The 72,089-nt window shown below is 33.9% G+C and overlaps 8 protein-coding genes and 1 long non-coding RNA gene across 10 annotated transcripts; 7 read left to right on the top strand and 2 right to left on the bottom strand.

The window, feature by feature from the left end:
- Positions 1–1,641: 1,641 nt before the first annotated feature.
- Positions 1,642–5,035, top strand: LOC115446240. 2 transcript variants are annotated; one of them, XM_030172824.1, is made up of 3 exons: positions 1,642–1,742; positions 2,871–3,061; positions 4,434–5,035. In XM_030172824.1, the coding sequence occupies exons 2-3, from the start codon at positions 2,872–2,874 to the stop codon at positions 4,568–4,570; spliced, it is 327 nt and encodes a 108-aa protein (XP_030028684.1). In that variant the 5' UTR covers positions 1,642–1,742; position 2,871; the 3' UTR covers positions 4,571–5,035. The 2 variants fall into 2 exon arrangements, with proteins under 2 accessions (XP_030028684.1, XP_030028683.1); XM_030172823.1 differs by lacking the exon at positions 1,642–1,742 and adding an exon at positions 1,930–1,970.
- Positions 5,036–9,564: 4,529 nt separating this feature from the next.
- On the top strand, positions 9,565–12,768 carry LOC115446241 (allergen Tha p 1). Its single transcript, XM_030172825.2, has 3 exons — positions 9,565–9,707; positions 10,586–10,782; positions 12,543–12,768. Exons 2-3 carry the CDS (start codon positions 10,596–10,598, stop codon positions 12,680–12,682), a joined length of 327 nt encoding a protein of 108 aa, XP_030028685.1. The 5' UTR covers positions 9,565–9,707; positions 10,586–10,595; the 3' UTR covers positions 12,683–12,768.
- Positions 12,769–16,697: 3,929 nt separating this feature from the next.
- Positions 16,698–18,718, top strand: LOC115446242. The gene is made up of 3 exons (XR_005112450.1): positions 16,698–16,752; positions 17,514–17,698; positions 18,695–18,718. It is a non-coding gene; the product is annotated as an uncharacterized LOC115446242 (long non-coding RNA).
- Positions 18,719–25,446: 6,728 nt separating this feature from the next.
- LOC115446243 lies at positions 25,447–28,518 on the top strand. The gene is made up of 3 exons (XM_030172828.2): positions 25,447–25,532; positions 26,964–27,148; positions 28,334–28,518. Exons 2-3 carry the CDS (start codon positions 26,971–26,973, stop codon positions 28,471–28,473), a joined length of 318 nt encoding a protein of 105 aa, XP_030028688.2. The 5' UTR covers positions 25,447–25,532; positions 26,964–26,970; the 3' UTR covers positions 28,474–28,518.
- Positions 28,519–30,165: 1,647 nt separating this feature from the next.
- On the top strand, positions 30,166–35,468 carry LOC115446234 (allergen Tha p 1). The gene is made up of 3 exons (XM_030172814.2): positions 30,166–31,089; positions 32,844–33,037; positions 35,114–35,468. Exons 2-3 carry the CDS (start codon positions 32,854–32,856, stop codon positions 35,299–35,301), a joined length of 372 nt encoding a protein of 123 aa, XP_030028674.1. The 5' UTR covers positions 30,166–31,089; positions 32,844–32,853; the 3' UTR covers positions 35,302–35,468.
- A 244-nt stretch (positions 35,469–35,712) lies between these two features.
- LOC115446239 (allergen Tha p 1) lies at positions 35,713–38,184 on the top strand. The gene is made up of 2 exons (XM_030172822.2): positions 35,713–35,954; positions 37,965–38,184. Exons 1-2 carry the CDS (start codon positions 35,774–35,776, stop codon positions 38,144–38,146), a joined length of 363 nt encoding a protein of 120 aa, XP_030028682.1. The 5' UTR covers positions 35,713–35,773; the 3' UTR covers positions 38,147–38,184.
- Positions 38,185–38,253: 69 nt separating this feature from the next.
- LOC115446268 (EF-hand domain-containing family member B) lies at positions 38,254–39,843 on the bottom strand. The gene has a single exon (XM_030172869.2). It carries the CDS (start codon positions 39,826–39,828, stop codon positions 38,254–38,256), a length of 1,575 nt encoding a protein of 524 aa, XP_030028729.2. The 5' UTR covers positions 39,829–39,843.
- A 719-nt stretch (positions 39,844–40,562) lies between these two features.
- On the top strand, positions 40,563–43,227 carry LOC115446235 (ejaculatory bulb-specific protein 3). The gene is made up of 3 exons (XM_030172815.2): positions 40,563–40,696; positions 41,126–41,351; positions 42,340–43,227. The coding sequence occupies exons 2-3, from the start codon at positions 41,171–41,173 to the stop codon at positions 42,525–42,527; spliced, it is 369 nt and encodes a 122-aa protein (XP_030028675.1). The 5' UTR covers positions 40,563–40,696; positions 41,126–41,170; the 3' UTR covers positions 42,528–43,227.
- Positions 43,219–46,737, bottom strand: LOC115446229 (allergen Tha p 1). Its single transcript, XM_030172806.2, has 2 exons — positions 46,604–46,737; positions 43,219–43,710 (listed from the first exon to the last, which is right to left on the bottom strand). The coding sequence occupies exons 1-2, from the start codon at positions 46,666–46,668 to the stop codon at positions 43,320–43,322; spliced, it is 456 nt and encodes a 151-aa protein (XP_030028666.2). The 5' UTR covers positions 46,669–46,737; the 3' UTR covers positions 43,219–43,319.
- Positions 46,738–72,089: the final 25,352 nt, after the last annotated feature.

Raw genomic sequence — 72,089 nt, 5'->3', positions numbered from 1 at the left:
TACCGACTGGTATCTGCCGGTTTGCGATGGAATCGTTGCTATTTACTTTGCTTAGTGATAAAATAATCTTCATTAAACTATTGGCCATGTAATATGAGTGAGATATTGTTGATTATCTGATGGCTAGTCGCCCTCGGCACTTATATTTGGAGGTTACGATAAAGAGGTCTGCGAAAGTTTAATTTTTATTGCATAGAAATTAACGATTTTTTTAAAAATGTAAGGTTTTTAACTCAAGGTTTTAGTAAGGATATGTCTAGCTCCAGTCTAAAAAATAATTCGGTCCCGTCAAAAATGATTGAGATAATATAAAATAATAAGTGAATATTATGATTAAGCGCATGTATATTTGGTATGTAAAAACGTTCGCCAGAGAAAGTGGTTGAATAACGGGAGCTACTTCTTCATTGCTTCAATGGCAGGTTATTATGTTTTTATAAATATTGGCATGTAACTTATAAATCTTCGCCATCCCTGGTTACTTTTTGTTACTGCAAACAAATGCGTCTTTCCTGGCACTACCACCCCTTAACTGTTCCATTTTAATTAATAACATATTAATATTACTTACTTTAATTATATCCGGTATAAAAAGTAGCCTATGTCCTTCTTGGGTCCTAAACTATCTCCATATCATAATCATCTAAATCCGTTCGGTAGTGTTTGAGTTTATCACGTTCGGGCAGACAGACGCGGCGGGTGACTTTGTTTTATAATATGTAACGATTTCGAAGCTTAAATCAATACAGTCGCTCTGGCTAATTAATAACCCTTTTTAAGGTTCCATATCCCAAAAGGAACCCTTATAGGACTACTTTTTGCCTGTCTGTCTGTCTGACCGCCTCTCTATCTGTTTGTCAAGACCCTTTTTCTTCAGAACGAGTAGAGGTATCAAGTTAATATTTATATCAAATATTCGAGTGTACGGTTTATTTCAGTTGGGTAAAATTCAAACTTGTTAACGCGATCAAAGATATGAGAGTTTAAATCGCATATTTTCGGAGATGTTGCGATTTACAGGGAATCAAAATCTAAAGGGTACTTACTTCTCGTTGAACTAGAATCATGAAATTAGGCAGGAAACAGTAGCAGGTTGCAGCAAATGTATCTAGGAATAAATTTGAAAATCACACTTAAATTTGTACTTTAATAACAAAAAGCAAATTTACTATTACAAACTTATTATTTGTGGTTGGTGAAATGACCGTGTCTTGGTACCGAAAAGTTAAGTTTGGCAAATTTGAACTTATATACTTAGATCCTTTACGTACAAATTTGTACAGAACCCTTGGTGCATGACTTCAACTCACACTTAGGAATCAGTCTTCATATTAAAGGACTAGCCCAAAAAAATATAAATAAATTGATTAATCATTTTTAGGAATCCATGGAAAAACCGATAATAATTGAACAGCAATTAAGGTTGCCTAGGCAATTAATTCAGTTCATTAATGTTAAAAATATAATGACTGGTTTCAACAGGTAAAAAATATATATAAAATAGATGATAGACGAAAAATATATAGAATTTAAAATGTTATGTTACAGAAATAACTTTAGTGGTAGGAATCCTCTTACTTCCAGATCTCGAATACGAGTCAGTATAGTCTATAATTGGTCTAGTATTTTACTCTAGTCAAACTCATAGTAGAGGAAAACTAATTGTCCCGACGCGTGTATAAATGCAGAGTTCAAGTATCATTCCTCGTCTATTGTACATCGGACATCCTGTGCAAATAAAGGTAAGATAATACGATATTTGAAGTAACACAATATTATATTTTTTTTTAAAAAAAGAGAATTGAAGCGAATCAATTAAAAAAAGTGCGAAATTCGTAGTAGAGTAAGAAAATTAGCAAGTAAACGTAACTTTTTGCAGCTTTGTATATTTTTTTAATCCTGCTCAAAGTTGTTTTTGTGAACATTAACAAGATTCCAGAAGCGATGGACCAAGTTGATGCATTTTTTGTGTAAGAAGAAACATAGAATTTGCCGGATACAATAAACCTCGCATATTCTCGAATAAATATTTCTTTAGGCCCTACCCCGACCAAATGGGCTCAAGCAATCGTTCCGTACATTTACGGCGCACATTTTTTGGCCGGGAATATGCATAATGTTATAAATATTTAAAAAAAAAACTATTTTCGGTTCTTATTTTAAATTTTTAAACTATCATAATGTCACTTGTTGAATTTTCTAATATTGTTGGTGGTAAATGAAAATTATATTTATTTTACGAAGAGTATTTATTTAGTCATTATAAAATGAATAAAACTAAACTAAACGACTTGGTGAATTACTTTATGCTGACTCGTGTATACGTTTGCCTCTTTGCTATTGAAATTTAAAGTCTGCTTTAGTGCTTAACGTAATTTCCACACTCTGGGATAAATAGGTAGGCATAATACATTATTATACAGTTCTGAAAAACTCAGTAACATTGGCTCGATTGGCGAGGGATCTCAACTTAACATTATATCAGGAGGTCCCTCCATCATTGATCGGTTGCTGTTAGGGGGCGTTCAAGTATTACGTAACGCAATTAGGGGACAGAGGGGTTTTGTAAAACGTTACGATGCGTTACAGGGGCGGGAGGGGGTTCTCGTACAAAGCGTTACGTAACATTGTTTTTTTTTTTTATTTTAAAACAATAACAAAGGTATTTTAGCGACTTTCCGGTATTTTGCGTAAAATAATTGTGAATATTACAAACAAAATTGTCACTTTAGAGTTACATAACTTTTGGAGGGAGGGTACAGGAAAACGTTACGGCGCGTAAAATTTGGGTCAAAAATCTTAAAAAAATGTGTGACGCAATAATTGAACGGCCCCTTATTAGCCGTGCCTGAATATATATTTTTTTACAGTATGACAACCATGAAGATGCTCGCAGTGCTCTGCCTCTTCGTCCTCGGTGCACTATCGGCACCAGAACGTGATGGTGACCTCTACGACATGTTTGATGCAAAAATGATACTGGAGGATGACAAACTAAGAAGCAAGGCAATAGATTGCTTATTGGATCGGGGGGTTTGCGACGACTACCAACCTATTAGAGGTAAATAATTCTACTAATTAAATAATAGCGAAAGCCGCTGAAGATAAGTAAGAAATAATCGATAAACTGTTCATTTGAGTTGATTAATATACGTAATGGTCTAGGTATTCGATTAAAATATAGCATAATTATTAATGACACAATATGTTTCTTTTCGGAAAAGAACTAAGACGTAATTGTGAGCCAATTTAGATTTATAATAATAATTCGAATGCTGATTGTAATAAATTTTAATTTGGACGATAAAACGGTTAAATGACATCAATTAATTGAGGTTAGAGGCTAAAACCAGTATCTTTGTCATTGTGAATCCCTGCTAGCCGAATTTCGGCCACGGTGGTCAATATCACCATAGATCAGTCAGGTACGCAGGTTATATTATAGTGCACAAATGTGTACGTAATACAAAGGTGTACTCTCTGTTCCTTCACACTCATATTCCGGTGAGACGGCAATCCGATATGACCGGAGTGAGTTCAGGCGCAGGACCAACAGCTTTACTTGATTTCCGAGGCCCGGTGTCAGTACACCGTCAACTTACTCGTCTTCGCATTGCGACTGAGTTTTTAAGATGGGAAAATTAAATTACAATAATTATATTTGGCCCGACCCGAATAATCATTGTAATTATTTAATAAATTAGACGTCTCAATTTGTATTTTTTATCTTTCAATAATGAAACTATCATAGCAGGTTAAATAACCTTACGCGATAACTTCTTCTAACATACTTATTATGTTTATAATAAATAAAAATGCGAACAATAACAATATTGTTATTGATAAAAACTGTACTATATTTATTTGTGACGGTTTGATAAATTCGCTTCCGGTCTTCGATTTGGACATCTTTAGGCCTGTCTTCAGTAGTGGACATCCTTTGGACAAGGAAATCGCCAGCCGTTGGCCCAGGGGGCGGGGTAAGGGTCAGTTGATATGAAGAATGAGAAAAGTATGAATTGTAGGTAAAGTCGAGAGCACATGTCGCCAACTGATGGCCTATTGGAGCAAGTTAATATGGAGAATGAGAAAAGTATGAATTGTAGGTAAAGTCGAGAGCACATGTCGCCAACTGATGGCCTATTGGAGCAAGTTAATATGGAGAATGAGAAAAGTATGAATTGTAGGTAAAGTCGTGAACAGTCGTCGTCCCACTCCCTCACTCCCGATTTAACAATAACATAGAGTATAGCGTAATTGAGCATACGGAATAGTAGGATTGGAATTGGTGAATTAATTCCAGTTTTAGAACCTCTATTGGAGGGGGGGGGGGGGGTCAGCGGCCCCTCTCAACCTGCCTTGGCAACGCCCTTGCCTTTGTGTGATGATGGTGATGATGATCTAATAATGCTATTTCCTTATTTTTACAACAGACAAAGGACCGCGTCTCATTAAGACGAGATGCGAGGATTGTACTCCGGAGCAGAAGGCCGTGTTCGAAGAGTCTATGAAAATTCTGGAAGAAAAATTCAACAATGACTTCAAGGAAATTATAGCTAAATATGCTTAATTGTTTTGTGTTTTTTATGATTTGAAATTAAATAAAGTTAATACTTTATTTACGGAATATAATTAATTGGTATTATTTCAATCATTGTTGCAAGGTATGCGGACGATTCACGCAGGAAATACTTGTACTATGCAATTTATAGTACTAAAAAAGGCTAATGGTATTCTTATTATTCAAACAAATATTTTTTCAACATTAAAAGCAATAATCGTAATAAGTTTCTACCTACGTTCGGTAGCTTTTGTAAGAAAACTATCATCAAAATGAAGATAGCTGGTAAACAGGTGTCTGCTAGAATCACTTTGAATATTATATATGTGTGTCATTCACAAAAGTGGCTGAACATATTTCAAATTGCCTTTAAACACTTGTGTACTTTGCAACGATCGCTTTTTTTATAGAAAGTAAACCTCAAGGGGATGATTATATTTTAGATATAAAAAAATATATTTCTATTGACGTTAATGTGTTTTGTTTTATTTTGTTCACCTACTTTTGTGGTCGACTATACATATTCGCTGTCAAATATATACCTAACGGAATAATAATTAAAATGAGCCTATCGAAACGTTTTTCTAACTTTCTAACTGCCTAAAATATTGTTAATTTATACTTGATCTAACTGTTCAATAAGCTCAGAATCTCTACTTATATTTAGAGCTGAAGAGGTTCTTTGAACGTGCTAGTCTGAGAAACTACTGATTCGAATTGAAAAATGTTTTTAGTTTTGGATAGCCCATTTATCGAGGATGGCTATATAACATCATGCTATGACCTTAAGGAGTGGAGCATCAACGAAAAATTTGCCAAAAACGGGGAAAATTTCTTCATTTTGTGATCAAAGAGGTACTTCACGCAGGGTCACAGATTAGTCCTTTATAATGCGCAATTCCGGCATACTGCTCACACTGGGTAGGGGCCTCCAAATAATTGCTTAACCCACTTGCTTCCTTGCAAAGACGTGGATGATCTTAATCTCCCGAATAGAGTGGAGGCTCTTAAGACGCGAAAAGACATCGGATCTGTGTGTTATTCCACGAGAAGTGTGCGAGAACCTGTTTAAAATGGTACCTAACCATTATACCGGCGCACCACCTAATATCCTACATCTGTTGTACGTGAAATTGATCATATTAGTACATTGTGCTGTCAACAATATTTTTTATAGTCTACGTTCAAAGGATGAAATATAGGAGCATAAATTAAATTTTTATGTACTTGAACTTTTATAAACTTTTATTTACTTTGCAATGTTTGGTTTAAAACTTATAAATGAATTTTAAAGCAGTTATCCTTATGCAATTAAAAGCGGCGATAGCCTAGTTGGTTGTTGAACGGACTGCCGAGACGAATGTCCGCAGGTTCAAATGCCAAGGGCACACACCTCTGATTTTTCTAAAAAATTATGTGTGTATTCGTTGTGAATTATCGCTTCCTTTAACAGTGAAGGAAAACATCGTGAGGAAACATTCATATACCTGCGAAGTTCTCTATAGGAATTTCGAGGGTGTGTGAAGTCTACCAATCCACACTAGGTCACCGTGGTGGATTAAGGCCTAATCCCTCTCGGTAGTAGAGGAAGCCCGTGCTCAACAGTGGGACAGTATATAATATACAGGGCTGATATTATTGTCCTTAAGCGATGAAATTTTACACTCACGTTTAGTGTTAGGATGTGAACGCATAGTTGGCCTTGGTGAATACTATGGAATGAATACCCTGCATCGGTGTTCCTCGATCACTTCATATTGATACCTCTCCTTCTTTAAACGAGGCTTAACAAGAAACTCATCTTCCACTAGGCAGCGGCTTGGTATTACCTAAGTCCATTGGCTTTGGGTGCCGCTTACCATCAGGAAGACGGTTTCTCGTTTGCTTACGTAAGGTTTATAAGATATGGATCACCTCATCAGCTTTAAATGCGTCTCCTGACTGATAAGATGTCAAAACGTGTAAAAAATACAGCCACGTTGTTATTTAATTTTACAAAGTCGTGCAATGAATTTATATGAAACAAAATACGTCAGCGAGTGGTTTAACATAACTTTAGTAATCTTTACATATTCTGCATCCTGTTTTACTAACTAGATAAATCTGATATTCAACATAGATATTTCTGTTAGGAGGCATGTATTGGGCCAAGATTGGAACATTTCACCTGAGGTCATTAAAATCTTTTAAAAATACAATAAATGGTAAAAAAGCAATATCTACTACTTATGTATAATTCAAATAGGTATTTAGGTAAAGTTAAGTACCTTAAGTTTACTTTTAAAGTTTATATTATGGAAATAATAGATTACCTATTACCAATCGAATGACAGAAAAAAATATACATATTTTCAAAATACTAGTGACTGGAATCAGTCGCTGATAAAACTTCATGAACGCAGACCCATAAATCCATATAATTTCATATAGTTTGGTAAAGTGTTACTAAGATATTTGAAAACCGGGCTATGTTAGGAACTGAGCTGTGTTCGGTCGCATTACTTTATTACGTAAAAAATACGTAGATAAATAGTTTTTTTTAATGTTATTAATAAGTATTTTTGTATACATTAAATTTACATACAAATGGATGTAATTATGTAAGTCTGGTTAATGGCCAACATATACTAAAGCTATCGGGTAGCATCTGATAGCAACAGTCGGACGAATGTAAACAGTTCAGTATTGCCACATTACTTTTTTATGTTGCGGTCAATAAGTTCCACTAACATATGAGGCAATCTACTAACAAAACGGAGCCCTTGTGACTACACAAAAGATACAATAGATAATTTCTATTAATTTATAACATACAAAAAAAAATAAACATCATGATTCTCTAATAAGTAAATAATATAAATATTGTTTCATTAATTATTTTATAATAAAATGTCACTATAATTTTTAATTTTTAGTTCACTATTACATATAAAATTTAATAAGGAACATTTTGGCAGTTTATAATTTTCAAAAAGTAGTATAATTTTCTAATAGTTTATTTCTAATGCAATTATTTGTAAATCTTCGCATGTTCCTGATTATAACTAGTGCGCCACCAAGTAATGAATGAATTCTCAAGGTCATTTGCTCGAGGAGATGCCTTAACAATTCCATGGAACATAAAACTACATGAGGAGACCAGTTATCAGTTTTATGTGGACTTTATCTAAAACGATATTGTACATCAACGTCTCGTCTACGGGTCTTTTTATGTTATTTTTTAAACGTCGCTTTTTTATAATATGTCGGTACGCTTTATTAAGTAGGTAAACATTCTAGTAATACATCGATCTTGGCTTTAAAGTAATCTGTCTCAGTTATTTTATAAAGTTTTTTGTTCATTAACTCTGTATGTCACAGTTTTTGTATTGCACTTATGTACTGTAGACAGTACACACTATTAAACTTAGTGGTGTTGCTGTAATTTTGCGGATCTGAATCCTATGTTATAATCAATTATATTAAGTCAAAGATTTCTTTATTTTTACAGTCTTTTTCCAAACCTGTATTAATTCGTCATGAATCTTTCACCTTAGGAACGGGTTACCGTCGTGAGGAAGAAGTCGAAAAAAAAAACCTCAACAACACGATACTTATGTCCAATTAAAAATATTACAAAATGTCAAAGTTTACAAATGGATTAAAAATATCGTCGAAGAGAAAAATTGAATATTAATTGAAAACAAAAGGAAAAACATTACTGCCATCACCTAATGTTCTTTTGAGTAGGAGGAGAGGGAGCGGTAAAGACGTAGATATAAAAAAATGTGGTAGGTATTGATTTCGATTATCATAGATGCGAAACTAAACGTCCAAAACTGAAGTCAGGATATCGGTGTATTTATTTATTTTACCCATTTTATACATTGTTTTTCGATAGCTGAAGTTCATGTTTAGACATTCTCTACCAATTAAAACTTGGGTAAAGCTGTCAGCAATACACTTACAATTGTTCTGGAGAAAGTATTTTCGGCGCCAGTTTGATTATCTTCTGGTACATCAAAATAACAAGAAACTCATTGACTGGGCCTTTACACGAAACTTACAAGAAATGAATTAATGGAAGATTGCTATTTTTTATTCACACATAGCTTCAATCTGCATCGCTTTTGCATGGTGTACCACCTTTATGATTAAGATAACGCGTTATAATTTTATCACGGATAGCCATGGTGCTTTTAGTTCATGTGTTATTAATGTATCACGTCATAGTTAGCTAATGATAATTATATTGTAAAATAAAAATTTTTGATTTAAATTTACATAATATTTTTTGCGAAGCAGTGTATGTTTAATTACTTGAGTGTGAATCTTGTGCAATATCATCGAGAAGTGTGATCAATACAAAATGACAATAGTCATTTTATTTCTCATTCATCATAAAGTTTGAGTTTATTATAATCATCACAATATATTAAACTACTTACCTGTATTCTGATTAATGTTATGTGTACCTTAAGTGACACATATGTTAGAGCTTAATACTTTTATATATTGTTTAAAAGATGTTTTGATTATTTATACAGGGTCATTTTGACATTGCGTAACTAAATGAAACCACATACTCTTGTTCACCTTTGTTGACATTGTGCTAAAAATCATCCATTAATTACTAAAATTTTAACGAAAAATCCTAGGTTTAGTTTTCAGATGTTTTTATCATTTTGTAGTTTAAGGCGAATGTAGCGTGTGTGTAGTTGCCACTGCAACAAATTCTCTTAGAGTAGTAGTAGTAGTTTTAGGGCGGGTAGAATTAAAATTACTTTATTAATATTTACTTTGATCCAAACTTACATTTTTTAATTTTACGTCTACGGCTCAAGTGACTGTTAGTTAGTTAGTTAGAGTAAAGTGTTATTTTCAAATAGATAAGTATGTGGTTTCATTTAGAAACGCGATGTCAAAATGACTCTGTATATGATGTGGTTGTACTTTAATTTAATATAAATAAAGTTCATGGCAATTTCTTAGATTTTCTTCTGCATCTAGGAATTCTAAACAAAGTCATAAAAGCGTTATAACTGTGACATCAATCCTAGTGCGGCGATATTTTGTTTTTAGGTATATACCGTAAGCCGTTTCACTATAAATTGCGTGCTTAGATATTCTCATCTGTTAGTTATTGACATCCGTCGTCGGTTAAAGGGTAAGAGATATGTTGATTTTTAGTTTCTTTATATAAACTGCTTAGATTAGGTAAACGCTTACTTTGTTTTAGAGTTTAAGAATTTAGATTTTACTTGGGTATATTACTATAGATAGTATCCTGATTTGGATTTTGTCAAATATTTTTCGAAGTCTTATTAAATTATTTCCTTTGGTAATCTAAGTTTTGCAATCATACCATGTAAGAATTTTTTTTTCGTATAATTTATTAAATACATGGCTATTTAAAATTATACGTCCATTGTCTACTCAATTAATTAAAATAAAAAATAACAATTGGGAAGTTAACTATACATATAATAAAACTTTAGATCCTGGTGTGTATATATTGATATAAAAGTAATAAATAATAAAGGGAAGTGTTATAGAACACAAATCATTGATTTTTTCAATTATTTTCTGTTTGCCGGTTTTCTTTCTTTCTTTCTTCTGTTCTAGCGCACATCTACGAAATTACTAAACGTTTTTTTTCACGAGTGAATAATACATGAAAAATTGTTTATTAATGAAAGCCGAATATAAACTTTGTTCCTTTAAAATTTATCGATAAATCGTTATTTAAACATATTTCTCATTTACTTTAAAACTTTGGTTAGAATTCTTCTTTGCGGTGTTTTTAATTCAATTCATCATTAATTAATAAATAATAAATGATAATATATACTAATTAATTCTTTATATAACAGAAACAACAATTAATGTCTAAAAGATACCTATTAAAAGTCACAAATATGAAAAAAAATGTTTTGGTGAAGATTTTTGTATATTTTCAACCTTTAATTTAAAGTTTGTGTCTAAATTATTTATTTGATACTAATGTTTGTTAACAGTCACATTTATATTTCTGTCTTGTTTCAGAACAGAAACAATGCGTTCATTATTAGTACTTTGTTTGTTCGTCGCTGGGTCATACTCGGTGAAACTTGAACATGATGGAGACATCTACGACATTCTTGACATAAAGGAGATCGTCGTAACTGACGATCTAAGGAAGGAAGCGTATGCGTGCCTTATGGACCTGGGCCCTTGCAGCGAAAAATACCAAATTATCAGAGGTATTATTTCTTAACAATATATAACTAATATAACCACATACTCCCTTTGACACTGCTAACATTGTGCCGAAAATCTATGTATAACAAATATTTTCACTAAAAATAACAGTTTTACTTTTCTGATTTTTTGATAATTTTGTAGTTTAGTGCGAATATGGCGTGTGCGTGAGTGTATTTCTGACTGAAAGTGTGATGTGGCCGCTGCGACAAATTCTATAAGAATGGTAGTAGAGGCATGTAAAATTAAAATTACTTTTTTTTGTGTTCGAAACTAATTTTTTTTGGTTTTACACCTACGAGGCAACTAAGTTATTGAAAGGTGCTATTTTCTGATAAGTATGTGGTTTCATTTAGTAATGCTATGTCATAATGACGCGGTATCAATATGTAGCTGTACTGTGCTATAATTTTATAACTTCAGTGAATTTAACGATCGCTAGTTTCGAATGGTTAGTATTCAAACCATAGGCACGAACATCCATAGATTTATGACTGCGGCTCTAGTGGCCAATCACAATGAAGTTCGTTTGATTCGTTAACGTATAAGCAAAGATTTTTTGGAGATACAGAGATTGCATTCGATTGGACATATTTATGAAAACACGTATATGGTACATATATATTACCCTTGATATTTTTTTATTGCTTTGAATGACGAGATGAGCTTACCGTTTTCTTGATGGTAAGCGATACGACCGCCCATAAATAGTAGAAACACCATCAAACACCTTGAATTACAAAGTATTATATGGTATTCCACTGCGCTCGCTATCCTGAGACATGAGATGTTGAGTCTCAGTATGTCCAGTAGTTTCACTGGCTACAAAGTCCTTCAAACTGGAACACAAAAGTGACTACACACTGCTGCTTGGCAGTAGAAATAGACATTGCGGTGATACCTACCCAGGCGAGCTCTCACATATGAGAGACCTACCAGTTTATAACAGATTATTGCAGAAACTATAGAATTTAAAGTACCTCATAAAAGATAAATAGATTGTTCCAGATTAATGGTACTGAGTTAATCAAAGGCTTTTAAAATATGGTAATGAATTTTATTTAATGAAGTATCTATTTGGGTTTTATAGCTGCGTACCGTTTGAACTCAAAGCCAATGGCCAATTAATTGATATCGATGGAGGTCGATGACCGTCGGCTGCTCTGCCCATAGAGCCTCCTTTAGGGCCACGTCAAAGGACATTTATTTATAAAAAAAAAAACACTGCTGTTTAGACTATTGTACTCTATATTTAACAAGTTTCAAAGACACTGAATTTTGCGTAGTTTTCCAGTGAAGCCATACCCAAGTATATCATGGTAATTTTTATAACAGTGTAGTATTTGTCGGTAGCAAATTTATAACGTCTACGCGCTTTACAAATGCGTAAAAACAATTGAAATGTTAGCACTTGGCTTTATGTAATAAAATGCGTATGTGAAACATGTATTATTCACATAGAGAAGTATACTGGGTTATGATTTATTTACACTCTATAAGTTTCGTTTGAGAAATTATTAGATATTTTTGAATTTGTTTTGTTACCCACATAAGTAACTAAACAATTTGTGTCGTTACCAAAAGAATTTACTTCGCTAAAAATGAAAATGGAGCCGATTTAATTTTTATCACCCAAAGCAAAAAAAAATAATATTTCAATTAAGTTAACGTGTACAACCGATTTGAAGTTTAGAATCTGTTCAGCTACTTTTAAGACTGACTGTACATAAAACGTATATTTAACAATCTTTTTTTATTACAGATGTTATCCCTCGTATATTGAAGACAAAGTGTGGCGACTGTAATGCTTCACAAAAGGCTATTTACGAATATAACGCAGAGTATTTGAAGAAGTACCATAATGATTTGTACAATAAGATGTTGGAGAGGTACGCACAATAACCTGGATAATGTATAATAAAGTCACTGACCGATGAATTTTGCTTGAATTACATTCTTGGACATAAAAATAAAAATATTGGGTTTAATTATTGTTTTAATTTTTACGCAATACATAAAATTTGCCAAACTGGGGAAGAAATTAATAAAAATCTTTTCAACGGTGTATTCATTGGATTTAGCGGCGATAGCCTAGTTGGTTGTAGAACGGACTGCCGAGACGAATGACCGCAGGTTCAATCCCAAGGGCACACACCTCTGACTTTTCTAAAAAAATTATGTATGTATTCTTTGTGAATTAACATTTGCTTTAACGGTGAAGGAAAACATCCTGCATATCTGAGAAATTCTCTAGTAGGAATTTTCGAGGGAATGTAAAGTCTACCAATCCGCACTAGGCCAGCGTGGTGGACTAAGGCTTAATCCCTCTCAGTAGTAGGGGAGGCTCGTACCCAACAGTGGGACAGTATATAATACAGGGCTGATATTATTCATTGGATTTAATTTTCTATCATTCATATAATCTAAAGCAATAGATCTTAGTTCGGTCAATATTAGGCTAATCTTTTTTTAAGTGTATTTGGCGGCCGTAGAAATTTGATGTCCAAATATAAGCCATCATTACTTTAATATTCTCAAAATTATATATCTATTATTCACTATTATATAATAAAAAAATGCCTAAACTAAAATGAATGGTATCATAGTATTATATGAAAATGTATACAAACTGCTACTACAGAGGCTATAGCCAAGACGCCTTTCTATAATTGTTAAAGTTTATAGTAAACAAAAAAAATATATGAATAGACAAATCCGACTGATAAGTTTATTGCTTAGATATATAATTCTTATTTTTATTGTTTTGAATGAGTCGTGCTTGCCGTTCGCCTGATGGCAAGTAATAAGACCGCCCATAAACAACAAAAACACCATCCAACACCTTTCATTACGAAGTATTATTAAGTCTCACTATTTCTAGTAGTTACAATGACTTTCACATATTTTGTTTTTTATTAGCGTTAAGGATTATAGGAAGGCGTCGTTGCTTTGGCCTCAGAGCACCAAGGAGACACATTCAGCAATATCGTCACAGATAAAATAAGTAGCATCATCCACAGAGCACCAAGGGAACACATTCAGCAATATCGTCACAGATAAAATAGATAGCTTCAGCCCCAGAGCGCCAAGGAGGCACATTCAGCAATATCGTCACAGATAAAATAGATAGCTTCAGCCCCAGAGCGCCAAGGAGGCACATTTAGCAATATCGTCACAGATAAAATAGATAGCTTCAGCCCCAGAGCACCGAGGAGACACATTCAGCAATATCGTCACAGATAAAACAGATAGCTTCAGCCCCAGAGTACCGAGGAGACACATTCAGCAATATCGTCACAGATAAAATAAGTAGCTTCAGCCACAGAGCACCAAGGGAACACATTCAGCAATATCGTCACAGATAAAATAGATAGCTTCAGCCCCAGAGCGCCAAGGAGGCACATTCAGCAATATCGTCGCAGATAAAATAGATAGCTTCAGCCCCAGAACACCGAGGAGATACATTCAGCAATATCGTCACAGATAAAATAGGTAGCTTCAGCCCCAGAGCACCAAGGAGGCACATTCAGCAATATCGTCACAGATAAAATAGATAGCTTCAGCCCCAGAACACCAAGGAGACACATTCAGCAATATCGTCACAGATAAAATAAGTAGCATCATCCACAGAGCACCAAGGGAACACATTCAGCAATATCGTCACAGATAAAATAGATAGCTTCAGCCCCAGAACACCGAGGAGACACATTCAGCAATATCGTCACAGATAAAATAGATAGCTTCAGCCCCAGAGCACCAAGGAGGCACATTCAGCAATATCGTCACAGATAAAATAGATAGCTTCAGCCCCAGAACACCGAGGAGACACATTCAGCAATATCGTCACAGATAAAATAGATAGCTTCAGCCCCAGAGCGCCAAGGAGGCACATTCAGCAATATCGTCACAGATAAAATAGGTAGCGTTCGAATTGTGTTGCGGTTTGTTTGCCCTGAACATATAACAGGCGTTTGATTTTATTCATAAATTATTGGGAAAATATTATTTATTTTGCAACCTATTAAATATGTACAATATTATTTGACTACCTTGGTGGCGTAGTTGTAATTGTACATAGTACGAATACAACTACCGCGTTGAGTTACTGAGTTCGAATCCCAGGTTAGGCCAAAATAATTGTGATTGGCCATAGTATAGTGACTGGGTTTTCTTCATCTTAAAAATACTCAGTCGCAGTTCGGAGTTATGAAATTGACGTAAAGTCGTTGCTTCTACTCTTAATTCTCGGTCGTGTCAGATTGTCGTCTCACCGGACTATGAGAGTAAAGGAACATCGAGTACTGTGTATTGCGCAGTTGTGCACTACATTTCCTGTGTATTTGGCTGATGTCCATTTAGATTGGCCGCCATGGCTGAAATTCGGTTAAGAAGGGATCATTGCATATTATTATTACCTATCAGTTTTAAAACCTAATAATGTATGTTGTATGTATTATTATACGCGATTTCCTTATCGGAACGCATAAAACTCTCAGGGGCACTGCCCTTAGCATATAGATCCTGTATTTTATTATACTGCTGTTAGGTCAAGTGCAGACATGTTGCATAACTCAAACATAAATATTAGTTGACTTTTTGATAATAGTTAGATACTGAACTACTAGGTCCGACACGGATGATACTTTGAACTTTCCTAGGATCCTGTTATGCATTTAATTCAATCGGAATTCGGAACCCAAAAGGTCAGCTGCCAGACTTTAAGACGTTGTGAGCTCATTATGCGTAGATCGGATCGTCAACAGTAAAAAAAAAAATATATAATTGTAATTAGATATTGCGTTGATTGTAGATTGTAGGTAGATATTGCGTTTGACTTTTTAAACGAGCAAAACCAAAATCAGCCTCATGATCATAAGGCTGCAAAGTCTTCGAAATATCGCGACAACATTTAAATATAAAAAAGCGATTAAATTCGATATTAGTTTATATGTTATTTAACACTCACGACACTCTACTTATATAATAATGTAGTATTAAAAAGTACATATTCGATGCATTTATTTATTTTATTTCGAAACACCATTAGGTAATACACAATACAAGTATCTTTAATGAAGTATTAGGGTATAGATGACAGTGTGTTTACCTCTTGAAGGTATTTACAGCTAATTGAACACACGAAATTTTGTGTGTTAGAACAGGATAGATTCATTATAATTATTTTGAATATGTAGACTTTGTTATACATACTTCACGCTTTTTATTCCCCAAAGGGTCGACGGAGTTGCAACCAGGATAATCATTTTTTACATGGTGTCTTCCATCCCGTGATGTAACAGGGAGCGCGCCTATCGCCATAGCGTTCACAAATTGTGAAATACGGGCTAATATTGAGCAGTAACACCCAATATCATCTTACTGGGATGGGATATGAACACAGGACCCCAAAGCGGTGATCGTACCGAGCACACAGAATTCAACTAAGCCACTTAATAAAAATATGATGACTGAATTGATTAATACAAGAAATTTTGGATATAGTATAGGTTTAGAGATGATTTTTGTTACTTCTGACAAAAAGGTACTCGAACCTCCAATGGCTCCATAGCGTCATTGATAGGGATCAAAGGATATAAGGAACAAGGTCGAATGACATCAAAAGTTTTCGCATAAATTACCTGTTTTCTTGCTCACTTTTAAATATAATACATATATTTAAAAATCAATGAGTGCAGATCTTAATGTCCTCAAAAATGATGAACATTCAGTCTCCTAAGAGTATTTTCTTGTAGCTACAGCGGTTAAGGTAGTAGCCTTACTGCCTCATCACAAAAATCTATTAATAACCTATATTAACATTTTTGTAGGCAAAAAATATAGAAATCCCAATGCTCCTCTTTCTACACATATCTTAATAATTAATAAATAATGCCGCACATTATAAGTGCCCTATATATGAGAGGTGAAGTGATTCAATACCTATTTGCAGTGGACGCCCGTTGCATATAAAGGTAAGTCGATTATAGAGTGGTTTCTCTTATTATGCTTTATATTCTCTTAACTGCCAATTAAATTACAAAATATGACGCATTTTTATTATGTTAATCTTTTAGTTTTATTTATTCTATGGGCGTAACGTGCTTAATTTTATTTTTACGATCGTAATTTTATGTTAATTGTTTGAAAATTCTGGATATGAATGCTAAGATTGAATGCTAGTTGACAAAATATTCAATAAAACGACTCTGAAACTATGAAACTTTAAAAATATGTTAAAGTGCTTTATATTCACACAATGTTGAAACGTGGCGTAGTTGTATTACAACACGTAGAAAGTAATGAGATCTCAGGGTCGATTCCCGGGTCGGGCAAAGTGATATTAGGTTTTTCTACTCGGTATGAACCTGAAGTTAAAAAATTGTGCTCAATATGGCTATAGGCTGACTCCCTGATTGAGGATGATTATCCTTCTCTAATGGCAAGCGCCATGGCTATCCATAAACCGTAAGGAATAGCAGGTGAACTTAAAATTATGGTGCGCTGTGTTATACAGCACTTCCCTCTACAATCTGAAATATTAGTGTCATACTGTTTAACGCATGAACGCATAATGATTCAAGTCTTTTGTCATCACGTCAAATCTGATATTCGCTTTCGCATTCGCGAATGTTGGAGTAAGATTATATTCGTATTAGTAAATTGGGGAAACAAGCGTTACACCACTTGCACCGGGTGATTAATTTTTTAATCTTGTCTTTCTTTTTTAATATAGATTAAAAATGAAGCTATTACTAATAGTCATGGCAGCTTTTGGTGGAGTATTAAGCATCACATACGATTCGGATGTCTTCGATAAATTGGATATTCAGCGCATTGTCGAGAGCAATGTTAAAAGAAGAGAGGCCTTTAACTGCCTCATGGATCGTGGACCGTGTGAAAAATACCAACATATTAAAGGTAATCTTAAAATAATTTATGACCAAAGATATTAAACTATGTAGTTAGTTATAAACCGGATATCAGGGGCAAATTTTTACTCCAAAAGTTATTACCAATTGGTAATAAGTCGCTCTTATTTGGAATGTCCGTATGACATGATTTCACAGCGTCCTTAGATAATAATCCAAAAAGAGTCCAAAAATGAATTTGTGTATAACCTAAAAAATTGGTAGATATTGTAACACTAAGTCTTTGGATGGCCATGTCAATCCGCTTCGTGGTCATGAACGCTGCAGACTTCGAAACGTCAGAATAACTTAACAAATCATCGCAAAAAAAGAACTTTTAGTAGTTTCATTTCGATGTAAAACATTTTTACGATTTATAAACAGCGCGTTGTATAGTTCGCTCAATAATTAAAATCTTAAAACAATTGATGGAGACAAACACTACGTATATTATTCATCTGCCTTATATTAATCACCTCAAGCTAGGGGCGGCGGAACAGTATTTCAAGTTTATCTCAGAAATGGATTTGACTTAGATGTTACGACTACTCACCATACTGACTTCAACCCTGTATCTTTTTGCGAAAATGTGCACCTGATGGCAAGTGGAGTGGGGTACAATAGAATGTCGACTGAGGAGTAATGATTACTCTTCCATAGTCGACACAATTATGCCGGCCTGTTGGAACCGGATAAACAGGCCGATCAAGGAACGCGATACACTTAAGAGGAGCACTATAGCGGGTTGTAAAATCTTGTGTATTGTGGTCGATATCCGGGCTGATATAAAATATATCCTACCACCTGTAAAGAGAAATTTGTCCAGAGCAATCCTTATCAGAAATACGACACAAAGTTTTTTGGCTTCAGATTCGAATTGTGAACTTCCTGACTATAAATTGCACCAAACCAAGAAAGTGGAAGAAAACGTTACGGCCCTAATTTTCAATTTTTATTTTGTATAATTGTTTAAACTTAATTTGTTTATTGTAATTTTTCTTTTCAGAAAAATGTCCTGAAATGGTTAAAACTGATTGTGTTAAATGCTCACCGAGTCAAAAAGTGAAGTATCAAGAACTAATGAAGAAATTAGAATTAGAACACAACGCCGAATATAGGGAGATTATTGCGAAATTTAGAAGTTAACATTGTAAAACTTCAAAATTCCTCTACACATTAACTTCAATCGCAATCATTTTTTTTGACTAAAATAAAGTAAACGGTTTTAGCTTCTTTATATTAGTGATAATAAAATTATTATTGTTAAGGATAAAAAATGATGTATTAAGGCGATTTGAAGTTTTGAATTTGTTTAGATACCTTTGTGTCTGACTACTATTAATATGCAGGAATTCCGAGCAAGAGGTTTCAGAATTGCGAATATACGGTCAGCATCACGACTCAAATAGAAATGTTATTCCAATCGCACACAACCGCCCCATAAATGCAACTACTACATTATCTCCCACTTCGCTGGGCGGATGGTCTCTCATATGTGAGAGTCCGCCTGGGTAGGCACCACCGCAATGTCTATTTCTGCCGCCAAGCAGCAGAGTGTAGTCACTGTTGTGTTCCGGTTTGAAGGACATTATAGCCAGTGTTATTACTGGAAATAATAAGATGTAACTTCTCATGTCTCAGGATGGCGAGCGCAGTGGAATACCAAACAATACTTTCTAATTCAAGGTGTTGGATAGTGTTTTTACTGTTTATGGGCGGTCGTATACTTATCATCCGACGAACGGCAAGCTCGTCTCGTCAATCGAAGCAATAAACATTTCCCTGTAAAATACCTCACCTTCGGCGCTGACCACACTCGCAAGCCTGGGGCCTTATTCTCTATCCCGCACGTTATTTTAACAGTGCGTAACAAGCACGTAACACAACGCGTCATGTTTAGGACTATAGAAATTTTACTTACAGAATACCATTCCACGCACATTTCTCGGAGATAACATGACACGGCCGCGTTACGCGTTTACACTATCATACAGAATAAGGGCCGTGCACGGATCAAATAGTCCCCCTCCTTGTCTTCTAATTTTTAATTATGATACTTTATAAAATTAAAAAGAGATTTAAAATAACGAAACTATATACAATACTCGCAAATGCTTATTTCCATTAAAACTAAACATCCGGAAGTCCAGAGATATAGTAAATAATTGATTGAAAAATATATTTTATATACTAACATAGATTATTTCCTATCGTTTTATTAGTATCCAGATGTCCCTGAATGTTATAAGTTAATGTATTTATTTTTATTTAACAGCATTTTTTCTAAAGTGCGTCATTATTTATCGCATTCTTTCTATTATTTGTCTTTCTATAATTTATTGAAATCGTCTATATTCTAAAAATACTTTCGAGTATATTTCAAATGTAAAGAGAATGATATTTTTTGTTACAAAATAACATAAAAATAATCTAATGGACGAAATATGATTGAGTTTTATTTTACCATAAAAACTAAGATGTCTCTACATATAATGTAAATGGGATATATAAACACAATAATATTTAAGATAAACGACGTATTTTTGTGCAATCCTCAATGTATTAAGGTGCAAGATCGACGTAACCTCTCTCTCTATCATTTTGTTAAGCCACATTAATAATAATAATAATAATATCAGCCCTGTATTATATACTTGCCCACTGCTGAGCACGGACCTCCTCTACTAATGAGAGGGTTTAGGCCTTTGTCCACCACGCTGGCCTAGTGCGGATTGGTAGACTTCACACACCTTCGAAATTCCTATAGAGAACTTCTCAGATGTGCAGGTTTCCTCACGATGTTTTCCTTCACCGTTAAAACGAACGATAAATTCACAAAGAATACACACATGATTCTTTAGAAAAGTCAGAGATGTGTGCCCTTGGGATTTGAACCTGCGGACGTTCGTCTCGGCAGTCCGTTTTGTTAGAATTTCAATATTAAAGTACAAATAATTAATCTATATTATTCTATATTTATCTTATGAGAAACCTTCCTGTTTAATATTTATCTATGTCATTTATGCAGTTTATGGTTGTAGGAGACTGTCACGTAAGCCTTTCAAGTGAGAGACGAAAATATAAAATTTAAATATAATTGTTTCAGTTTTTGTCTTTAACCTTATTTCCCATACGTTTCACAACCAACTAGGCTATCGCCGCTTTTTTATTAGTCACATTAATGTTTCTTATTGACCAAGTATATGGTCACTGACGTAAGTGTAAATAATTGACCTTCCTAATGTCAAGAGTTGTTTATACTGCTATCTAACAGTTCTTCTTGCATCTATCTTTACCTGATGTGGGCCAACATCTTTTACAAAAGTGTTGAAAATATAAGTTTATTTTTTATGTGCTGCCTTACTGATGTCAATCTCCTGTGGCAGGAATAGCGAATCATTGGTACTTAAGAATATAATTCGACCATGCCGTTAATAATTGCGAATGTATACTAACACAAATTAATTGGTACCTACCTAAAAAAAAATTACTAGATCACGCTTGGTCGGTAAAGCGGGTCCTGGGTGTCAGATTAGTCATATTGCTATTTTTTTTTCATAAATAATGGCATTTTAGTAAAAGTTTGACATCCCTGCCCGTCCTATTGGCTATGTGTACAATTTGCAACTAAGTTTTTATGTCAAATAATGATATACAAATGGTTTGCTAATGTGTAATAATTAAAGTAATTATAGGATAAAAGGACAACAGCAAATTGTATTTCATGTTAAAAACATTACGTAGAAAAGGAATATTACTATAAAAACCAGTTTTAAAAGCATAAAACACAAAAAAAAATACAAAATATTAAACCGCTTTCAAAAACTATAAAATAATTTAACATAACATGTATATACTGGTTGAGTATCAATTTTGGAGTCGGTAACTAATAAAATTGCTAACTAAGCTATGATTAACTAAGGCCCTTCCTCGAGCAACGGCCTTGAACAATTCGTTCCATACTTGGCAACGCGTGAATTGCGAACGGGAATTCGCAAAATTCAACAAATAATTTCTTTAATAAATCTATTTTAGGTATTTATGTAAAATGTAAACTACAAAAATATTCCTTATTAAATTTTCTATCTAATAATATTGGTTTCAAAATAAAATGGTGTGTACTTTAGGAGGATATGCACAAAACCAAAACTTTGTGTGGAATTTTTATTTTAAAATAAACGTATCAATTCATATTATAAAAAAAATTAAACAACTAAAGTAAATACTGCGGTACGGCAGCGCTCTGAGGTCCTGGGTTCGGATGCTGGGTTTGGCAAAGTGATACTTGGATTTCCTGCTTAGTATCCGTCGGGAGAATGGAATTTGTGCCCGATATAGCGATAGCCTTGGAAAAGTGGGTGCCCTGGTTGCGCCTCCGCATACGACTTCCGCAATAAAAGCGTCACGTGTGTTTTTCAGATTAAAGACAATATCTGAATAAATATTATGTTTATTTTTTTTCTATATTCATTAATAATTTCGAATAGATCTTTTTGAAAAACACGCTTCCCGCGCCGTTTTGGTAACTATTATATGATAATGACATGAAAAAAAACCATTAAAAATAATTATCATAAAAGTAAAAAAAACATAAATGTAAAGTTTTTCAAAAGGCGTCATAATAAATGATTCATGCTAGATGTTTAAAATTATATATTATGTTCTGTTTATTTGATAATAATAAAGTTTTTTACCAACTTATAATCAATAGATTGTCTGGCTTTACCTAAATAGATAATCTACCTTATGCATTAATGCATGTCTAAAACCGGTATCAAAATAGCACTTATTTATTAGCCACCAAAAACAAAATGGCATCTGCGACAGGGTCCAAATGCTTGTTCTTCTTCTGAAGTTCAAAGACACCGCCATTTTCAAAATATCTGTAATTTTTTCTGTCCTGCGTCGTGTCAGTAGCCAAGTTATTATTTCCATGACGTGACCTTTTTTTAAATAAAATACAATATTATTATATAATACTATTTTTACCATTGATCAGTGACAAAAAGTCCGTATATCAAGATTCCTGCCGACTTCCTTTTATTATCAACCGAATATTATTCTATATAATTTTTTACAATTTTTGTAGAATCTAATTATCAACAGAACGATTTGCAGACAGCATTTATGTATATAAGTGCTAGGGATGTAACAGAGGTAAATTTATCGAAACCAAAGTTGGAGTTTTTTAATTTGATTTATCGTAGTCGGAGTCGAAGGCAGAATAAGTGGTGGGAAGAGACAGATGTTTACGTATTCGTAACAGTCGCCGTCGATATTTGCAACGCTTCGAGCTCCAATTTAAAAGTTTCGGAGCCGAAGTCGGAACCGAAGGTTTTATTAATCGGAAGTTCCGACTTAACGGTGTCGGCGTCGAAGCTCCGTAACATCCCTGATAAGTATCTATATGTCGTGTCGGGTTCCCTTTGGGAAAATTTCACCGTTCGCACTGCCATTGATACAACAATGTAATGTATTCGACATTTAATTATAAGTAAATATTATTATTTGTCGCTCATTATTTTATTTTCACAAGATTTTACTGAACTCAGATGAAGTGTTTCACTCATGGCCTACTAGATTTTCATACAACTTAAAAGTAAACAATCGAGTATTCATCCGATTTACGAGTGTTATTATATTCTCGTCAAATATTATACCTACCACATCACTACATACATATTTGTCATTCATTAATTTAGTCCATATAATTTTTATTTTGAACAATTTTCTATAAGGTCACGGCCAAGGTTTACTTGGTTTTGTTTACTTTTTTGGTTGTTTAGAAATAAAAGTGTCTGACAGTCCGTTATAAGGAAAACGTAATACTTCAATGTCGATAGTATGCATACTAATGTAAGTATTTGTAGGTCATATTGAGGCCAGGTGCCTAACATAACCCATCAACCATGGTGCTGAGTTTTTTTGCTGTTATAATGTAAAGAGATGATGAGAAAAACACATGACGATTTTTTATTAGTGATTTATTATTAAGTATGTTATGATTTAATCAAAGATTTTTGTTGAAATTCCGCTATTAGGATTTTATGAAGATTTTTACATTAGGTGGACCATCATAGGTTCCGTTACCTTACTGTTATATAATGCGGATTTAAGCAGTGTGCAATTATCAACCTATTGTTCTAAAAATATTCAAAAAATTTAAATGTGCATTCAAATTCACAAATATTCCTTTATTCTTCAATCATTTCTATGCATATCACGAGTACCCTTGACTGTGCAATAGAAGTTATAGGTATCTAACATTTATTTTGTCAAAACAGATCTTTGTACATGTCACAGGTTCCTTACAATAGTATTGTAAGTACGTTTCAAAGTTTAAGTACTATATTTTTAACTAAAATTAAGCTAAAACAAATAAAAATAATAATATGAGAATGTAATGGATCTTACTGGATGAAAATATAGTCAAAAACTTTCAAGACCGGTAACACCATAATAACATAATATTGTGTTTACAAAAACATTACTGGATATCGGTATCCTACACTGTAGCAGACTTAGAATAATAACTCTACACCTGCTGCCCGATCATGGAAGTAAGCCAAGGCCGGGCCCCGGTTTACCATCAATCATCAGGTTTCATTAGAGCAAGCTGATACACCTTAAGGCCTTTTTCACTTTGATTAGTGCGAGTGCAGGTGATTAGTAATCGCGACTGATATGGATGAATTCCATGCCCAAGTTATGCTTCCATGCCTAAGTTAATTTGTGTTCAAAAACCCATACTTGAGGATCTGCGACAAAGTATAATCCCTTGCAAGTTCGCTTGCGTGGGCGTCATGTAAACCTTGGGAAACGACTCTCACACATTCGAATCTATACTAATATTATAAAGTTTGTAACTTTGTTTTTTTGGATGGGGTAATCTCTGGAATTACTTTGGAACCGATGTTAAAAACTCTTTCACTTATAAGAAGCTAAATTACTTCTGCTATAGGCCATTTTGTACCCTGGGATTATTATCCAAGATATCCAAGATATCCATCCAAGATAAAATTGCCGCTTTGTATTCAAAGCGGGAATTTTATCTTGGAAATAATAATCACCCGAGCGGAGCAGCGGGCAAAAGCTAGTTTATAATAATTTGGTGAGGTTTGGTAGGCGTGTGGTTTAACTATAAACGTGCTATAGTAATTATATATTTACATTATACGCAACGCGCCTATTAGATTCTCATAGGTGTGTCATCACACCCTCGTTTCTCTAGCTATTTTAATGCCCATGTAATACACGACGAGTCCTTTGTTTATGATGCATATACTTATAACATAACACAAAAACGACTACATTGCATCAATCGCATAGTTATATACGTCGTGATTTTATAGTCGTTTTGGAACCGAAAAATTTTATTCCTGTATCAATAACAGTTTAAAAAAAAATACTAAAATTAATGTTTACGAATAATAAATGAGAACTCGTGGTAATGCAACTAAATCTCATGTACTACTACGATCGGTGCCATTCATAATTATTAATTAATTGTCGCGATGTTACTATCATTATCAAATTCGAACTAGTGAAAAACAATAGTATCAAACACTATTTTTTTTTAATTATCAACAGTACGATTAATTCACTATTTTTTTGGTCTTACAAATTGTTTAAAGTAGCCACGTTTTGGTTCCAAAACGACTATACAATCACGATGTATAGTTCGCATAGATATAGTAGTTTTATAATGCCACCAAGGAACTCTAAAATATCAAAATGCAGGTTTTTTAATGTTGCATAAAAAGTTGTTGTTACACGCCTTTAAATATCAATGGATTTTGGACAAACTGTTTAGTGATTTCTAGACTTCTGGTGATATAAGTACGGTAGGGATTTTATTTTATAATTTATTTTTGTGTTTGCTATCTCACAGACGTAAGAATTATAAATAATTTGTCATTTAATGTTTTTCCTATTTATCTTACTAAGTGATTTGGGCTTTGTTTGGTTTTATAAACGAAGCTGGAGTGATTTGTACCAAACCTGCACCGACGCATAACTCGTATAAAGTTTTTGATATGGCTAGAAGCAAATTTTGTTTTTTATATGTGCACAGCAAAGTGATTCCATTACACCCAATGATAAGTTGGATGGGGTCCAATAGAATGTCGACTGACGAGAAATGTCAGCCTCTTGAAACCGGATATACATAGGTCGATCTCGGAACGCGACGGTTTTAACACCTTGTCTACGGTGGTCGCTATCCGGGCGGATAAAAAATATATCCTACCATCAGCGAAAGTTAGCCATGTAAGCTATCTGAGGGCACAAGAAAAAGCAAAACAGCTCATAACTTCTACTGAACAATAGTTCTACGCAGTCGTTTTAGCCGAAAACGATTTAAACTACAAACATATCAATGAATTGGTACCAGTGGCGAAGTGTCCATAAAACCCGATTCCTGCCTAATTTATGTAGAATGCAATCATCGTCAGAAGGACATGCAGACCGCATTTATGCATAACTAGTTTTTGCTCGCGGCTTCGCCTGCGTGAAGGAATTTTTTCGGGATAAAAGTCCACTGTATGATAAAAGTCTCGTTACATATTTTCCCGGTACTGATAGGTTCAAACTGTTATATATGTAGTTATAAGTATAGCGTGCTGCGTACACGCCCTTGTCGATGGGCTAATAAATTAGTGCGTTACGAGCCAGCGTTTGTTTCACTCGTGTCCCGTATTGCATACTTAACACAAACTAATTTTATTCCCATGGGGGTTGAATTTATCAAAATCCTATTTAAGCGAACGTCTTCATCATAGTAGCTCCAATTTTTAGTTTCAGTTCAATCAGTCAAAAATTTAAGAAGATTTATACAAACTTTCATCCCCTATTTTATCCCCTTAGGGGTGGAATTTGTCAAAATCCTTTCTTAAGGGATTTCTACGTCATAGTAGCTTTATGCATGCAGTCTCAGCCCGATCGGTTTAAAATTGACAAAGTTTTATACAAACTTTCATCCCCTATTTTATCCCCTTCGAGGTAGAATTAATCAAAATCCTTTCTTAGCGCATGCCTATGTCTTAATATCTACCTGCATACCAAATTTCAGCCCGATCCGTCCAATAGTTTGGGCTGTGCGTTGATAGATCATTATGTCAGTCAGTCAGTCACTTTTGAATTATATATATTTAGATAATACCTATATTTTGTGGTTCCCTTTAGGAAAATTTCACCTTTAGCCGCTGATTGGTACACATCATTTAAAGCTAACAACACAAAACTGCATTTTCATGTTTGTTGTTTTTTAATTATAGGTACGCCATGAAGGTGTTTTTGCTTGCATTGTTGGTGGCACTTGCTGCCGCTCAAACGATCCATGATGGTCAAATTTTCGACCAGTTTAACATTAAAGAAATAATGAGTGATGATGTCCAAAGGAAACTTCTTCTCGATTGTGTTCTGGACCGTAGCCCGTGCGGGAAATACCAGATAATCAAAGGCAAGTAAATATTAATAAGTTCCTCTATTCTAAAATATAGTCTTAACGCCTTATTCATAGACGTTATTTATCTAAGGTCGGAGCATTGCTGTGATAACGAGTCTGTTTCTCAGTGCTGACGGCATGGCAGCTTTCGCAGTGCATAGATATAGGACTGTTGTGATTGGCTAATATTGCGATACTACTTGAATCTAGTTAGCTGTCAAATAAACAAAGCTGAACAAACAGCAATCTGTCAGATAAACAAAGCTGAGAAACAGATTTATTATCACAGCAATGTTCAGTCTTAGATAAATAACGTTTATGAATACGAGCGTTAATCTTATCTTAATTACAAAGGTTTGTAAAGATGTTTGCTAGAAATACACAAAGACCTCGTTTGTTGGATTTAAATAAAATTTGACTTTTAAAGGACTTCGACATATCCGCAAGCGAAATAAATATTTGTTCGATTAACAATAATGTTAAAATAAACTAGTTTTTGGATTTTTTTTATTTTGTACCGATGTTAGAAAAACTGTAACTAAACAGTCACTAGGGAGACAGAAAGACTTTTCGAAACGTCGGGAGAAAATAAAAAGCGAAATCCCGCAATAAAATTCGAAGACTGTTGATGTCTATATTTCATATTCTCTTAAACATAAGAAATCATAATGTAATAGTGTACCGGTAAGAGTGTATTCAACTTGATGCAATCAACGTAAGTGAGAAATAATATATGACTTTATTATCGTATTATCGCCTATGTTAAGTCCATTATTCTTAATCATACTTCTTACTCTGACTAATATTATAAATAAGAAAATTTGTGTAGTATTAGTGTACTAGATAGATTCCGGTATGGGTCAAACATTTTCGTATGCCTAAAGTAATTCTATTGATTTGGTTCAGTATCAACATTCATATTGACTTCTTCAGTTTTGTGCGCATAGAGATTGCTGATGATGGTGTGGCCTTTCTTAAAGTTTAAAATTATATGTTACACCTCTAGAAATATTCCTTTGCTGGAAATTATTCTAATATCATGCAGATGTAAAGACTCATGGGGGTGACTTAATTATTGCCACTATCGATGTTGATTTAATTTATACTGTATTTATTCGTATTTTATTGAAACGAAACCATCGATTAAAAAGTTCTTGAATATAATTTTTTTGTTGCCTAAAAATATTTATTGTATTGCAGACAAAACACCCAGTATCCTTGAAACCAAATGCGGTGATTGCACACGTGCGCAGAAAGCTAAATTCGAAGAAGCAATAAAAACACTCGAAAGAGACTATATCGATGAGTTTAAGGCACTCAAAACACTATATGCGGTTTGATAATGATAATTCGTGAATACTTACGAAATATATGATGTTTAAATATTTTTTTGTTTTATTTTTAATCATCGCGTTCACTCACGTAGAAGGACTTGATTGGCAGACTGTTGGCTTCATCGACAATTTTTCGAAAAATTTAGTCAAGATTCAAAAAACGGAGAAAGATGTACTGATGTCAAATAAATATAAAACTCAATGTGTAAAATAAAGGCAATTAGATTGCCAAAAGTTGATGTGATATATTAAAGGACATGTGTCTTATCTACTAATAACATAAATATGAAAAGTATAAATGTTTTCAAGTGTGCAAGTTAGAAGTAAACGTAGAAACTAAAGCCACACACATAGATCATGTCCCAGATTAATATACTTTTGTCCTTGGAAAGGCCTTTCACAAAAGCGAAAATATCTCCAAGAAACACCTAATAATTTCACAGGACATCAACCCCAAATGTTATTAACTAAGGGCTGATTTTTCAATTGTCAGACAATATATATCCATAAATTAATAACTGACTAAATATAGAACATCGTTATTTTTATCTGTTCGTGTTGGACTTTATCTTACAAACTTTATGTGGAAATGTTCTGACTCCCAAACAATCACATTGTTCAAATAACTTTTGCCCAAAAGAGAAATATAATTGGTAAAGCCGTGCCAAACACGTGTTTACTATATTTTACTTAATTATATGTGTCAAGCCTTTCCTAAGGACCGCCACAGAGCCCAGAAGGTCTGCTGCTTTATGCATCCAGTCGCTGCCGGCCCTTGTGTGTAAGTCTAGCCAGAGGGCGTCCCACGCTACATTTGCCAAGCGGTTATCTATTTTGGGACAAATGTTGCCAGTCCATTGCTACGTCAACCTACTTAAAATTTTATGCTTACACATATTTAATTATATATGGAGCGGCATCACGGAGCAGTAATATTTTTCAACATAAGAAGTCTTGTAAACGCAGAGTCTGTTATTTTTATGAAATCGCAAAAAATCCCTCTCCCTTCCTCAGGTATCTCTATTACTCTATATATTATATCTATCCAGAACCTAAACATTATTAACATCATGTCCTATTACTATTATTAAATTCTATAAATAAACCTAAGATTTATACTTAGTACCAACCTTGTAATAAATTTATAGCAATATCATGTTCATAAAATATTGCTAGTTGTTTCTGGTTGCCTTTACAACGCGCCACAGGTATCATTGTATGGATAATAGACTATTGTATTCTTAGACACGTAAACAAGGGCATACCAGGTAGCCATGCCGATATGAAAAAAAAATGTTAAGATATATAAGTATACGCGTTTTTAATTTTTAAGTACACCAGGACTTATAATATGGAGATATTACACGAGAGAGATATACAAGTATAATATTTTAATAGAAGCATATAAAAATGCGCAGCGACGATAGCCTAGTTGGGTGTGGAACGCACTGCCAAGACGAATGTCCGCAAGTTCAAATCCCAAGGGCACACACCTCTGACTTTTCTAAAATCATGTGTGTATTCTTTGTGAATTTATCGTTCGCTTTAACGGTGAAGGAAAACATCGTGAGGAAACCTGCACATCTGAAAAGTTCTTTATAGGAATTTTGAAGGTGTGTGAAGTCTACCAATCGGCACTAGGCCAGCGTGGTGGACTAAGGCCTAATCCCTCTCAGTAGTAGAGGAGGCCCGTGCTCAGCAGTGGGCAAGTATATAATACAGGGCTGATATTATTATTATATTATATATATAAAAATGCAATTTTTTCTACATCTTAGTTTGAAGAAAAACGTGTATTAATGCTAAATTCTGCATGCATTCAAAAAAGGCATATATCGGATAAATTAGAATTCTTTAAATGCTGTTAATTAATACAGAATAGAATTAGACTACATTCATATAAGCGATACGTGTTTCGTCGCATAGATGAGTGTATTTACCGTTTTTGGCCAACACTCAGACATATAGACCCACTTTACTATACCTACTTCATAAGTGGGTCTGTAGGTCCGAAAGAAATAATAGAACTACTGTTGTTATTAGATTTTATATACCTTTACATTGCTTTCTACTTTATTGCTTCTACTTGAACACGAAACTATTTATTACGGTATAGATATTTATCAGAGATGCTACTAGACTCGCAACTTTAACTCAGAACAAAAACACAAAAAAGGTGAATCAATACTGATTACAGGCTAATCCAAAATGAACGATAACTAACTTTAAAATAACAATACTGTTTGAAATTGTTAAACAAAATAATGAAAGCATTAAAACAAAAGTTTTTAGTTATATTTATACAACAAAAGTAAATATAGCAAATTATATAAAATCCATTACGTGAACTGCTCAAAGTTGAACTTATGTCATCCCTTAAGTTCATCGACTCAAACAAGTTTGGCTGCATCTGATTTAAAAACCACGGTAAAAGGACCAAAACAAATTGCATTTTATTCTACCGGCATGCTGCTTTCTTTATTTCCGGAGCGGGCACGTTTTGTATGCGGCCCGTTACATCGACCTCGGGGCCGGTTCGAGAAATGTTTGCACCCCACTGTGGAGCCGAGATACCGCCATACCATCGGTGGCAGCCGATCTTGAAGGTGCTTTCTTCTAATTGTGAGTACTTTTTGCTTAGAAAGTGTTTGTGAAAGTTTCTACTTCGATTTGTTTAAAATTGGAATGTCTTTGTTACTAAACGTTTTGTTTTCAAGGATATTTATATAAACCTATTTTGAATTGATAGATGTTTTATGAGTTAAACAGAATTCATTAGTGGCAATTAGTTTATAGTTATAACAACTAGCAATTTACTGCGTTTATATTTTCCAAGAACGAGTCAGAGGTGTTATTCGACATGCTTAGAAACTGTTCAAGAAGTTGATTGGTATTTTTTAATTTTGTAAACCAGCTTAACGCTTCATTTGCAATGATATTTTTATTATCCTCTTGATTAAGATTTCCTAGAAAAAATATTTGGTTAGTGAATAATTATTCTGGAATACATTTTTTGACGACATGACGTGAAAAAAGATAATTCAATGTGAAGAAAAAATAAGTTAAATATCAAATTATAATGGAAATTCCGATGTTCCGGGGTAATAGAGAGTTCAATAATTATATTATTATTTTTATAAATAGTTATAAGCAATATGAGAAATTAAGGTATAGCAGATAGCTGGCGTCATGTGTTGCTTAACTAGCTGATACGAGAGCAAATAGAGATTATCTTAAGACTAGTAATTTTTAGTATTGATGATGGAATCTTATATCCCGATTTTTAAATGCAAAAATGTTTAGAATTAGGTACAGATTTATTGACTTCTTTGAAATCGAACTACGTAAATGTTGAATTTTAAAACATCGTTCAAAACCAGACCGTGTCGCTAAGATACTCACATCCTCTCATTCCTAAACGCACAATTTTAACAAATCTTTTTTGGTCTCATATACCTCGAACACATACAGACTGTATTGAGTTCTTATGCCTCATAGGTATGTACGTGCCCATATGCTTTTGCACTTCTCACATATCTTATAATATCTTCCCATGCCTTCCTCGCTTTTCTCCATGCCTACACCATACGAGGTATTCGTTTGAGTAGGATTGTTTTTAAAAATCAATTTAGCGAAATCTTATGCAATTTTCAATACATCTATTTATTGTATATAGTGTTTCTCTTTCATTTATGCACTTTATAAAAGCGAAGCGAAACAAGTTTGGACAAATTTCTCTAAAGTAGGTAGAGTTCACTTTTAGTCTTGTCTTTTATTTATCTTAAAAACGATTGCATAGTTTTTCTTTCTATAAATTTTGATTGACAATAAAAACATTTTGTAATATTTTTTATAACTTAGTTTAATATACTGCATAAACTAATGAAGGTTGTGTCGTTCTTAACATCCAGTAGCTTGTTACTTCTCCACTTAGGACTATAGTGTCCAGAATCCAGATATGCAGTGTCATTTTTATATTGCGTTATTAATTAAACCACATATTCGTCTTAACTTCTTCAAAAATCATTCATGAATAACAAATATTTTCGCCAAAAATCTTGGCTTTAGTTTTTAGATTTTTTATCAGTTTCTTGTTTTGTGCGAATATGGCGATTGTTCATAATGAAAGTGTAGTTTTCACGGAAAGTATGATCTTGCCGCTCCGACAAATTCTCTTCGTGTAATAGTAGTGGTCTTAGGGAATGTAAATTTAAATTTACTTTGTAATGATATTTTTTTCAAAACATACACTTTTTAATTTTACATTTATGATAAGTAAACTTATATAAAAGTGTTGTTTTCAATAAGATAAGTATATAGTTTCTTCTATGCAATGTCTAAATGACCCTTCATAAAAATTACTTTATATTTTCCAGAAACCCAACAATGAAGACTTGGTTGTTGTGTCTCGTGCTGACGGTGGTGGTGTCACGCTCCACGCAGCAGAACTATCCTCGGAATGAGAATATTAACATAAATGCCATCCTGCAAAACGATAGAATCCTACTGGGTTACTACAAATGCGTTATGGACAAAGGCCCCTGCACTAAGGATGGGAAGGTGTTTAAACGTAAGTATTATAAGCTAATAGACTATTTTACAGCTATTGCTTTTAAAAACCATAAAATAAAAGCAATAAGAGTTACCATAATGCAAACGTCGCTAAAGTAAATTCCATTAAAGTTGCTACATTACAAACGTGGCTTGAAGAGGCATAACAGTTACAATAATAGAAATGTCGCTAATTTAAATGCCATTGGAGTTGGTACAGTACAAACATCGTTAAAAAAGCCATAAGAGTTACCCCAACCAACACGTCGTTGAAGTAAAATCCATAAGAGATTGATAATGAGATTTGTACTACCTTTGCAATATCGTTTGTTTAGATTAATATCATATTTGTCAAGAGAAGAATTAAATAAAATTTACAATCCCTTCCAAAAAACGAAATAAAAATAATTTACACACAGAAACCCAAGGCAAATCTATATGTCTTTTACAAGCTTTTGCTCATTCAGTGACTACTTAAAGATATATTTTACCAAGTTAATAAGCTTCAAATGCGTATGCAAATAATTATTAGGGAATCACAAAATTACTCAGGTAAATGTGTTGTCACGCAATTATGACGTTAATACCTTACGTAGGTTTTTGATTATATGGCAGTCTCGCGTAGTGTATGCGAAGCTGCCCGTTAATATTGTGACACACTTTTACAATTAATAATGATTAGAGTCTTAATTCCGTCTACGGGTGCGAATCCGATTTTTGAAGTTACGTGTGTTCTAATCGAAGATCTTTAGTCTAGTCGTCTGACAGCCATTTTCAATGAACGATCCCAATCTCAATCTTCTATTCTATTCCGAGAATAAACCAATGAAAATAAGTCATTTATAAGCACGATATAAAATCTTTTGATTGATCCTTTTTTGAGATAGACTGAAAGTAGCGATTTATTTTAGCAGTTAGGCGTATAAATAAATAGGGATTTATTGTCTCTTCCCTATATGGCTATCAAAGCTGTCCTTTGATTATAAAGTCTGTAATTACAAAAAGACGGATATGCCCTCATAGAATAGACCCTCCTGATATAAATTATTTTTAACTCATTTATTGGCGACCTCCTTTTTGACTCTAATGTGCAACATGTATTTTATTAAACCCTCAATAACAATTACTGCAATATCCTATGATTGTAAAATATTATAATAAAATTTATTACTGCATACTCAATATTAAAATTAATAGACGCTTAATAAGTTAGGATTACGCATTTGCAAGAATCGTTCTTGTTATTACTCCCACTTTTGGAAGGCCCTTCTCTAATTTCCACCATTTTTGGAACATTAGTTGCTACAGTAATTTATTTGGGATTGATAGGTCGCCAGAACCTTTCAAGAAATCAATTGTTTATGCGTGATATATAAAAAAAAACAATCAGTCCAAAAACTATTTTATTTTAATAGCCTTAAATAATAAGAGACGTAATTAATACAAACTTAATAAATATAGGTACATTTTGTTGTTATATATTGAACCAGACTTAAGTTGACCATCTACATATTACCAGCAGTAAAATAATTATGAAAATTCTTACCTTGTATGTAGATCGAACTTATTAAACTGATAATAAAGATATAATGAAATTTAAAATATATTATATACATTGTACGTAATAAATATAACTCATACCATTTTTTTATTAATAACAAGAATTAAATTAACGTGTACTGGGCACCTATAACAAGCATATCTCTGTGTTTAAAACAATATACTGGAATCACAATTACATGATTAGTTATAAGGTACATAATCGTATAACATAACAGAATATGAGTTTCCCGAAGAAACATAATTTACAGATATAATTCTCTAAGACGTCTTTCACACTGGTAAATTACATTTACAACAAAATTTCTATATTCTCTAGGCTATGAAAAATAAATAAAAATTGAAAAAAATAAATAAAAATACGATACGATACGATGATTTAGTGAATAATTATTTTTGTAAAAAAGATCTTTAAGACTAAATTTACCTAGAAAAGGTGTAGTCATTAAAATTTTCAATTTTTTTAATCTTTGAGTTTAATGTGGCACCATGATACTACGGATTGTAGCAATACATCTCACTTTTCTCTTTACAGGTGCATTACCAGAAGCATTGCCCACTGCCTGTGCCCGATGCTCGCAAAAACAAAAGGCAGTGTTTCGTACATTACTATTGGCCATTAGAGCGAAGAGTGAACCCCGCTTTATGGAACTACTTGATAAATACGATCCAAGCCGTGCCAACAGAGACACACTTTATAAATTCTTAGCCACTGGAGTTTAAATAAAAAGAAGAAATGTCAAACAAGAATTTGAATAAAACATTTGATCAAGCAATTGCTACAATTGACCAAGAAACGGTGTCATAGTGTCCAAGACTTAATAATGCATTTATAAGTTATTTATAAGTTGGTTAATTTATGTATAGAAATAAAACATTTAATACGTAAAGGATTTTTCCTCTGTACATCGAACCCATCGAATTAATGCTATAGCCTCTTTGTAACCTAGTAAAGCAGAAATAAATGGCGTTATATCCATTTATGTGCACATTATAACAATTGCTCGGATTGTAATTGACTGCATCATAATGAATAATTGAGATTGACATGTTAGCAATGTTTATTATGCTTTCCGGAAAATAACTCCTCAAGCTCTGTAGGTACTAGATTTTCTTATAAATACAAATCAATTTGTGCGATATCAAATCACATTGTTCGTTACTTGCGAACAAGAAACACATCTATTTTGTTACCATGAAGACGCTGGTTTTTTTCCTTTGCCTCGTGTTGGCGGTGCTGGCCGACGAAAAATACGAGACGATCAACGAAGACTTTGATGTGGCCCAAGTTCTCGAAAACGAGAGGCTTTTAAATTCGTACGCTAAATGTTTGCTCAACAAAGGCCCTTGCACGCCCGAAGTGAAGAAAGTTAAAGGTAAGGCTAATATTAGTTACATAATATAGTAGATTATTAATTACATAAAATAGTAGATTTCAATTTACTTATTCAAATGTTATTTGATTTTGAGTCTTTTTCGGATTTTCTAAATTTTAAAGCTTTCCTAAATGTTTCAAAGCAAACCCAACCTTTGCTGTGATACTTCATAGCTTCCTGCCAAATGTTATCAAATTGATCATTAGACAATGTTTCGCCAGATGCTTCAAACACTCTTCTTACTGTTCCGGGATCACGTTTGGCAAACATATCACGATGGGTTACTCCGACAAGTGTAAATACACTTGGAGATATACATGATTTCATATCAGACTCGTGAGGAAGGTAGACTCGATCAGCTTTACAATATCCTACCGGTGTAATAGGATAATCTAAATCTAAATATCTTCCCGACGCTGTTCCAGCCATTAAATTTGCATCAATTTCTGTTACACTTCTGGTTAGATCGGAGTATGTAGTTTCGTAATTCATGTCTTCGAATAATACACTCGGTATTTTCGGAAGATCAGGGCATGGATCTCTAAAATTTATTACATGAACAAAAGTTTTATATTCTATACGTTCACCATCAAAAGCGTTCCACATTGACAAAAGAGGTTCAATTAAAGACGGATCAAAGCGTATATATTTTAATCCGCATCTACTATATACGGTTTGCTTTGCAAGCCAGCCTGTTCTATCCTCATCTAAATACTTTAAACTTAAGTAAAATGCTTTGAAAAATGACCCATCAAACCGCCTAAATAAACATCTTCGTAGAGTATTAAGATGTTTGAGACATTTGAGAAATGTTTGCCGTTCAGGATTTAATTCGCATGTAGTGAGACATTCCGGCAAATTATCCGGGGGTTTTAGTTTTCCAAAAGAAAATCCTGGAGGTACTCTCATTATGTTATCATTGGGCGTTAAAGGGAATCCAAGTGGTGCCTGAGTTGCATCTAAATTATCAGCGTATTTTGCATTAACTGTATGATGTAAGGCTGTACCCTGTGGAATTCTGTCATCAGTTAGGGTACATTTCATAACTCTGCCTGTATGATCAGCGTTTGATTTTTGTCCAAACGTAGTAGTAGGTTTATATCCGGGTTTACAGTAATTACGGTCTAGATAGACACCAGGGCTTTTGGATACAGGGGTTTTGTCAGGTACTGGATCTACCGGCATTATTATATCATAAAGGCGTCCATGAAAACGAGTCTGCTTTCCAAAAGTCGTCTCGTAAATATGCATACCTGGTGGTAAAGAGGTTGGATCTGGAATTTTGCCAACTGCTTTCTTCCAATAAGAATTATAGACGGTGTTTTTAAAATCGTCTACTAGTGTTTGAAATTTTGTTTTCATTGGAGGGTTTATAAGTTGAGAACCTTCTGTGAATGTTCCTGCGTTTCGCATGTCAAGTTTAGGTTGATGTCGTAAAGGTGGTAGACGCAGCGGTGGTTCTTCAGGTTTAATTGAGTCACTTATGAGTGCATCAACACTGTCTTGTAACGAATAATATTGTAGAGATGCTTTGACAGTAAGTTCTGGTTGTTTACTAGGAGATCCTGCGGGACATAATATTTTTGCATCTCTTTCATAAAACATACCTTTATTCCCTTTGCCTCCTGATGTTCCTCTCGTATGTTTATTCATTGTATACTAAAATTACACTTTATTAAACTTATAAATATTTTTATTAATATTAGGTACATTTACGCTACTAACTTCTTCAACGAAAATTAATAGTTCTATAACGTATTACAATATTTCGTCGACTTTATCTATATAAGATTAGTAGATTAGTCCTAATGACAGCAAAAAATTACAGAAATGATTTTTTTTGAGGATTTTTAAAAGATTGATTATAATATGTCAATCGCTAAACAGTTTAAATCAAAGAGAATTATAATATTTATGGAAAAAGTTAAATATTATCAAATATCTAAATTCTATATCTTTGAACTCTGAATTACTAATAATTTGTTTATAAGATGATGTTTTTTTTTACAGATAAATTGCCCGAAGCTCTTGAGACACACTGCGCTAAGTGCACCGACAGACAAAAGGCAATGGGCAAGCAACTGGCACAAGAGGTCCAGAAACGCTATCCCGATCTATGGAAAGAACTCGTAGCTTTGTATGACCCTGAAGGAAAATATCAAGACGCTTTCAAAGAATTCCTGGCGAACTAAAAATGATTAACATTAAATAAAAGTCGACTATGACACAATTTTTTTAAATTTATATTTACCACCAAATTTTTCCTATTTTTTTTCAAATAATAAACCAAGCAATAACATTACGATGGTTTTTGATTATTACCGTTAATTTTTTCCAGGGCTCGTCGAAATGTTTCAAAGCAGACCCAACCTTGGGAATGGTATTTTTTAGCGTCCTCCCAAATAGATTCAAATCTTTCATCGCTGAGTTCTTCTCCGGTTGCTTCAAATACTCTCCTTACAACGTCAGGTTCTCGTTTCGCATACATATCTCTATGACTAACATGAAATAGAGTTAACACACTAGGAGCAAGACACGATTTCATATCAGATTCATGAGGAAGACATGTTCTGTCTGCCTTGCTATATCTTTCAGGAGTTACTGGATAGTCTAGATCAAAATATCTTCCAGAAGGTAATCCAGCCATCGGACTGTTGTCTGCTACTTGACCAGGTTTGACCATTTCAGAGTAAGTTGTTCGAAAATCAAGACATTCTGGTGGTATATCAGGTATTTTAGGCATTTCAGGCGAAGGTTCTCTGTAATTTATAACATGTACGAAAGTTTTATATTCTATTCTAGAGCCGTCGAAGGCTTGCCACATCGATAGCAATGGTTCAATTAGGGAGGAATCAAATCTTATTAATTTAGTGGCGCAGTATTCGTAAACTGTCTCTTTTGGGAGCCAACCAGTTTTATCCGTATCAAAATATTTGAGACTCAGATAAAAATTATGATAGAATGTCGGTAAAAAGCGCCTAGACAAAACTTTTCGCAACGAATTGAGGTGTTTTAAGCATTTTCTGAAAAAATCCTTTTCAGGATTAATTTCACAAGTTGTAAGACATTCTGGAAGATTATCAGGAGGTTTAAGTTTGCCGAAAGAATATCCTTTTGGTACTACATTAATGTTGTCATTAGGAGCTAAGACTTTTCCTATTCTGGGCTGTGTAAGGTCCTGAAAGTTACATTGTAGCGTATTTATTATAGTTCGTGCTCCTGTGCCCAAAGTAATTCTGTCGTCAGTCAAACAACATCTTGCATATGTTCCTCGTTTATCTACGTATGTTCTATGTCCATATGTAACATCGGGTCGATAAGGAGGTGAGCAGTAATTTCGACTAGCTTGAACCCCAGGCTCAGCTGAATGTGGAGTTTTATCAGGATACGGCACGCGCGGCATCACTATGTCATAAAAGCGTCCATGGAATGGTGTCTTTTTCCCAAACGTCGTACCAAATGTATCAAATCCCTCTGGTAACATAGGCACTGGGTCTTGTACCTTTCCAAGCGGTTTCTTCCAATACGACTTATAGGCAGTATCTTTGAAATCGTCAACCAATGTTTGAAACTTTGTTTTTATTGGTGGATTTATTATTTGAGCTACATCTCCAAAAGGTCCAGCATAGCGCATGTCCAGCGGTATCGGATGACGTAAAGGTGGTAATGATCGTGGTTTTGCATCAGGGATAATGGCATCACTTATAAGAGCGTCAGCCTCATCCTTTAAGAGGTAATGTTCCAAAAAATCTGGTACTTTGTCATCAGGCTGAGCTGTTGGCAAACCAGCTGCGCAAACTTTTGGATCTCTCTCTATAAATATACCGAGATTCCCCTTTCCCCCAGATGTGGATCTTTGACAGTCCACAGGCATGATGAATAAGTATTGGTACGTTTAAAATATAAATAGCAAAGTTATTGTAAATTTTTCGATTAAAAATAATTTATGACATTTAATGTCAGTGAAATCAACAAATATAAACAAGAATATAAACCGGAATATAAATACTAAACAGTATAATACAAAGGAGTAATTCATCAAATTAGTATATTCATAGTAAATTAACATACAATGCCTCATAATTCAAGAATTAAGACTTACATACACACAGACGCCCACACATCACGCTTTTATTCCCGAAGGGGTCGGGAAGTCTGTAACCAGGGCGCCCAATTATTGTTGTGCGTATTCCATCGCACGATCTGATAGGGGCGAGCCTAATAAAGCGCCATATTGTGTACAAATTCCAGACTCCAGGCTGATACTGAGCAAAAAAACAAACAATATTGAATAACATACGCTATGATCAAAACAGTTGTTAATAGATTTTTAAATTAATTCAAGACTCATGCAAAATAAACAGAATATTATGTCCGTGTGAAATTTCGGGACAAGGATAAAAGACGTCACAAACACTATAATGACCACACTGTCAATTTTCTAACGTAGGAATAAAGAAACAAGTACACACTATGTGACTGCTGACTAGCAGTATGCAATAATATACTCATTAAAATTGCACTCACGTGTGTAATTCTAACGTATATTATGTTTACAGTAGGAGCACTTATGGACAATGACAGTCATAGCCTTTAAATACAACTGGAAAATTCTGTAGACTTCAGTAAGTGAGGATTAGTTCGTAGTAATGAACAACGGCAATCACTAAAAGGGTTTAATATTATTTTGATGTCTTATTAGTGTGAGAAAATTCAAGCCATTTGTGTTTTTTTATTTCTAGGCATGTATGAAGTCAATTTCTAATAACGATTGTTTCAATTAAGTATCTAATCCAAGTAAATACCTAATTAAAATTGATCTCTATTTTATTATAGTATTAAGTGTTTACCTCAAATAAAAAGGTACACTTTAAAATATGCACATATATACTCATATAAAAAAATGTGTACCTAATTGTGTATAACACGCCTTGTAGTGGGTTGTGTAACTTTCTTACAATAATTACGAGTATTATATTAAAGATTGTAAAAGAAAACAATCTTATTATTTACGGATTACGAAGTAGCTTCGAAAATTAGTCTAATTAAGAATGCCATAGATAACAATACTGAATTACGATTACCATTAAGAAATACGAAATAAAAATGATTTGGTAAATTTATTTGCAAGAAAAACTTAAATAATTCAGTAATTAAACTCTAAATTTCAGAATTTAAATAGACAAAGAAAATATTTTAGAACATTTTTAAAGACGATGGAAGCCAAGTGCACTCTTTTTATTCTCTTGGTGGCGATGGTATCTGCGGATTTTTACAGCTCCAAATACGATGACTTTGATGTACAGCCACTACTTGAGAACGACAGAATTCTTCTCAGCTACACGAAATGCTTCCTTGACGAAGGACCTTGCACACCTGACGCTAAGGATTTCAAGAGTAAGTACATCATTTTTTATTTTTTTTCCATACGTGCTCGGGAAATTGGCCCCACTGCACCTGATGGCAAGTGGAGTGCGGTCCAATAGAACGTTGACTGACGAGAGATGATTACCCTTCAATAGTCGCCACAATTATGCCGGCCTGTTGGAACCAGATATACAGAGGCCGATCCCGAAACGCGACAAACTTACGCGGGCCATTATAGCGGATTTTAACACCTTGTGTACGGTGGTCGCTACTTAGGCAGATATAAAATATATTCTACCTAGCAAAATTATATGTTTTTTAGCATTGTATGGCGTGCTTACAACTTTAAAGACTATGAAGCAAAGTGCTCAGTTGGTGTGGTCACGGGCATTCATATTGAATATTGCAGTGACCACCTATAAATTGAATTAATAATTGATTAAGAAATATTGTTTATTTTGTTTACACATTACGCAATATATGATTTATATATTTATGGTTATATTTCAAATCTTGGAATTAGGTAGTTAGAGTGCTGTTTTGTCATTTCTAGACTGCACTAAGGTGTCATATAACTCATGCATCCTTAATTTAAGTACTAGTTAATACCGGTTATGTAAGTTTTAATTCTATTATGGTAAACTATTAATCAGTATAGCTCCTAACAATAGTGAATTGTTAACAACGCAACGTATACTTTTGGTGTCTTTTGGTAGGTATTTTAATTTGATTTAAAATTAACTTATAGTGGAAATAATTACCTATAATTCAATTATTTATAAATATTTTACTAAAAAATATATTTTAAATCAATGTTTAACTTTCATGATTCTTAAATTAATTACCTTAACAATATTTAATCATAAAGACAAAGATAAAAATATAGGAACCAAATTGATATATTACATTGCATTTGTAAAACAAACTAGTCATTATTTTCAATTAATTATTTTCACATCTATATAACAGTATTTTTTAAAGTTAGAACCACTAATAAAATGTTTCAAAATATTTACAGAAGTGATACCAGAAGCCCTAGAGACATCATGTGGTAAATGCACGCCGAAACAAAAGAAACTAATCAAACAAGTGATCAGAGCTGTGATTGACCGACACCCAGAGTCGTGGGATAAACTTGTGCACAAATATGACGAGGACAATAAGTACAAAGATTCATTTAACAAATTCCTCGCAGAAAAAGACTAATTATGTTGTATTGTTAATTGTTAATGGTAAGCCGTGTACGCAACTACGAATATCGCGAACACGAACATTAATCACGAATTATTTTGTATTGAAATAAATTAACACGTATACAGTTTATCGTAGGTTCTTGATCTGACGTATGTCTTTGGACATCAGGCAATAACAATTGCTCCGTTCACTGTTTCGTGCAACTCGCTTTGTAATATTCTTCAGATAATGTTAATCTAAGGTCTTGTGATGTATCGTATTGTCTTTCCGAAGTTTATAGTAAATTTAAAAATAAATAGTAGTTCAGAGGAAATGATTTAATGATTTCTTATGTTTACGCGACCGTAGACATTAAAGTAAAGTTAGTTTTCGGATTTTATATTAATTAAAACGTAGAAAAACCGGGATAGAAATATGATTAAAATGTATGTGGACAATTACATCTACTGCGTAAAGTTAAATTTTGTGAATGTGTACTTCGATTGTATGATGTATACGCTTGTGTACGCTAGTTTTAGTAGTAGTAGTAGATTTTCATTATTTGAATATGTATTGTCAATTACATTATGTAGAGATTAGATTTTGATTTTACCATCTAAAAGGCTCATAAAAATACATATTATCGTAGTTTCAAGTCTTAATCAACTATTAGGCTATTACGTAATGATATATGTTTAAGTATAAAGTAATAAATAAAACCTTCTTACACAAATGAAAATTTTATTTCACAAATTAAAGCTTTGTCATTAACAGCTCACACTTTGTTCAGAATTTAAATCTCCCACCCTTTACAATATTGACGAATTACTGACCCTTGATGGAATCAATCTTGTCCTTGTATTTCTCTTGGTAAAGGTTGTTAGGGTCGTATTTGGCAGACAACTCCTTCCACAAAGCGGGGCGTTTGTTCACCAAATTCCTGATCACCTTTTCCGAACCGACCTTCTGTTTTTCGGTACACTTGCTGCAGTCATGTTCTAAGGCGTCGGGAAGAGTTTCCTTCAATGCCTTGCCGTCAGGCGTGCAGCGACCTTTGTCGAGCAGGCAATCCACATAGCCTTTCATCAGGCGATCAGATTCAAGGATTTCATCTACGTTGATGTTGTCCCATTTATCGGTGTAAGTCGAAGCTGACAAAGCCCATGGTAAGGCTACGCAGCAACTGATAACAAGCAGTAGCATCTTCATGTTGATTCTGAAAAGATATAAGGAATTTTAATGAAAACATCCTTCATTAGGCTCAAAACAGTTTATAAAGATTTATTTCATACTTTAGGCCTATTTCTAATGAATTCTACAATTAATAAAAAAAGTTCAAATGTATTGTAATTAGTAGTAGGTCGTGTAAACTCTTGTAATTTATTATTTAAAAATTGATGAGATGTGGATGAAACATTAAACTCGCAACGAATTGTCTAAGTAATATCGTTTGATAATAATTCTTAGGAAATAACCAAGGGAAATAACGATGATTAATGCCAGTAAATGAAAAAAATCATGTTTTTTTAATTATAATTTACAACCTTTTCTACGTTTCCCATTACTTTGTCACCTTGTTTGATAAATTGTCCCATTAATTGCTTACGCGTAGCTGACGTAAAATTATACTAGATAGGTAAATCAATGAGAATCATAATTATTTTCCTTTGTTATATGTAAAACTAGCCTTTGTTCGCTGCCCCGCTCGCATGAAACAGCTTTGGCGGGATAAAAGCCCCGATATATATTTTCCAGAGATAAAAAGTAGTGTTTGTCTTTGCTAAGGCTCAAACTATCTCCAGACCTAGTTTCATCGAAATCCGTTCGGAACATTTCAGATTATCGCCCTCACACAGAAAGACGCGTTAGGGGCTGCTTTTTATAATACTTAAGGATGATATTTATTATGATTCTAATAAAATTTTAAAGTTTATTTTATAGGCGCTTATGATTTACGATAAACGTCATTTATATGTGTAGTTAATGATGGGTTAATGAGTCGGTACTAAGTAGATAAGTAAACACTAAAGAACACACATTAATTTACATTCTTGAATTAAGAAAATATCTCGTCTGGTTAGGTCTTTTTTGTACTCACTTTCCGAGCTAGTTATTGTTAAGTTATGATACTTAAGAATTACCTATAGGCACCATGATAAATGTAAAAATTCAATACCAAAATTTTTACGTATTAATAACAAGAAAATAAGGTTTCGTCGTTACGATAATATGTATACTCTCTAATTTGGGGTGATGCCTCAGCTGTTTGCGTCAATATTAAAATACAACGAAATATAACCATTCGCATTTTGCAAGGGTTTTAGGCCTAGATATGGATTATATTTCCGCACTTACATGCACACAGAAACATGTTGAGACAATTGTTAAATTTATGTTTAAGTATAATATGTGATAAAATTACGATATCTTATACTCTCTATATAATTTAATTTTACAGAAATTTGTAATTACGGGAAGACCGACTCATCTAACACAAGCCTATTTGAATTTATTTAAGGTTGGACCTCATGATATTATGTTTATTAAGGTTGAGAAAAAAAAACTTATTATTAATGATAAAAAATTATAAATTAATAATTTAGTATCGATAAAAAACGCAAACACTTTTCGTAGATATAACAATGATTTCTACAATACCTATGCGCCGAGGATTCTATCGTTTAGGTAACGACTGGTATCTGTTTAATTAACACGATCTATTGTTTATTGTTACGCCTATACAATCCATTATTGTTTTCAACTCTATGGACTAGTCCCTGCGTCAATTAGCAAGAATAAATAAAACGTTGCAAAATAATTTGATCCGTTTGCAATAAATTGAATCTTAATTCTTCTCTTATAATTACTAATAATATAAAGGTGAATATTTGTAAAATTGTTTGGATGTTTGTTGAAGTAAACAATACAACCGCTGAATGCATTTAGATAAAAGTTATCACTCGGATAGACCATGTCTTGGATAAATATATAAGCTACTTTTTATCGTGGTAATTTTGGGGAAATATTTAAAATTTTAATCGTATTTTTTTACGTACATGTCGCTGGCTTCATGCAGATGGCGCTATCGGTCGCTGCATTGATTTTAGGACTTTTGTAGCCAGAAAGGCTTTTGACGTGAGCAAGCCACAAGCAACACCTAGTGTCCCATAATTGATAGCGGTAGAGCTAAGCTTTTACTAAGATAGTCTAAGCGTAGGAGATATGAATGAAATATGAATGAAATCTTGAAAATTTGGTACCGGTGTCTATAAACAGGCTATATGTTGTCCGTGGTAGTTCATGATCGCTTAAAAAGGGGTAAAGCACATGCCTGTAGCTATAAAAAATTGTTCCACAGACCAATGGCATAGAAATCCCATAGCATATCATTCTACTTCACTAGGTATTATTGATTTCCCAAATGAAATGATCGTGGGATGAAGTGTGTTTATATTATAATATAACCGTAATTAGGAAGAGATGTGAGAATGTTATTGTCTAGTGGAAAAACAGCGAAGTCTATATAATAGTAGAAATACATAGTTCTTTGTGAGCCGAAAGCAAATTGATAATTCCAAATGTAACATACAATATAAATTGGACAGAAAAACAGGACAAATATTTGTCAGTTACACCGACGAAGCTACGCGTCGACCTGTCTTCAAAATAAATACAACTTAGCCCAAATATAGAACAGTTCAAGAAAAAACTCAAAAAGAGAAGCCTATAATCGATCATTATTATTACAACTGTACACATTAAGGGCCTCGCTAATGATTGTTATTCAAATTTTATACAACATTTACTAGTAAGGCAATCCGTAGCCATCCAGTCAAGGCGGATGCCATGATTTCCTTTTTTTCCACTACGTTTACGATATCGCAGTCTTAAGCAAATTAATAGCACTCTACTCTATCACTGAGAAAATCTACGTACACCTATTTGCGTGATGATAGATTATAACTAAAATATTCAAATGCAGGAATTATGCACCCAAAAGAAAGGGGAAGGAGATGTAATGATGAATGGAGATGTTTTTCTAGAATGGACTAACGAGCCTTTTTTTAATAAAATCTAAATTGCAAAAAGTAAATATTATGTCTACTTACCGCTTACAGTTTTCCGTGAGCTCAGATCGACCCTTCGCTGGGATTTGACGGCTCCTCCACTTCATGGGAGCATTTATACTGCATTCACTTGAAAACTATAAGGCATTGTGACGTCATCTATGCATAATTATAATTGAGGAGACAAATTAATAAACAATGGTGTTACTGCACGCGGAAGATTTTATTGACCACATTGGCTATCTGTAATTCATTTGTTTATTATTTTTTTTATTGTTTTTCTAATTGTATCATCTCCTATGAGTCACATGATAAGTTTTTCATCATAAGTGATTCATCATCATATGAGACGAAATTCAAACGATTAAAATTATTCCGTTTCTATGTTTTTACATGATTCCTGGAATTTGGATGTTACCAGCTGAAGGATGAAGAAAGTTTTTTGCTATTTTTGATCTTTAAAAGTACTCAAACCTCTAATGGTCCCATAGAGTGTTTTGATTCTTAAGTATAACAGGACAGCACAGAACAGGTTCTATAGGCATTAAAAATCAGTTTTTACCAAAATTCCCATTTCTTTTAATTATGTTCATTTTTTTTTCGAAATCTATAAATGTAGATCTTAATGTGTTCAAAAATGATTGACAAACTCCAAAAACAGTTTTCTTGTAGCTACAGCAGTTGCGGTAACTACCCCTGTTGCTCCACTTCGAAAATCTAGAGTCTATACACATTTTAGGGATGTGTAGTGTACTTATATGTATTATCGTCCTAATGATTTCTTATGTTTACACGAGTGTTAGACATTGAAATAAAACTTTTTTCCGAATTTTATCGCGGTTTTTTATATTATTAATTTCTTCCGATGTTTCGAAGACTTTGTAGCCTTCATGGTCACGGGGAGGACTGAGGTGTTGGTCGTCCGCAAAGCTAAAATATACAATATCTACGTTTTACAATTATAAAAAAATTGTATGATTGTAAAATCGTTTTATTTCAATGTATTATTGTTTTATTAATTACTTGTCTGCTTGCGGCTCCGTAATTCTATCTGAAACCTTTTACCCGATATAAAAGTACGACTCAGCTTTTTTCCAGTATATTAAGTATCCTATATTATTTTAATTCAGGAAATTTATCTATGTGACTAATGCTAACTAAATTCATGCAGCAATCAGGATCACCATCATCATCATCCACATAAAGTCCACTGCTGAACATTGGCCTCCCTCAAAGATTTCCAGACGGACCTGCCGAAAGCGGCCTGCATCCAGCGTGTTCCATCGGAAAACAATATCTTCATAAACTTTGGCGTTTATAAAAATATAATCAAATTGCTTTGTTTATTTACTTTATTGTATTGTATTTTTTTGTTAGTATTCGCGTTGGTACAATTTATGTGCCTTGTTATTATGTCAATCTACATAAAATATGACGTTCCATATTAAATGGCTGTTCTATATAATTCCGGGGGCACTGAGATCACAGTATCCGCGTCAAGTTTTCCTTCCGGACTTTGCTCTCTTTGCATACATGTAACATATTAGCTTTAGCTCGCGACTTCGCTTCCGTAGAATCCGGTTTGTGGCATTAAAAAAAAGATTGCCTATATTTTTTGTTTTAGTTCGAGTTTATTTTATCGAAATGGGTTTAGCGGTTTACAGCCGTTTTCAATAAACGATCCCAATCTCTATTTCGATCCGATTCCGAGAATGAGCCAATCAAAATAACTCATTTGTCATGTCAAAAAAAGATTTGTTTTGTTTGGTCCAATTTCAAGATAGATCGAAAAAACTATTAAAATTGTGTATAGAAAATGGCTGTTAGTCATGAAAGCGTGATAAACAGAAAGAGTTACTTTCACATTTATAATATTAGGATGGATTTGCGCGCACTCGCGTTAGTTCAAGTACGCGGTTGCAATTTAAATGTACCAGGATAATATTTGATACAAGGGCGACTATATGTTAAGGCTTGATCTTTATGAGAATGTATGGAAACTTCGATAGGTGACTTTCAAGGAAAATAAATTTTGGTTTCATGTTTTACATTTCCTCTGAATTTTCCTTGAGGATGTTATTTTAATATACTTCGACGTTTTATCAAGTACCTTTATCGTGGAGTATTTCTCTAAATAATTATATTTCACTGTTTTTTAGTTCTCGAGGTCGTTATAGATAAGTATCTATAGCTTGACTAGGAAAATAAAAAACCTCGTCATGTGTTGTAAAATATGGAAGTAATTTCTTGAACTAACAACGTTAACTTTAACAAAATGTAAAATATTTGTTTATTTTCCTGATCAAGTTGTACCATGTTAGCCTCCTTGGTATAGCAGTAGCATATGAACCTAGAATACTTGGAACATTTGGAATCCAGATCAGGCAATATAATGTGTTTTTCTCTAATACGATTTGCGCGGGTGTCGATCTCTCCCGCCCTGTGGAATGGGGGCGTTTGGAGAATTCCTCCACGGTATCCCCTGCCTGTCGTAAGAGGCGACTAATATGGGCCACGAAGGGGGTCGTCGGCGGGCAGCAGGGGGCTGTCCGCCCTAGTGCATTTCTGTGCATCTTTGCACATTTGTCGGTTAACCCCCGGGTTGGACGGCAGTGTGAGTAGTTGGCCTCACGCTGCCGTAGACGCCGAGGCGTCCTTCGGTGCGCGGGGGCTTCTGAGCCCCCCCATAGGAGACGGGCCGCAAAGCGGCACCGCGCAGGGAGCAGCTGCGGTCGCAGACTAGACACTTCAACGTCAGAGGAAGCCCGCGGCCGTCCCTAATGCGCCGAAGAGGGCCACCGCGGAGTTTTAGCTGGTAGGCCGTGCATAGGTTAAGTTGTATATAGGGTTAGGGACTCGGCCCGGCGGTCGCCCGAAGGTCGTCATCAAATCCGGGCGGCTCAACGCCGGGCCGTAAGGCACGGTTACCCCAGCATAACCGCTCAGTCGCCCCCCACGAAGGCTGGGCGATAGTAAAATCAAAAAAACTCAGTCAACTCATACAAGTGCGGATAAGATTTACTATGAAGTAATTGTTTTCATATTGTTATACAAAAAATTGGTGATCGGTTCCAGTTTGATTCTTTTAACCCTGCTACGACACGAGACCTGATATTATTAAGCATATAAAAAGTTAACTAAAGCAAGATTATCGCGTCATAGACAGTAAGAATTGTGCTGGCCGGTGCTAAACTAAAAGGTACGGTAATGTTAGACATTTAAATTAAACTATTTTTCGGATTTTATCGCGGTTTTAATGTTAAAGGGACTAAGTTCCCCCCGTGACCACGAAGGCAGCAAAGTCTTCGAAGCGTCGGGAGAAAACTAAATATAATAATAAATAATAATATCAGCCCTGTATTATATACTTGCCCACTGCTACGCACGGGCCTCCTCTACTGAGAGGGATTAGGCCTTAGTCCACCACGCTGGCCTAGTGCGCATTGGTAGACTTCACACACCTTCGAAAATCCTATAGAGAACTTCTCAGATGTGCAGGTTTCCTCACGATGATTTCCTTCACCGTTAAAGCGAACGATAAATTCACAAAGAATACACACATGATTTTAGAAAAGTCAGAGGTGTGTGTCCTTGGGATTTGAACCTGCGGACATTCGTCTTGGCAGTCCGTTCCACACCCAACTAGGCTATCGCCGCTATAAGAAAGAAAACTAAAGCCTCGATAAAATCGAAAAAATAGTTTAATTTTAATAAAAGGTACGATGTCCACACCGAATGCACATAAATGCATGTGGACCTAGGTGCACACTTCAGTTTGTAAGCCTCTTGGTTGCAACCACACATCGAGGCCTATGAGGGCTCGAGAACATGTTCCTCCATTCTCCCCTCCGCCCATCCTAAAGTTGTTCCCATTTTGCCCCCACTTTTCCTTCCCTTCTCTCCTCCAGATTCCTGTAGACGCTAAGCCGGTAGATTCTAGTATCCCGTTCTCCCCTAGTGTAGATTGCAGGGACGCCTACTCTAAAAAACCCTATGGTAGTAAGTATTAAATGTTACAAAGTTGTCGTACTACTTTAATTTGTTTGCTTTTTGTAGCACATCAGGCGCAAAGTGGAAATCTGATAGATGTTACTATAACGTTATTAATGAAGGCGCTTTTTAAGAAGGCCGAATTAGTAGGTAGTAATAGCATAACGCTAATCAGTATGCAATTAAACAACAATAAACCCTATGGTGCGTATAATGAGTTCTTAATTCGACCACCGCGACGGGAGAAGAGCGGAATTGCGCCCTTCGATATAATAATACTAGTCCACATTGTTGCATATATTGTCCCACTGCTGGGCGCGGGCCTTGTCTACTACTGGGATCAAACTGTAATTGATAAAGAACACATATGTAAAAGAAAAATCAGAAATGAGCAGTGCAGGCGTAGAGGGCTACGTTCTTCGCAACCTATATCTTGGCAGGTCGTTCCATTCCCGACTAGACTATGGCCGCAGTCCCTGAGTAGTAGTCAGTAGCTTGACTAATTAGTTACTTATTACTTCTTTTTTTACTGATGTATTCCTCACAGATAAAACCTATTTTTACATGGTATACTAACGGAAATTTTGTGCAAATCTTTACCTTTATCGGTACTGATATAAAATAATGACGTATATATAAAAAAGGTGTAAAGTTTTCCATTTAGACTAACGACCTGTTTACGATATATTTAGGTATTTAGGTTACAAATGTAGCATTTTGTTTCTCTTGTTTGTTACTTAAATTTTCCATTCGTGGCGCACAAGAATAAATAATCTTAATGACTAGGTGGGTAATATTCTTTGCATAAATTATTCCTTTTTGTATATACAAAAATTGTTTAGGTACCATTTATAGATAAGATTAAGACTATGAATTCTAATATTTTTATTCATATCCAGGTTTACACTTAGACTCGAGTTCTCATATCATCAGCACCACTCCCTACAAAACCACAAGCTGTGAATATTAACCATACTAAAGTCAGTTCGAATGGATTGCAGTTCAATTCAGTTGAACACAGTGAATGTTCGGAACACCAAATGTATTATGTAGTACATATATATTCAACAGATATGCCTTTTTTAATGCTGTAACCATTTTCATCAAGTCTTCAACAGGCCAAATCTTTATTTTAGCATTTAATTATTATCGCCTATATATTTAATCAAGACAAAAAGTTGCACAATGTAATTACCCTGTAATTAATTAGCTTAGATGTTCTTGGCGTGACGGTAGAAGCACAGCATTTTATACTTCCCAATACACAGTGTATGTCTAATAAACAAAGTATATTGAAACACCGTTTTGACATCGTTTTAGCTAGAATTATCTTAATCCTTTCTTTTTGTATAAATTTTTCATAATTTTGCATATTTAAATCACTAATTTATGTTTTAAACATCGTTTTAAATATAAAGTCAATAAATTTAATCTCTTTAAAGCATTTATAATCACGTTCATTTATCGTTATTTACGGATGAATGCCTCGAAATATGCTTCTCAGTAAATGTCATCTCTATTACTAGATTTACTTTTAATCGTCGTAATGTTGGCCTATGGACCCTTTGAATATTCACGAGTATAATTAGTATGAGACTTACAATGTTATTACATGGATGATTCATTTAATGCACTATTGTACAGTCAGCCCCAAAAGCAGTTGAACACAGAAAAAACTCCAAAAAGGTTCTACACATTAACTTTAATAGATATATTATTTTTTCTTTACCTAAATAAATTAAACCCCATAAAGTTTATTTTTGTACAAAAAAACGATCGTGTTTCGAACACGAAAGTTCAAAGGTGATGAGAATTTTTGAATTTGTTCTACTACTTTTGTGGACCACTGTACATATGAGGTATATATAGATATAAAGTAACGTGTGTAATTTATGTAAAGCCGAGCTGTAGTTATTTTTGTCTATAACACGAGAAAGAGCTTACTCGGTTTTTTCTTACAAAGAAAGACGTGAATTAGCTTATTTTTTATTACATTTGGTCATTATACACAATAACAAACTCTCATTCAAAAGGCATGAAGTCCTATTGCCTATAAAATTGGTAGAGACCCAAAAAATCTCCAAATGACCAATTCCCTATTCATTTCCTTGAGCGTGAGCAATAGATAATTAGTTTAGCATTGCGGTTACTCAATATTCATGGGCGTTTATGATCTATCATAAGGTAACCTATTTATTTCTTTATCAGCCTTCCCTTTTCTGGATTTATGAAACATTTTTTTCTCAATAAAGCCGTTATTAATTAATTGTTTATGATGCTCTTTCTCGTCTTAATAATATATATTTTTTAAATAGTGCGTATAAATAATAAGTTGACATTACGGACCGTCTTATATTTCTGTCTTTTTGTTTTACGGAATATTAGAATGGTTTATCTAATGTTGGAAATATTTTGTTTGCCGAGTAGGGAGAAACCTTTATGAATAGTCATTTAAGCTACATTTCTTTGTAGAAAAATATTGTTACGCAGACTAAACTGCGAGAAGAAACTATACCAATTATATTGTTTACATTTGCACGTAAAATGACGTTAGCCCTGGGGGATTTTCTTATAAATACCTTATCAGTCTATTATGTCTTATGAATTAAACAGCTTTGCGGTCAATTTGGTATTCATTCGCTGTACAAGATTTATTGATACAGATTGACGTCCCGCTCAATCCATAGCTGTAAACAATGCCTACATAAATAGAATGGTAATGTTACACTCAATTTAATATTTAATAATTTTAATATGCACACGTTAATATATCGAATGGTTATCCATTTACCTTGTAATAGTAGTTGTAATACCTCAAAGACCGTAATTTATGGTAAATAGATATACTGTTATAAGATCTTGTTAGTAACCTAGTTGTTTTATAATTTATTTAAAACTAGGTGTTACCCGCGGCTTCAACCGCCTAAACAGTTCTACTGATTTGACCCATAAATTCATGACCCATAGAATCAAACGAATGAATTTCAAATTTTTATACCTTTTGGTAATCATATTTATGATTAGAACATTCTTGTATTTCGTTTCCAATGGGATTATAATTGTAATGCAAAGAATAATTTTAGTAAAACAACTCTGTGATCATAGTTGCGCAATTAAAACTAAGTAATTAATTTGTAATGAAACATAGGTGTTGAACAATGGGAAGCTAGCGCGTATACCGCACGCAATGGTTGCTTAACCGTCCCTATTTTTATGTGTATTGTATTGCACAACAGTTATTATAATAATAATAAATACCAACCCGCTATTATATATTTCACTACTGCTGGACTCCTGACTCTTCTGGTCTTCGGCATAACTAAACATGGAAACAGCGGAAGCTATCTTATGTTTTTCACCGATGTATTATAATTTTCATTTAAGGCCTTTATCCAATAAACCCCTTATTGGATAAAGACCTTGTATAAAAAAGAAATCTAACAAAACAAAAAAATAATTAAGTTTAACTAACAAAACATATGCCAGTAATAAGATAATCCTGAAATGTAAGGTATTATAAGGTTTTTTTTTTCATTTTATTAGAATTTTATTCTTTTGTACTTGTATCATCTAAGAGAAAGATAAAATCGTAACGGATATTGTCATGGTTACGTTGATTTAACATTTTTTTTTTAGAACAGACACCAACAGCTGATGTGCGTCGGCATTGGCAGTTTCATCAAGAACATAGGGCACCGAGAAATTGTAACAAGTCATAATGTTGTAGCTTTTATTACATATTATAAGCTAAAGGCTTTATCTAAAATGGCGGATGGAGTGTATCTTATACTAATGTTTTGAAAAAATCGTTACCAGCGAATGATGTAATACGAAGTGCAACCATCAATTATTATGCTTACATAAAATCTCTAAACATTTCTAAGCTTTTCGAACCCGACTTGCATAGTTATTGAACCCATAACTATATTGAGTGCAGCTACAATACCCGACACTAGACGTTAAATACTCAGCCATTAAGAATTCCATTTTTTATTATAGTTAAACGGAATTGTGTGAATCGCGCCTTATTATTTACAGGGTCGACGTAGGCTCAACCTCATTTAATTTGCATAAATGGCATTAATGCAAGACCTGCGTGTTATCTTCGTTAAAGGAAAAAACATTGAATGACGCGACAAGCCAACCGTTCGTCTGAGGGCAAGTGTCATTGTTGGCCATAGTCAGTAACAACACGCCCAAACCTTGAATTCTAAATATGTCCTCCTTGGGGTAAAACAAGGCTCATCGTCTTGGCTATAACATGTTTCAACGGAATTACAGCAGCAACAGAACTTTTATTATATTTCAGTTTGGCGCCGGAAATACATATATGTCCCTGCTCAGACCAACGTCTGTAATATTTGTCTTCCAGAAAACCAACGTATGTGTCTGTTTTACTTTTAATTGATCAATATAGAAATCCATTAAATCCTCTCCCTTACTGATTTTCCAATACCTATTGGGCCATTTAAGGCACTGCGATATTTTCTGGCTGATTTGTATATAATCACTTAATTTAAACTAAAGAGCCATCTACATTGTACAACTTAAACTATTAATATTTTTTATACCATCACCTTTGCAAACTGCAGCAACTCTCGCAACTAAACCATTTGTGATTCTGTACATATCTATACAAGATGGCGCTGTATGTACCATGCGCTGTATAAAGTTAATTACATGAATATTTTTGCCATGAACTCTCGTAATCTGCGATCAAGCCCTTCTCGCTGATCATGAGTTAGTACAAAGGTGTTATTGTGATATTTCCGTGATCAAGATAATCGGGTGCACGCATTTTTTATATTAAAAATCGGACAAACGAGAAACTCGTCTAATTATCAATAACTATCACCCAAGAACAATGCCAGAAAATTGAAGCTGTATCCACATCTCTTAGGATAGTATATTTCTTATTGAAAGTGTGATTTTGCCACTGTGACGTATGCTCTTAAAATAATAGTAGTGGGATTGGGGTGCGTAAAATTTAAATTTACTTATTATTGACATTTATTATGTTTTACCACTTTTTTTTTATTTTATACCTACAGTTCCAGTAACTTATTGTAAAGAGTTATTTTTCAAGAGGATTAGTATGTGGTTTCATTTAGTAACGCAATGTCAAAATGACCCTGTATATTTGATTGCCTTGGTGGCGTAGTTGAATACTTACGTGCACGGTACGACACAGCTCTAAAGGTCTCAGATTCGAATCCCGAGTCGAGCAAAATCATATCGGGCTTTTCTGGTTAGTATCAGCTGGGAGTCAAGAATTTTTGTCCGAAGTGGCGATAGGCTAGCCCCCTACGACTTCATGGGACGTAATACACCAACGAAAGTTGGTGCCCTGGATGCACTTTTGCCTGCCCCTTCGAGGATGAATGCGTGAAGTATGTTTGTATATAATATAAACTAATACACAAATGCATAATGAAGTTAAGTGGAACAGTTATTAGCGCCTATTTATGGAAAAGCAAACCCGCCGAGGTAAATAAATAACGCATCAAGTAGCCTTCGCAAAATGCTTTATATGAGTCAATTACGTTAAATATACGTTTGTTTGTGTAAACTAAAAACATTTCGAAGTTACATGTCTAATGAAATAATAATTTCAAGTACGGGTGTGTTTCGTTCTACTTCCACATCTCTCTTTCACGACAATGCAAAGTCAACCAAATATACTATTTAAAACATTTAATATAACATTAAAATTAGTTATAATAAACAGACTTCTGTTTGAAGTTAATTCTCTATAGTGATTCCTGGCAAAATTTTCTTTAAACACACGAACAGAAACTATATAAAGTGATGACATGGGATTAAAAACAAAGACTTTCCAGTTCACACCCATTCACTGCCACTAAACTAAAGTGGCAATAACGACGACATTCTACACGAAGACACTGTATTCCTTTATTAGTAATGACATAGTTTTATTACACCCATGCCCCAAATCAAACACTTGCGAAACACCGTGCTTTATTGTGGTACATAGATCTAAACCTAAATCTCTGGCTTTCATAGCCAACTATTTCTCATGGTGCGATATACCAAGGGCCGTAAATATTTCCCACTAGAATACAAACATAGTAACCGCGTTGAAGTCGGAGGCAGAAGTCAGTTATGTACTTAGAATCGTAGTTCTATGTTAATACGTGAGGAAATCTTTTCTAGGACGTGATTAATGTGTCCTCGCCATAGCCCTTCGCTATACATCACGTCTTGGAAATACAAATAAAATATATAAATCGATGTATTACTATGCAATTATTAATGTCATAAAGGATGGTATATTTTATGATTTAAACAATTTGCAGTCAGCAGCAAACTTGAAACACTTATATCTGAAAATACGACTTGAAAAGGAGAAATACGATCTTTAGTTGCCAAGTTTGATTAGGGTCGATCTTATTTTATTTTATCTTATAAATGCTGAAATCTGTAAAAATGTTTGGGTCATTGTATGTTTGTTAGAATAAATAATAACTTAATGAATTTGGACATACAGGGAGACCACTATATACGAACTGGTAACATATAGGATACTTTTATCCCGGTAATTTGCTTCCACGAGAAAATTATATATTTATTTATTTTTATTTTAAATAGATGGCGCTGCTCTCGTACAGTATCTTACTAAATTTTGTAGCGGGTAAACCTAGTTGTATGACAAAATCGCGTAAACGGCAAATGTGCAAATTCTGGTTATAAAAGTTGGTCACTATACTACTACTTGAATAAAAATCCTTTTCTTTCTTCGTTAGTAATGGCCATGAGCAATATCAAAATATATAGTGTTGAAATAAATTTGAATGCATAATTTGTTGTAAAGCAAATATATAATTACCTAAACATCGAATAGTATCCGTCTGAATCTCAATAATATAAAACATACATACATACATATATATATACCAAGCTACAATCACAGAATAAGCTCCAAATGTGATTTTAATAAAACAACTAACAAATCACTATTCAACAAAAAGAGACTGTGAGCTCATTCCGCGTAGATCGGACCGTGAAAATCATAATATAAAAAACCGCGATAAAATCCGAAAAATTGTTTTATTTCACAAAATATAATAGTATATGCTTTCGGTTCCGGAATATATATTTCTGTTTACATATAATCTTTAGCATTAGGAATAAGGTATCTATTGGTAAAAGGATTTTCAGATTCAGATTTGTAATTTTGGACAACATTTACTACAACTAGACTTATACAGTATTACTTATAAAAAAATCGCAAAGCTATGCTTGGTTAAAACATATTTTTACTCAATCAGTTAAAAGTCAAAACCCGCCATCTTGCCTCTTAATTAGGTTTAAACTAATAAACCGGTGATGTTTTTGGCACTCATTTCAGCAATTCTTAATCACCTCTTAACGCTAAAACAAGTTTACAAGTAAGACTGATAAACTACCTGTTTATAATATTATTATATGTGTTTATATAATATTTCTATTATTATATGTGTTTATATAATATTTCTATTTAAAAAAAAATAAATATGAATACACAATACACTTAATTAAGCCAAGAACACTTAAAAAATATGAACATTATTTTCCAAATAATTAACAAACGTAGTTATTATTATGTAGTAACACCGGCAAAACCTTGTGGTGATACGTTCACTGTGACCTTAAATAGATACACTTCAGAATATTACTTCAAATTAGTGTATTAAAGTATGTAATTCTTATTTATAACTTTTCTTTTGTCTCTTATAAAATATGGTATAAAAGTGTATTGGCGCGGCGAAGTCGTGTCGCCAACTTAATTATTGAGCATTTTAGATAAACTATTATTATTAAAAATAAGGAGTGATAGCCTAGTTGGTTGGGGAATGAACTGTTGAGACGAATGTCCGCAGGTTCAAAACCCAAGGGCACACACCGCTAACTTTTGTGAAATCATGCGTGTATTCTTTGTGAACTATCGTTCGCTTTAAGCGTGAAGAAAAGGATCGTGAACAACCCTGTTACCTGAGAAGTTCTCTATAGGAATTTTGAGGGTGTGTGAAGTCTACTAACCCGCACTAGGCCAGTGTGGTGGACTAAGTGCCCAACAGTGGGACGGTATATAATACAGGGTTGATATTATTTTTATATTATATATTTTGCAGATTATTTAAAATAATCAGTTATAACATTATCTATGACTTATGTTGATTTAAGATAAAAAACTAGTACAAACCATTTTTACTGTGTAAACAATCATAATAAACTGACTTCCGACATGCGGCTAGACGCATTTTGAAATTTTGCCGCATTAGGATTTTTTTGGCAATATATTGCTTCGAGAACTTGCTAGTATAAACATAACAATAAGTAAGTGAGCCCAACAAGTATGGGATTTAGAAAATAGATATCAGGCGGTAAATAAATAACATACTTGGAACAATATCTAATGAAAGCAAAAAACTGTTTCACCATTTAAAAACGATAGCGAAATTTACATAATGTATGCATCTAATCCTGATAGTTTTATATATATTTTGCATATATTAACGTTATTTTGTTTACTCCAAAAATTATAACTTATAAGAAATTGACGTCAAAATAAATAAAAAGGTGGTATGTGAAAACTCACTCAAAATTAATGTTTATTGCCTTTGTTTACGAACCATGTGGTGGAAAAGTGCTCATTAATTAAGTAGTTTTAATATAATAAACATACGTGGTCGTTGCAAACTCTGTTAATACATTTTAAAGACAAAATATAACATCGCGTAATACATAAATCTTGTATCTTATACTCATTATTATATGGGATATTTAAGTAAAAACACACATCACGCCACTATCCCCGAAGGGGTAGGCAGATGTGAAACGTACTTTTCACCTCTGCGTTCCGTCCCATTATGAGATAGGGAGTCGGCCTATCGTCATATTGGGCATAAATTCTAGACTCCGGGTTAATATTGAGAAGAAACAAAACATTACTTTGGTCGACCTGGGATTAGAACTTAGAACCTCAGAGCGGTATGGTACCGTGCACGCAAGATAACTGCACCACCAAGGCAGTTATAAAAACGACATAGATATAAATTTACATGTAAGATATTTTTTTCTATAAATAGATATATATAAATTAAACTTTTAGTTAATATTCCTACTTTCAAGTCTTTGAACCTAACATTTATAGATCAAATTTGATCAAACCCCAAATGATGTACGCTGTGTCTAACTTAATGCCTAGACCTACAATACTTATCTACTATTTTTAAGTAACAAAAAACTTAACTAGTATTGTAATCACCATCTACATTGTATAAGTATACGTTGTTTTAATATTAAAGTCTTCCTCGTAATCTAATTAAGGCATCGGAAACTTCCCACGTGATGCCTGAACCTTCACAGCATTCTGAGAATCATTTGTTTACAAACATGGAAAATAACAGACGCTAGTACAATATAAAATTAAACCAGTTCTTGCATTGGGCCTCCAATGCACTCTTAGGAAGGGAAATGACATCTCAAATATATATTATAATCCATTTATTTCAGAACATAACATTCCATAGTGTAATATTAACATTTAAGTATTGTTAGTAACAAGGCACTTATGATTTATTTAGTATGTATAATATCTGATAAAAAATTTGCTCGAGGAATCAATTAGGGGAGAATCAAATTTTGTTGCAATGATACATTGATTCCTTCCTAACCGAACTTCGGCTCGGCGACCAATCTCGATCAAGGAAATCAGCCAAGTACGCAGGAAATATTATAGTGCACAACTGTGTGCGCAAAACAGAGGTGCACTCTCTGTTTTTTCAATCTCATAGTCCAGTAAGAGGCAATCCGACATGACCGGAGAGAGATCAGGCGCAGGACCAACGGATTTACGTGCTTTTCGTGGCACGGGGGTGTGATAACACCGCCAACTTGTTGTGCCTGAGCTGCGACTAAGTAATTTCTAAGATGGAAAAGGCCAATCACAATTATTTTGGCCCGACTACGGATTCGAACCCAGAATCTAAGCGCGTTAATTGTACTCGTACCGTGTACAATTACAACTACGCTACCAAGGCAGTCCATAACACATAGGAGATTGTTGGTACTGCCGCGTAGTCTATGCAATACAGATGTTGCACGCCAACGTCTGATCACTGCAAATCCGCCAGTGTAGGCTATTTGTAAACATCTGAAGAACACTAAAGAAGCGATAGATGCCCAACAGCATCTTAAAGGCATTGTTGTATCCGAAGAGCGTTGATGGTTTTCTGGGTGTAATTGGTTCAGAGGCTACAAGTATAAAAAACTTTAAAAATATTTCATTTGAATCATTTACTGTTGAATCACCTTATTAGTTGACGGTAGACTGACTTGTGCAAAACAATATGCGGAAGAACACATGTTATTATTTGTGTCTGTATCAGAAATGATTTGTTGTTTAACTTTTTACGTCGTGGGGTAATCCACTTCACGTAACTTGAAGGCTTGTCGGACCAGCGTATTGAGATTGATTCAGAAAGGTCCTATTTCAAAAAGGTCAAAGTAACGGAATTACTGTTGGTCTATTTACTTTTAAAATTTTCATAAATCGTTTCATGAAAAATACAAACAAAAACCTTTAGTTTGTTTGCAACATAAGACATTTTTTTTATTATTAAATTATTTTATTATTAGAAAGAACCAATAAAAAATTGTAGTCTGATTCTGCATTAAACACAAAAAAAACATGGACATTCCTAAAAAGGACAAAAAAAACGTGGTACCTAACATGGCCCAGCCTGTTCGCTATCATCGGTCAAATTACCTTATAATTTATATTTACATCCGCAATTTTTATCATTCACCAACTGATAATTACGCTAATTAGTAACTCATAGCAAACAATAGAAAAAACCATTCTGCGGAATACCTCAATAGCTTTATGTAACGATTGTATGAACCATATCTGATTATATATCAACGATATCTAAGTGCACGCTGTAGTCTGACATCAAAACATATGTAATAAGTTCTCGGTAAAACCATATTAAATTCATACGTTATAACTGACGTCAAAGCTCAGCGCATGAGTTTGATTATGCATGATTTTCCATGTAGAAACAAGATTAATGGTCCATGAACAGCAATTTTATTTAGTAACACTTTTAAAAATTTTAAATTTTGACTCCATCCTGTAAGACGTAATAAATCAAAATTTGGGTTAGCGACATAATATGTAAATACTAAATTCATTATGTCAATAAAATTTAATGGACAAATACATAATTATGTTTAATTAAAAACTCTTTGGCTCTCGGTCTCTGTAGCAAACTAGGAATATCGGTATATTCAATATAAGATCGATTTTCTATTTTTGTTTATCGTAGTTAATCCAAAGAAGTATAAAAAACCCTGATCAGGTGGTACGTGGTTAATATAAAAAGTAAAATAATAAAGAAATATATCCGAAGATTTTATAAATCTAATTATAAACTAATCATTGATCACTTCCTTAATAAAAAATCAAAAAATTACATCATAATACATACAAACATCGCGCAAATTCGCATACAAAAAAACGCTATTTGCGTCAATTAAATGTATTCTAGCGTTGAATGTGGAATCTAGACCTTAGGTATCTACCACTAAGATCGGTGCAGAACAGTATTTAATGTACCCACTAATCTTTACCGTCTGGTAATTATGATAATTAATTACCTCATAGAATATTTCATTAAATATTAAAACTAAGTATCTTGAGGTCTCAGAGATTTTCCTTAGTTTTTAATATTCAAATCAAATTATAGAATAAAAGAAATAAATATAACGTAGAGGAGGGACGGGGTGTTTGAGCCTCCAGAAATCAAAATAGCAATACGAAATGGAACAACAAGTAATCACTATACTTTGTTTTTCTGTGGAACAATGGTAATACCCCGAAGTAGCCAGTCTATTCATACTGTAGACACATATTATAAGATAAAAATAAAACATTACTGAAGCATTTTTTTACAAGGCACATATAAGATAAAAATAAAATATTAGTTAAACAATTTTCTGCAGAAGAGAACAGTTGAAAAGACAAAATTTAATTAGATTGCACTTTAATAATTGATTTGGGCTTATACTCTTAATTAAAACGACTACAATAATTTTAATCCAATTAAAAAAATACGTTTTATATCACCTGAATTAGTTCATCTATGAGGAGTTTTATATTAAGAGGTAATGAAAATGAAGATTTCTTAACTTCAAAGGTACAAAAAGATAGAAGTATAATAAAGAGCACTAAATTGTTATTATCATAACCAAAACAAGATTATCTTAAGAAATCGGAAAAACGAGTTTTAATTGTTATAAAAAAAAAACAATTGAATAGATTAAATTCGTAGACTTCCTTCAACCCGGAGTAATTACGTTGATTATAATAATTATAATCATTGTCTGCATTTAATACTCAACTCTAGACTCATGTAAAATAGTAAAACGGATGTAAAAAATAATTAAATTTGTCGTTAAGTAGTGTTTGTGTTGGAATATAATTACTGTAGTCTCTTGTCACCTTTACTAATCTGTTTACGATTAATTGGGAATAGGTATAATATAAAAGCGGCGGTAGCCTAGTTAGGAGTGGAACGGCCTGCGAAACGAATGTCCGCGGGTTCAAAATCCAAGGGCACGCACGTCTTACTTTTCTAAAATTATGCGTATATTTTTTGTGTAACTGTAACTGTAACTTGCTTTAACTGTGAAGTAAATCGTCGGCAGAAAACTTGATCAGTTCTTTATCAGTATTTGAAGGCATCTGAAGTCTGCCAATCTGCACTAGGGTAGCATGATTGGCTAAGGGCTAATCCCTCTCAGTAGTAGAGGAAGCTTGTGCCCAGTATTGGCACACTAATATTATAAATTATCCATGAAGATTAATTATTAGTTAATCGTACCCAACAGTGGGACTGTAAAACCTTAATTTATGAATCCAAATATGTTAGCATTACAAGATTTATTGAACCTCATGTTAAGTTACTATTGAGTCCATTATCCCACTCCAATTCTAGAAAGGCGCAACATAGCTAAATTGTTGAAAGGATATGACTATGTTTATACGACCAGCCTCGACATTAAATCTCCTTAAGCCATCCAATCTCTGGCAAATTATGTAAGATAAAAGCCAACCTTGAAATCGAATGGCCATTCTGTTTCCAACTCATGTACGCTGTCACCATACTAAAGACCCACCCCCGGAGTAATTCTTGTGCAATCCGTCTCAACACCGAATCTACGCCAATGCACGGAGGGACATTTGCCGCAGCCCTAGCAACGTATCAATAAGCGGACCTCCCTCCAACCCGAAACTCCTAGTGAAACACTAAACCCCCTTATTTGTCTCCATTGGAAAAAAAAAACTATAGAGCCTAAAAAAGACAACTTCGCCACATTACTACTGTGCATAATGTTGTTAGGAAAATTAACCATTAGACACTCGAAAGGACGGTCGAATCATTAAAGAAACACTGATTGTTGCCTTGCGATAATACCTAGTAACAACTAACGTATAAGAATTATAGTTATTTTATGCATTGTGCATTTCAGCTGGCATTGACATTGTTTTCCTGTTTATTATAAGGATATTCCAATTATCGTGTCTACTGATCGAATACATAGCATCCAACTACTCTACATTTATATTTACAGGGAAGGTCTAAATGCAAAATAATGCCTCCTTTCGTGCGGACGGGTTGAAAATCCCTATTACAAAATTTTGATGATGTAAGCACGAAATCAGTTTGGTTATTGAATAATGAGCTTTCTAATATATAATTTAAAAGTTATAACGTCATATCTATTCTTAATTACCTGCAATCAATTTAAACAGTTCTCAGTCTACCTTAACTAGGCATTCGAAATTTTTAAATGTTCTACGATTTCCAAGTTTTGAATTCATAGCCTAAACTCTACAGCAGTGTTATAAATTAATTTAATTCAAACTTTCTACCGGTATATATATAGACCCTGCTTATGGTACGCGGAAATTATACAACAATATATTTTTAATGTAACTTGTAAATGAATATAAGACCAAGACCTGAATGAACATAAGTGCTGCGTACATTGCTGGTTCGCAGCACATATTGATGCAACACAAACTCATACCAACTCTTTTACGTAACCTACCACATTTTACAGTCAATATTAACTAAGTAAGGTTTATATAATATAATAATAATATTAGCCCTGTATTTTATACTGTCCCACACGATGTTCTCCTTCACCGTTAAAGCAAGCGATTACTCACGAAGAATACACACATAATATTTAAAAGTGATAGGTGTGTGCCCATGGGTTTCGAACCTACAGACATTCGTCTCGGCAGTCCGTTCCACAACCAAATAGGCTATCGCCGCTGGTTTATATGTGGTAGTGTTAACACTACCATATCCATATAAAATGTAAAAAAAAAATTTTTTTAATTATCTAGTAACAATGACCTTTAATGCCAAAGCCTATAATAAGTGCAAACATTATTCCGTTAACAAATTACGAAACCAAATCTTTGCCCTCTAAATTGTTCAAAAGCATACAGGAAGTGTTTTAACGATGCACTTTGACTGGACAAAGAAACAAAATGCAAATCATCGAGCATTTAAAACACCTTCGAACACAATTACACTTTCGTAAAATACAAATTACGCAATATCTGTTCAGGTAATGAGTAAAAGATACAAACATTAATCTTCGACTAACTATAGACTGTCGACGTGATGTATTATAAGAGTTCTGTGTAGACGTCCAGAGTTCGATCCTCAAGTTGGGTAAAATAATAACAGGTTTTTGTGTTTAGTACGAAACCGGAGCATGGAATTGTGCTAAATGGTAATTGGTTCGAATTTCGCCCTATACATGGGAACTAACATATCTGACGGATTTTCACCTCTGCATACTCTTGAAAAAACGGAAAAGATGCTATTTGGGACTAATTTTATATTTAAGTAATCGATACAAACTCATAAACTTTTTAAATCTTAGAAGTCAAATTATGCGATTGCATTTATTAAAAAACGTTAGTATAAACCAAACTAACTTGTTTAACTTTCGTTTTAATGAATCATAATCCCACCAGTCTTATGATTAATAATTCAAGGATACAAATTAAATAAACACATTTTGTCACAAAATTAAATAAACAAATTTTGTGACAAAATGTGTTTATTTAATTTGTATCACCAATGGTAGGTCTCTCATATATGTGAGAGTCCGCCTGGGTCGGTACCACCGCAAAGTCTATTTCTGCCGCCAAGCAGCAGTGTATAGTCACTATAGTGTCCCGGTTTGAAGAACATTGTGGCCAGTGTAACTACTGGACATAATAAGATTTACCATCTCTTGTCTGAGGATAGTGAGCGCAGAAGAATACCAAACAATACTTTATAATTCAAGGTATTGAATAGTGTTTCTACTGTTTATGGGCGGGCGTATCGCTTACCATCCGGCGAACTGTAAGCTCGTCTCTTCATTTAAAGCAATAAAAAAATATATAGTATAGGGATTTTGTTTTATTAAAAAGATATCCTGATTCATGTCATGGTGAGTAAAAAACAAATATATTCGAGGTAGCTTTATTTTATTGATAATAAAAAGGATAAAGTAAGTAGTGATAATAAAATATTGACATCATCTAGTTGTAATGCATACCTAATTAATAAAGCTGTTATGACGTAAAATAGAAAGGATAGTGACTACCAAACAGTGAGTTATTGTGAGTCATCAATAATATTCTGCCATTAATCAAATCAGTCCTAAAAAGCTTGGTATTAACAATAACATGTTACGAGACTTATAAGAAAGTTTGGTGAAGCGTTCTTCTGTAATGAATACTTTAAAACATGTGCTAACGAGTTTTTTAATTATATATATTTAAAGGTGTTGTGAGCGGCTTAGCCCACGGGAAAAGCCATAGTGTAATCTACGCCAGTCTGTACGCCAGCACCATCTATTCCAAAAAGCAAATGAAATTTGAATATTTTCTTCGTGAGAAAATTACCTAGATGAAAGAAAGTCTAAGTTAATACAAGATATGGTCTACCACCATCACTCACCAGATAGATCTGGTGTAAGTGTTTTCAAACATTCGTAATTTTAATATTAGTTAAATTTATTACGTACTTAATTGTCGACGAACTGCTTCCACACTATACTATTTCGCTGGTCTCATTTCTTCGATGTCTAATCGGATCGGCGGTTAGTAGATCATCCTCGTTGTATTTTATAGTGGAATTTTGTACTATCCAGTATCAATTTTAGTTTGCCAAACCGTGGAAGCGTGCAATTAGTCACGACAAACAAATCCAAACTTGATTTTATTTATATTTTTTCTTTTATATTATTGTATTGAATGCCATGAAGCAATTTATTATTACATACTGGACGACAGTGTATAATGCTCTTAAAACTCTCTATCTAAGCAAATAACTAACCGTGATAGCCATTAACTGAATTTGTACTATCTAAACTACGGTTTATTACTTTGTATATACCATTAGTTGTCCTTATAATAAATAGATTACCTCGGAAAATTCATTGGAATTTTGCCAGGTTCGAGTGTAAAGCATACGAGATATAAGAGAGTTATATGAGTGAGACTCTTTAAAATAAACAAACAAACAAAAAAAAATTTTTCTCTGTATCGTGTACTGTAGTTTTGAAAAGAGCAATACCAGAGTTTCATGCCCGTTCTTCTCTGGTGAGACCTGCTTTCCGAACTGATGGTAGAGTTAATATTAACGGAATCTAAATAATGTATAACATTTTACGGGCACAAATAAATCATTTCATTGCAATAACGAAAATTAATAATCCCAGATCACGAGAACTCCTATAACATTTTTAACTTATTTACAAATAAAATAGTATCATATTTACAAATACGAAAGTTTAGGAAAATCCTATAGCTGCAGTGATTCATTGAAATGATAAACACATCTTGTATAACATATGAATGAAGGTCGCTATTGATTCACGCCTGTTGCGTTTAGTCTGTGTTACCGGCGTAAGACATCGGCCTGTCAACTATATAACCGATGGGATGGAAACATCTTAAGTGGTTAATGCACAATTAATACTAGTATGAACACAGCATAGAAAAACCTGGCAATTCTGAGGGACGAGAGTGAATAGATGGTTCCGTGTTTATGCAATTTTTATAAAATAGACATATTATAATTGTATAATGTATGCCTGACATGATTTAGTCCTTTATCCACGCTGGCTTAATGCGGATCGGCTGACTTCACATACTTATGAAATCCTTTTTAAGAATTCCTAGTTACGTAGATTTCCTCACGATATACCTACATCCATAATAAGTAGTAACTAGGTACCATTAATTTATTTTTGTGACGTATATAATTTGTTTTTTTCGTGGTAGCGTTTACATTACTTGTTCAATAATATCGATAATGTTCTGGTATTTACGTCACAAAACTTCCCTCCGTACCAAAAGGTCAAATTTGTTTATGGCACAGAAGTGCGGCACATTCTTATTTTATTAAATTACGTCTTAAAAAGTAGTATTTTTATTGCATTACACTTATAACTGCAAATTATCTCCGCACGATCACATAACAAGACTGTAAAGATTATACCTTGTTTCGTGTTAATGTCATATTGAGACTAAGATATTTACTGAGAAGGACATAGCGTTATCCATGTTTTCAGGTTTACTTAATGGAATTTGGAGCCTTGTATATCATTTACAATAATTTAGCAGCTTATTTTACTAAGCCTTGTTAAATAAATAAATAAGCCTTATTTTACTCAGTGAAGTAAACTTAACGGTGTAACGTAGCGTTATAAATATTGTTTAAACTTTTTATTTAGTCGATAACTTATCGATTACTTTGGACAGCGCGTCGACGCTGACGCCGACTTCCCTCGCCGCCGGCCAGTCGTGCTCCGCCACCGTACGTCAAGTCAATAAATTGACACAACTTTATGCGTCTGATGATATATTGGACACAGTGTACAGTTTTGCAGAGGATATAGCCGGTTGTGAAGAGACGTTAGGTAAAGTGAGCATTAACATTGAAAATCTGAAAACTAATTACAATGATGCACTACTAGCTAGAACCACTTCATTGTTAAATCACTTACACTACAGATTACAAAGAATACAACAACCCGAAGAGCCTAATGATTTTATTACTTTAAACAAATTAAGGAATACATTTAACAGCCACTACTCAAATCTTTTGACTTTAACTAATCCTAGTCAGGAATCTAAAGTAGCTTCTATAGAGCCACATAAAGAACATTTAGACAAATCTGAATTGTCCAATTTAAATATTTCAGTAAAATGTGATCGTGGACTGGCTGGAGAATTAGCAAAACTGAAATATGACGGTAAAACTTGTGTACGCTCCTTTATTCAAAACCTTGAGGAATTCCGGGTATCTAAGGGTGTTACAGAGGAAAAAATGCTTTCCTCTGCCATTGATATTTTTATTGGTGATGCTCTTCATTGGTATCGTAGTACTAAGGCAAAAGTTAATGATTGGAAAACTTTAATTCATTTACTTAGGGAGGATTTTGACATTCCTGACTATGACTATAGGATGTCCTTGGAGATACGACAGCGTACCCAAGGCAGTAATGAGAATATTGTCATTTATTTAGCTATAATGGAAGGTATGTTTTCCCGTCTAAGTAAGCCTATGAGTGAGGAGCATAAACTAGAAATTATTTTACACAACATACGCCCTTGTTACTCTCTGTTCATTGCATCTAGACCTAATGTTAATTCTATAGAGGAGCTCCGAAATATTTGTAAAAATTATGAGCAAATAAAAGTGCATTCTGACCAATTTAAAGAACCACCTGTTGCAAGTTCCAGTACCATAGCTCCTGAATTCAGTTACCGCCCCTATAAGCCAAAAGAATACCGTAGACAATTTTATAATAGTAGCTGGAGTAACACAAAAAATTCTAACCCCGCTGTGTCTGAGGTTTCCAAACCCAAAACTTTCTGTCTTCGCTGCAAGGTTGATAGTCATTCTATGAAAGATTGTCCAGCTGAGAGAATTATTTTCTGTTTTAAGTGTGGAAAAAGATGTTAGAACCCCAAACTGTCCAAATTGTGCTCCAAAATCCCAGACAAAAACTAAGATCTGAAAATTGCAAGAGAGTAACAACTAATCATTTTGACATCTCGGATTGGAATGATTGGTTGTTAAAGATAAGAAGTTTTTTTTACAAAAAAAGAACCAGATTTCTGCAATTTTCACATCTGTTCCGAGCCAAGACTCTCGTCCTTATATTAAGGTAAAAATAAATAATACAAATGATTTGGAATTCTATGGACTTTTAGACACTGGTTCTGCGGTTACTATTTTGGGTAACAATTCTCACAAGTATCTTTTTCAATTTGACTTAGCCTTGTGTACTGATCAAAGGATTACAGTTACTGCTGCCGGAGGTCAAAAGATAAATTCCCTAGGTTACATTCTGCTTCCAATAACTTTTGAGAATAAGTTCTCTATTATTAAGGCTCATTGTATCCCAGATATTAAAACAACATTGGTATTGGGAATTGATTTTTGGAATATGTTTGATTTATGCCCTAAATATTTGACTAATACAAAAAATTTATTTTTTGATGACCCTGGACTTTCAGAAATTTCGAAATCTTCCTCAAGCTACTTACAAGCTTATGATACTCTAAGTGATGCTGAGAAACCCATTGCTGATACTATAATTGAAAAATTTAAAGATATTTCCTTCTCCGAAAAGGTTTAGGCAGAACAAATCTTATTAAACACAATATTAACACAGGTGATTCTGAACCCATACACCAACGTTATTATCGTATGTCACCGGAAAAACAAAGAGTTATCACTCAACAGGTGGATGAAATGTTGGCACTTGATGTTATTGAACCATGTGAAAGTCCCTGGTCTTCCCCTGTATTAGTAGTTGGCAAAAAAGATGGTAATCCTCGTTTTTGTTTAGATAGCCGGAAGTTAAATTCAATTACAAAGAAAGATGCATATAGTCTACCATATATTTCTGAAATATTGGATAATTTAAAAGATGCTAGATATTTGTCCAGTATTGATTTGTCTAAAGCTTATTGGCAAATTCTAATAAATGAACCTGACCGGGAAAAGACTGCCTTTTATGTTCCTGGCCGGGGCACTTTTATGTTTAAGGTTACTGCATTTGGTCTTACTAACGCTCCCGCTACTCAGCAGCGTCTTGTAGATTCTTTGTTTGGACCAGAATTTGAATTGAAAGTATTTGCCTATCTTGATGATATTATTATTGTTTCTAATACTTTTTAAAGAGCATGTTTTATTGTTGAATAAAGTGCATGAAAAGTTACTTTCAGCTAATCTTACAGTTAGCCTTGAAAAATGTAAGTTTTTAGAAGTAGGTTATGTTACCTTGGTTATATTATAGATTCACAAGGTTTACGCACAGACCCCGAAAAAATTGAGGCTATACTGAATTACCCTACCCCCACTAACAAAAAAGAAATAAAACGTTTTCTGGGGACTGCCTCATGGTACAGGCGTTTTATTCCGCAATTTAGTACAATTGCAGGCCCCTTAATAAACTGACATCAACTAGAAAGGACTCTCCTCCGTTTCATTGGACGCCACAATTAGAAGCTGCTTTTCTTAAGTTGAAATCCAAATTAGTTGAGGCACCAGTCCTTGCGTGTCCTAATTTTGAACACCCATTCGAAGTGCATACCGACGCTAGTAATTTTGGCATAGGCGCTATGTTAGCTCAGACCATTAACGGGGTGGAGCACCCAATAGCATACATGAGCCGTTCTTTAACTCCACCAGAACGTAATTACAGCACTACGGAGAGAGAAGCTCTTGCAGTCTTAGTCGCACTTGAACATTGGCGTTGCTATTTAGAAACCGACAAAAAATTTATTGTTTTCACTGATCATGCGGCATTGAAGTGGTTTATGTCCCTTTCAAATCCTACGGGTCGTCTAGCTAGATGGGGTGTTCGTCTCTCTTCCTTTAATTTTGAGATTAAACATCGGCGCGGTAAAGACAATATCGTTCCTGATGCTCTTTCTAGAAGTGTGGCAGTTAACATTATCACTGAAGATGAATCTATTGTTTCTACTCCTACCATGACTACAGATAGCTGGTATCTTAGTATTTTTAACGGCTGCAAAGATTCCCCAATTAGTTTTCCAAATTATAGAGTAGAAAACAGTATCTTGTTTAGATACATGAAAAATAAAAACATTCTCACTTCTGAATTTGCGTGGAAAGAAGTTATTCCTGAAGAACGGCGTGAACAGATCCTTAAGGAATGCCATTCAGTGCCCACATCCGGTCATTTCGGCGTGTTCAAGACATACAAACGCTTGGCACTTCGTTTTTATTGGCCTGGTATGTACTCTGATGTCGTAAAGTTCGTTTCTCATTGTGATATTTGTCTTGCATACAAGTCACCTAACCATAGTACCCTTGGTATGATGGGTAGACCAAAGAATGTCTCGCGACCCTTTCAGACTCTTTCAATTGACTTGGTCGGCCCGTTACCTAAATCCAGAAAACAAAATCAG

The sequence above is a fragment of the Manduca sexta genome, chromosome 16, assembly GCF_014839805.1.
Source record: "Manduca sexta isolate Smith_Timp_Sample1 chromosome 16, JHU_Msex_v1.0, whole genome shotgun sequence".
Lineage (NCBI taxonomy): Eukaryota > Metazoa > Arthropoda > Insecta > Lepidoptera > Sphingidae > Manduca > Manduca sexta.
Note: the sequence above shows the minus strand (reverse complement) of the source record. Positions and strands in the feature narration are given on the sequence as shown.

Excerpts from the sequence above, each read along its gene's own strand:
- LOC115446239 (XM_030172822.2), top strand. The coding sequence starts at position 35,774 with ATGAAGACGCTGGTTTTTTTCCTTTGCCTCGTGTTGGCGGTGCTGGCC. Across the intron at positions 35,955-37,964 it reads CGAAGTGAAGAAAGTTAAAG|ATAAATTGCCCGAAGCTCTT; the intron begins GTAAGGCTAATA and ends TTTTTTTTACAG.
- LOC115446268 (XM_030172869.2), bottom strand. The coding sequence starts at position 39,828 with ATGCCTGTGGACTGTCAAAGATCCACATCTGGGGGAAAGGGGAATCTC.
- LOC115446243 (XM_030172828.2), top strand. The coding sequence starts at position 26,971 with ATGAAGGTGTTTTTGCTTGCATTGTTGGTGGCACTTGCTGCCGCTCAA. Across the intron at positions 27,149-28,333 it reads GAAATACCAGATAATCAAAG|ACAAAACACCCAGTATCCTT; the intron begins GCAAGTAAATAT and ends ATTGTATTGCAG.
- LOC115446235 (XM_030172815.2), top strand. The coding sequence starts at position 41,171 with ATGGAAGCCAAGTGCACTCTTTTTATTCTCTTGGTGGCGATGGTATCT. Across the intron at positions 41,352-42,339 it reads TGACGCTAAGGATTTCAAGA|AAGTGATACCAGAAGCCCTA; the intron begins GTAAGTACATCA and ends AAATATTTACAG.
- LOC115446240 (XM_030172823.1), top strand. The coding sequence starts at position 1,945 with ATGGACCAAGTTGATGCATTTTTTGT. Across the intron at positions 1,971-2,870 it reads CAAGTTGATGCATTTTTTGT|TATGACAACCATGAAGATGC; the intron begins GTAAGAAGAAAC and ends ATTTTTTTACAG. Across the intron at positions 3,062-4,433 it reads CGACTACCAACCTATTAGAG|ACAAAGGACCGCGTCTCATT; the intron begins GTAAATAATTCT and ends TTTTTACAACAG.
- LOC115446241 (XM_030172825.2), top strand. The coding sequence starts at position 10,596 with ATGCGTTCATTATTAGTACTTTGTTTGTTCGTCGCTGGGTCATACTCG. Across the intron at positions 10,783-12,542 it reads AAAATACCAAATTATCAGAG|ATGTTATCCCTCGTATATTG; the intron begins GTATTATTTCTT and ends TTTTTATTACAG.
- LOC115446234 (XM_030172814.2), top strand. The coding sequence starts at position 32,854 with ATGAAGACTTGGTTGTTGTGTCTCGTGCTGACGGTGGTGGTGTCACGC. Across the intron at positions 33,038-35,113 it reads GGATGGGAAGGTGTTTAAAC|GTGCATTACCAGAAGCATTG; the intron begins GTAAGTATTATA and ends TTCTCTTTACAG.
- LOC115446229 (XM_030172806.2), bottom strand. The coding sequence starts at position 46,668 with ATGAAGTGGAGGAGCCGTCAAATCCCAGCGAAGGGTCGATCTGAGCTC. Across the intron at positions 43,711-46,603 it reads CTCACGGAAAACTGTAAGCG|AATCAACATGAAGATGCTAC; the intron begins GTAAGTAGACAT and ends ATATCTTTTCAG.